Source organism: Momordica charantia (genome assembly GCF_013281855.1).
Source record: "Momordica charantia cultivar OHB3-1 chromosome 11 unlocalized genomic scaffold, Mcharantia_2.0 BLBB01000011.1, whole genome shotgun sequence".
Classification (NCBI taxonomy): domain Eukaryota; kingdom Viridiplantae; phylum Streptophyta; class Magnoliopsida; order Cucurbitales; family Cucurbitaceae; genus Momordica; species Momordica charantia.
The window spans coordinates 12,638,962-12,711,050 of NW_028275159.1; the positions used below are offsets into that span (position 1 = coordinate 12,638,962).

Here is a 72,089-nt window from a genome sequence, read left to right on the forward strand (position 1 = left end):
AGATCATTCAAATTTTTAAATAAAATTAATCTCCTAAATTTAAAAGTCCTATAGGGAATCTTGTTTATCTAGATATAATTTATTTCCTTTAGTATCAAAATAAATTAGAAAATTAAATCAGTAAAAGCATTTGTTCCATAGCTATCTCCTCTTTCAAGATTTTAATGATCTCAAATCAAATTGGGACACATTTCAAATAGATTCTTCTTATCTCTTAAATATAATATGGATTTCAAATATTGTTTTTAATTAAACTATTTTCTAGATTAAAATGGTTGGATTGGGTTAAATTTTAAAGTGAATTAAATTTGGAGATTTTTTTTATTTAACATTGTAATATTTTAATTTTGTATTAAAATATTAAAAGACTATATTAGTAAACAATAAAGTAAGAAAGGAAATAGACACTGATTCTAAATTTCATGATCGAGGTGTATTTTACCCCGAAGAAGAAAACAATTTAAATGAATTATAAAAGAATGAAAATGTATATTTATAATAAAAAAAAAACAAAAAATGTGCATCTTTTATAATATATAGTAACTTTTTAGAAATATTTTCCAAAACTCAACTATTAAAGTACTCCCAGTCAAATTGATACTAATTCAAGGACCATAAGACATATTTTATCATAACTACAATTGAAATAAATTATAGAAAGTAAAAATTAAAAAATGTGGACTTTTTTTATATAATATTTTTTTATTAATATTTTATATACACACATTTAGCTAACTTAAATTTAATCTAACTAGTTAGGTAAATTTAAATTAGATACATACCTATATGTATTATAGATACCCACATACACGTATATATATGCTTTGTTTGTTTATTTATCTTGTTTTAAAAATGATTTATTTATTTATTTTGAAAAGTAGTCTTTTATGTCTAGTATATAGACAATATTTTATTTGTATTATTAAATATTATGCATATTTAGAATCTTTTAATCTAGTTTTTTCTTTTGTATATTTTTAATTTGTCTAGTTGACTTGAGTATTCCTTAATTATATTCCACTTTTAGAAAGAAATAATTTGGAACAGTACTCATACTTATATTTTGACTATTTTTTAATGCCAGTTATATATTTATTTTAATAATATATTAGTTTTACTTTTATGTGTAACATTTTTTTAGGCGATAGAATGCAATGATAATAAGTGCAAGCTATGATTGAAATTACCTTATTTTTTAAAGTTAGTGACACCTCAATCGACACGAAACATATTAGTAAAATATATCATTTAATATAAATTTTTTTAATTTCGATTATAAAATAAATAAATACCAATAGATATACTAAAATTATATATATATGTTTCCTATTCTTATTTATACTATCATTTTTTCCCTCTATTTTTTACAACTCCACGTTCCTCTCCCTACTCCTCAATTCATTGGTAGATTTTTCGTCCTTTGGTCCAACATTCGTTATTGATATTTTATTTTTATTTAGAATTTTCTTTTCAATTAATTGAATAATTATTTTTTCCAATCTAATCAATATTATAATTTTATTTTATTGGTTAACCATTTTCACATGTTATTTTATTGTTAACTTATTTTATCCTATTTAATCAATATTTATATTTAGATTTTATTTGTTTTTTCTAGCAAAATTATATTTTATTTGTTACCCATTTATATATATTCTTTTTATTTGTAACTTTATTTTAAAATGACTAAGTAATTTTTTTGTCTAATTTAAAATGTTATAATTAAATTTTATTTGTTATCTATATGCATTGAGAAATGGTAAGTACCATTATATAAAAACAAAAACTTAAAAATTATATATTTTTTAGTATTAAAAATGAGATACTTGACAAAACTATAAATTTTTTTGGAGGGAGAAAAATCTACCAATATAAATATTCAAAATGTGGGGTCCAATTTATTTTATTGAAAGTATAAATAAGAATAGAGGAGAGAATGTAATTTAAGAGGGAGAGTGAATGGCCAAAGCCAGAGCGATAATTTAGATTGTTCCCCAAATTTTGATATCGTGAAGATTTTTTCAAATATATCTTCTTCAACTTCAAAATCTTAATCACAAAGTTGTAAAAAAAAATACTTTTGAGGAGAGATCTTGAATTTGAACTTACCTCCTTTCTGAAAAATAAAAATTGCATGTAATTTTTCACTTGTGCAATATTTAATATGAAAAGATATAATATAGTATTTTCTTTATCTCTTAATAGAATTCTTTGACTGCTTTTGTATCAATTTTTAATTAAAAAAATTTTAAGTAGGAAAAGGAAAATAAAAGTAGAATTAATTTCTTTTTATGGTAATATGTATGTGTACCCTCAACAAAATAGTTTATAATTTTTAGTATACTTGATGTCATCAATTGATTTTAATATTTTGAATTTATTAAGAAAGTAACGTTGTTTCAATTTTATAATTTAATTTGGTTTATCTGTTAAAAATTGGTCAAATCTGTCGATGGAATCAAACTTATTAATCAAGAGAAATAAAATTACTGATTACAATTAGTTCAAGTTCATTCTTTGTTTTATTTTTAACTTACTCAATAATACGTGAGGATAGTTATTCGAATCTACTTATCAAAATAGGTTTTACTAATTGAGCTATATTTGTTACTTATTTTTACTTTACATTTTAGAGAAATTTTTTTTTCATTTTATTTTAAATTTGGCAAATGTGTGCCTGCCTTGTTTTCCATATGGTCTAATTTTATTTTTAATAAATGTTCATTTTAATTTAAAATTTAAATAGATATGGTTAATTTATTTTACTTTCGAATCTTTTTATCTTTAATTAATATTATGTTCCTTTTAAAACAAAAAATATATTTTTTTATTTTAATTTTGTGAGTATAAAGTAGGGGATAGATACCTTTAACTTGTTGAGTTACACTTAGATTGACTACTTTAGTTTAACCTTTAGATCGATGTAATACTTTAAATATAGTTTTTTTTCCCTTTCTTTCTAAATTCAACAATTGTAGAAATGAGGATCAAATATCGATTTTTGAGATAAGAATAGATGTCTTACATTAGGCATGAATTGACCTTTAAATATAGCTAGTTTAAGTTGTTAATTTTGAAGATCGAGTCTTCGTTTGTGGAAGTTTGAATAATTCTCTTGTTTAAGTGTTTGTTTATGCATAAAATCGGATGAGGTAAGACCTGGTCAAGGTCGGACACGTGAAATAGCATACCCGCTGCGTCAAGGAATGACCCGCATAAGATAGGCAAACACTCCGACGCTCAAATCAGTGTCAGCTCGGACTCAATAGTAAGTTCGAGATAGAATGCGATACCTGTATGCAGAAGTGGTGCTTTCTATTTTCGGGTTAGGGATCTGACAATTCTTTCGACAGGCAGTTATCAGTGTCGAATAGTAGGTCGGACATATCTTAAGCTGTGTCAGACTTGGATGCTAATCGCACTGCGAGACGGTTCCCAAAACGTATTTATGAATAAGTAAGCCACCTCGGAACGATTTAAGGTGGTCTGGTCTTCCGGAAGTGTCCAGGGACTTCTCTTTGTCCTCCACGTGCTGACGCAATTTTACCCCAAATAGTGCTCTTCATGGTATATATATGAAAAAAAAAATCATTCTTTAAAATTAAAAAAAAAACTATTACTAAAATTAATAATTAATATATTATAAGGTTAAAGAATATTAAAGGTAAAAATAGAAAGAGAGAGATTATCCTCCATCCTTTTTTTTTTAAGTCAAAAGTCCTCCATCCCCTGTTATTAGCAAGATATTCTAGAAAATGTTACCAAATTTCATCTTTCCAAATATAGCATAAGACTTTTATTATTGTGTTTTATATTATATTTGACTTTGATGTTGATTTTGCTATTTTTGTAAAATTTTAAGTTGTCTACTATATTAAAAAACTCAAAATTATTTTATGCAATTTATGCAAATAGCTAGAAAAAATATTAATAATTTTCTTTTTGTTAGGAGTGAAATAAAGCCCCCACAAACGTGCAAATGAGCCGCATGAGTCAAGATTAAGGAGGCAGATTAATGGTTCAGGTCTCGAAGAGTTGGACACCTAAGAATGAAACAACCAAGGCCACCATATGGTTGAGTGGTCAATCCATGGCCCACCCAACCATCCATGGGTTGGCTAGTAGGCTGGGCTAATCTGCCAACAACCGACCAGGTGGGCCAATAAGCCCACGGGCTGGCTAGTCGGCCCACAGTCAACCAACTTAATCTATTAGGTTGCCACCCACAATTCGTTCATGATCAACTGACCGGGTTGTGGGATTTGAAGTTCGCGATCATAATTCAGTGATAATTGACATACATATTCAATCAAAAGGTTATGAGTTCGATCTCCCACCCCATATGTTGTAATAAAAAAAGTTCGCGATCAAAAGAATTCAGAAGAAGAAGATAACTAAGAAGCATTAAGTATACTACTGCTATGAATAGAGAAAGATATCTCATAGTAGAACTATAGAGATACACTACGAAACCTAACTTTCATTGCCTTTTGATACAAGTCCCGTTCTGACTTAAGGTGATTAGCACCACACGTAATATTTCTTTGTTTCGCAAGTTTGATCAAATCCTTTTATTCTAAAACGAGGGATGCAAATTTGGTAATTTCACCTTATTTTTATCATATCCTCAGCTAAATCCCACCTTGAATGTGGAATGTTTTCCTTTTAAATTCGAACTTTAAAACTATATTTAATAAGTAAAATAAAATATATTACAATCGTGTCAATAAAGTTTTTTTAAGCCACTTGTCAATAAATTTTAGTTAAATTATAACTGTAGTCATTAAAAACTAATAATGATGTTTTATTTAGTCTTATTCTAAAAAGTTTTAGTTTCCTTTCAATTTTAAGTATAATAATTATTTGTACTAAAAAAAAGTATAATAATTATTTGTCTTAACATCATTACATAAAATTTAAACTAACTTTCTGTTTGAATTAGAGTAATAATTTATCATGACATGAAACTGAGTCAACAAATTAGATAAAATTTAAAGTTGAGAAGAAAAAGTTTAGTTGTCAAATATATGTTTTAGTCTTTAGTATTGGTGTATTTTTTCAATTTAATCTCAATAAAATTTAAAGAGTTTAAGCTTCTTTAACATTTTTTAATTATATCATTCTTTCCGATGAGTATTGAAATTGGCTCATTAAGAACTTACCTAACATGATACTAAATGAGTTGACATAAATTTAAAAGAGAAACTAGGTTAGTTAAGAGAAGAAAATTTAATATTTCTACAACTTATTGAAAACTCGATATATAAACTAGAAACCCTCATTTCTAACCTAGCCCTCATTCATATTTTAAATACAAGATATCATGTTTTTTTAATACAAAATACAAAATATCATGTTAGGCAAGTTTATTATATGTCAATGCTAAGTGGTAACGGTACCCATGTACATTGGGCCCAACTCCCCTACCCAAACTTGTCTAACATGATATTATAATCGAGATAGACACTATAGAGGCACATGCACTTAAAAAGACGCTTGACAAAAAGTCAAAATGTGGCAAAGCAGAAATCGAAGAACCGGTGAAAAAAAGGAAAGATAAACCGAGTAAAACAAAAGGGAATGGTGAAAAGGTTACCGAAAAAAAGAAAACCAAGAACCATGGGCGGCCAAATGGAAAGAGCGAGGTAAATATGATTTTTAAGCTGGGTTTGTATGGATATAGTTGTACATTCCAATATTTTCTTCCCTTCCAATAGGATGTTCAAAAGTCAAATGACGGGGAATCACACAATGATAACGAATTTTTACACGAATACAAGATAAACAACTCCGACAATGAGGACAAATCAATGACGGATTCAGAAGAGATAGTTCCTCGAGCCAAAAAATAAAAGATCACAAAAGACAGCTTAAAAAAGGTATGTTTCTGTAAAATTTAATTCCCAATAACGCTACATAATAAATGTGCTAAATTTTTTTTCAGATAATTGTTAAGAAAGACCCTACAAAGACGGTTACAAACAAAGATAAGAATAAAGGACAGAATGAGAACACTACAAGTGTACTGAAGTAGCGAGACGAGGATGAAATCGAGGTATCTTCTTATTCATACGTCGTATATAACAAAACTTATACTGTACTGAACATAGTTTACTTAGTTTATAATTTTTAGTCTACTGCCATTATTTTTTTACTTACTCAAATTTTAAAATCGTTAAGGATGATATGTACCTAATGAAGGCTTCTAGGAGAAATCGAGCACTGAAATAAACCATTGCTGCAAGGGGGGAATTATGAAGAGTATTCGAACAAACCTAGGTGAAAAATAGGTTTAGGCAAACCTGTTTTGGCCATTTATTGGACTTCTCCATTAGCAAAACGTCATCTCAACTTCTCCTTCACCTAATCCAACGCCTTTGTAAACCAAGAAAGTCATCAGAATTAAACTTCTATATTGGGGGGAAGATATTAAAGTTTGGAATCAAGGAATTTGCCATAGTGACAGAGTTGAACTGTGAAGTCCGTGACAAGGAAACACCTAAACCTTGCTTTCAAGGTTAACAAGAATGCACATGAAGATGATATGGTGAAGATGACCTTGCTCTATTGTTTAGAGAGTTTTCTTTTGCCATACAAAAACTCCGTACATGTAGATATGGACCACATCCTAATGGTAGACGATGAAGAAATATTCAATAACTACCCATGGGGAGGGTAGCATTTGACTTTCTTATTGACTACATGAAAAAGGCGCCAGATAGCCGAGGGCTAACATGCGTAGGGATGGGTGGATTTATATCTGCGCTGATAGTGTGGGCGTATGAGGTGATACCTTCACTTAGTACCCCACGGAGAATTAGGTATGGCACTCTACAAATGGTCAACTGGGAAGTCGAACTACAGCCAGAGTGAAATGAATTGGCTGCAACGATTTTTGGCTCGCCAACGGTAATGTTCTAGTTACTCTTTTTTAGAATAAATTGTACTGTCAACCTGATTAAATTACTAAATACCTCACTTTTTTGTGTAGCTGGAAGTGGTGCCATTGGTGCCAACTGAAGAGGAACTGACCATGGCATATATGGTGCCATTTCTCGAAGATCAAGATGGAACAACAATGGGGGCGGTCCAAGCCCCAGAATTTGGGAGTGCAATAGGTATAAATGAGCGTTTGACTACAATTGAAAATAAGTAGGATGAAATTGTAAATACCCAGAAGGAATTTTCAGGGAAGCTTGATGGCATTATGACAAACTTAAATATGATTCTTGAACAATTGAAAACAAGTGCTGGGCTGGAGAATGACAGACTCGATAGGTTTATGATGAGAGGTGATGTGAACGTGGGAAGTGCATTCGAAACTATCTATAAGGTAAATGTAATTAGCTACTCCGTATGTTTATTACAGCCTCATCTTGATATATGAAGGTTGTAATGTTGCAGAGGACATCATCATTTACAAATGAGCTTGGGACTCTAGAAGCTCAAAAAGATAAAAAAAAAAAAAGAAAAAAAGAATGACCATCCAATTAATGATTACCACCAAGAAAAAGCCCCAGCTATGCAGAGGAAAGATGATGAAGAAGATCCTACAGGTGGACAAAGACAACCACACCTTGCAGTTATGCAGGGTATCCGAGCGAGTGCCACCCCGAGAACTGATGCAAGAATGGTTTCTGAAAAAGAAGCCAATGAGGTCATAAGATGTATTGATGAGGATAAAATTATTGAGAAGATGAAGATGACCCAACTAGGAGGGGCAGCGGTGGGAAATGTGATCTTTTGTTTTATTTAGATGTATAGACTATATAAAATGAAACGTCTACTCATGTAATCCTACCGTATGCAGGATACATCCAAACTTAGACACACTAAGCTTCCAAAGACAGCAGCTTGTAGAAGAGTAAATCATTTGCAACGAGTGAGTAATCCTATAACTATATGAAATTATTATTTAAAACTGGTTTGACATTTTAGAAATGATACGCTATAAGGATAAAAATATAGGATCAAGTACTTCCCGATGAGGCTCGACTTTCAGAAGGGAGGTTGGCACTTTAAGAGGTATTGTATACATAATTGTCCTAACTGTAAATGTAGTTAACTACATGCGCTGTCATGGTAATATGGTTTATTTGAATTTTTAGGTGAACACTAATATAAAAATGCAAAAAGAAAAAAGAAAAAAGAAAAAAGAATTATTGCCCCGTGATTCAGTAATGAAAAAGGTGGAGGGTTCCACAAAAAATATTGCTACGAGAATATGTATAAATGCAGTGAAGGGACAAAGCATTATGCAAGAGAAGACACCAAGGAGATACCATCACCCGTCGTTTGAACTCCTAAGCCAATCCCAAGGCGAGAGTGACACACTTATGCTTGAAAATTTCTAGAACATTCACTTTTGCCAGACTTGGATTATGTTTTATTTAAACTACATATGGACAGACTTTGTTTATGCTTTTTTTGGCTATTATTTTAGACTATATATGAACCAACTTTGTTTGGCTTCTATCCTAGAATTGCAAGATCAGGAAGTTGTTACTACTTGTAGCTTCCTTTATGTTTTCTTCTGAAGATGTGGTAACTACATAGATATATTGTGTATGGCCAGATAAATCCTATATCTGGTTGCATTTGATAACCATAGGCAGGATCTCTCTTATGGTAATTTTTTATGTTTTCTTTTGATCTTTTCTTTATTATTTGCTTTTTTTTCCTGTTGCTTATTTTTGACTTGCAAAATCGGGAAGTTACTACTTGTTGTAACTTATTTATGACTTATTTTGACAGTGGGGTAACTACGTACTTATATGGTGTATGGACAGTTTAATCCTATGTCTGATTGCATTTCATGACCAAATGTTGGATTCTCTCATGCTGATTTTATATGCTTCCTTTTGACCATGGAGTAACTACATATATATATATATATATATATATATTGTGTATATGGATTTTTTAATAATATTATGTTACCGAAACACAACTTATATAAGGTAATTGATTGTATGACCTTATCCGGTCCCCAAATTGGTGATGGTGTAATTGTTGACTGGAAACAACTAATAAAATAACCCTCACTATTTATTATCAAAATGATAGTAAATATTACCATTAAAGAGACAAGGAACAAAACAAATGTCAGAGTGCGTTTTTTCACTGTCTTCGATTATGTCCTTACTGACCACATCTACCATATTTTACTGTCGATCTCTTTTGAACAAGAGTAACAAGTCTCTTTTTCCGTGGCCTACCAGCAGAGCACTTTACATTTGGAGGGAGGATGTCTGTCTCATCTTGACCAACTGTTGAGACAATGTTGTAAGTCTGACCAATTGGATTCATCACCCTGGTATAATAATTGCAATGTTGGAACTTGATAGAAATCACGAACAAATGTATTTAAATCCAACCCTCTCCAACCAATAGCAAGACATGCATGTGGGCATGGGATCAAGTCTAAGTCTCATTGTCTACATGTGCATGTATGATTAAGAATATGGACTTTAAAGTGGTTGCTCTATACTTGGACTTCGAACTGATGGTCATTGACTGGGTATATCTATAAAATGACATATGCAATATATCAATAAAAAAACGCGAAGAAACAAAAAAAAAGTGGACAAAATGCTGTGGAATTAAATCTTACATCTATTGTGCAACTCTCCTTCAAGGATGCAAGTAGTACTTTCACAACCCATGGGGTGATATCTACTCATTGAAAATTAGAAAATGACATTCGTTGATAAAACCACTTCTGTAAAAGATCTCTTATACTTTCCAAAAGAGATGTAATTGGTAACTCACGAGCTTCTTTTAGGGTGGAGTTCAAACTCTCGAAAATATTTGTTGTCATGAAGGCATATTGGTTCTTCACTGAGAATGCACGAGCCCACTTATGGTAGCCTATTTCTTGAAACTCCCCTATAATAGATGGTACTATATGTTCCAATTGTCTCATATAAAATTAAAAAACATCAAATGTTTATGAGTTCGTATACTTATGAAATAATCGGTCAATAGGTTTACATCTATGTCGTTGTTTAAGGTTTTTTAACAAATGACATACATAGATACCATAGTGTATAGAACCATATACGCTGTTTACTCCCTTCTCTATGCTGTTGTGACAATCAGACACTATAAATCTTCCAGTTCTCCAAATTCTGCTTTCATATTCTGAAAAGACCATTCCAAGGATGCATCAGTCTCCGAGTCAACAGCGAAACCCAATGGGTAGATTTGGGAGTTCCCATCAAAAGTACAGGTCATCATTAGAGTGTCTTGGAATTTACTTTTTAGGGATGTGCCATCGACCGAAAACGGTGGCAAGCAGTGTTTCAATCCATCTATTGATGCTGCCAGGCTCATAAAGAAAAATTTAAACCTCCCATCACCATCAACCTCGTGGGCTGTGTACGTCCCTGCAAAAATACATAGAGTAAATACGCATATAGACTGGCTAAAGGCAGAGTAAGTAGAGGCAAGTCCGATGCCTAGATTTTTATCGATCAACCTCCCTGCAAACGACGAGATGAGTGTACGACTGTTCCAGTGACCCTCTTAGTGAGTTTACAGCCTTCTCTCTTCCACTCCAAGTCTTGTCATAACTAATATTGACTTCGTGCTTCTTCCAAATATAATCAATTATGCTTGTGGACTACAGTGCCTCCCATTGTTCATGCTTAACATTGTCTTCACACATTCGCTTATCATTGTTGTTGTTGCTTGCTTATGGTGATTACGAACAACGTCAATCGAACACGTGTGATCCTGTACAAGTTTTCTAATAATCCATAATTTACCATCACTCTTTCAACCGTTCAGACATCCATCCCCTTCGCGCTTCGCCTGCTCACTCACCAGCCTAAATGACGAGCAAAAACTCGAACGTGAGAGCAAGGGATCACCCAAGGAATGCGGCACAAGATGTACCTTGTGTGGGGGGGGGGGGGCAGTGAGCTAACCCAACATTCTACTTCTCTCAAAGGCCAGCCCATTCAACGAAGCAATCTTGGACCCTCTTGGCTGGGCTGTGCTTGGATGCACTTGTATTCCACACGCCAGCGATGAGATGAAAATCGCCCCCATTCAGTGGTTCTCGTGCCACCACAATGGCATGGCATCGAAAGAGTGACCGGAACCTGTCCCTGACCAACTCGTGATGCATTCCCATTTGAAAGAAGTAAAAAAAAAAAAAAAGAGCGATATGGAAAATGGAGAGAGAGAAGGTTGCCCTAACATTCATTACTTTCGAATGAAGAATGAAGAGTGCCCTGCCCCTGCAAGCATCTACTCCTACCAAAATGAAAAGCGCGCCATATCAAAAGGAGCGACAATACCACTTGCATGTTTCTTTGATGCACCTTACAATCAGCTGTTTTTGGTTGGATTTGACGGTTTTAAACTGGAAACTCCCTTTTAATGCAATAGCATAAAGTGCCTTCTTCAACTCTTATTTATTTTGAAAGACAGAGAATTCTTCCAACGTGAAATTAGAAGGAGCACAATCAAGGACAATAGGGTACATGAAGGTAAATTTCTTCCCCTTAAGGTAAACGGTATTCTGAGCGGCTTCTGAACTTCCACTGCCCCCGTAGATGGTGTTATATATGGGGTCAGTATCTACAACTATGCAGTAGTCGTTACACATGACATCCGACAAAAAGGATATGACCCACATCACATCCCTATCTACTGACAGCCTCATAATTATCAACTTGCTAGCACCATTTTTTTACAGTGAAAGTCATGTAATTTTTTACCATTTGAAAAATGAAGATCTCTAGAGATATATTCAGTGAATTTTTGTAGGGTGGAATCAAATGGAATTGAAACGTGCCTAGTATGTTGGGTGTGTTGCCCTAAACTTGTAGTTTGTATTTATGTAAAAACAAATGTATATTCAATAAAGTTTTATTCAATCATTTTGTTGTTGAATTCATAGCATTACATTGTCTAAATCCAATAAACTAAACATCCAAGGTTATTATAATGTAACTGGGATAGTATATATACTTGGTATATATTTGATATACCTTCGATATACAAGTGGATAATGTCCCGAGAATAACCTAAAGAGTCTATAGTATATGTATAAGGTTGGGTATCTTGTCCTTGCAACATTATGGATACGACCTACTTTGTAAATGTTACAGTCGATCCAGCTCATTCGTGTAGAGACATGGGAGTGGGGGTATCCTATACAATGAGTTTGTATAAGACCGAACCACGAAATAGCCGATCTTTAGATGTAATGTCGTTGATTAATAGATTGCTATTTCATAGGATGACCAGACAACTCATTCTCAATCCTGAGTGAGTTATGGACTCCTACCCGTGTGGGCTCGTCCTTTGATCTGTATGGGTGAGAGTGACACGAATTGCTGACTCAATATTCCTACCATTTTGAGGACGAGACCGAGTGGGGAGCTGGGAACATAACTTCACGAGATGAAATTCACTCCTCCCCGACTTTCGGAGAGTAGATGAGTGTTCTCTTAAATGTTGACTCCGGGACTTGAACAAGAGGCTCATCCTCTCACTGGCTCGAGAGGGACTTTCGGTTAATGGTCGGACCATAACTGGGTTGTTCATCAGAGGAGCGGTGGTATTTAAGGAGTAAGATGTAACACAGGGGTAAAACGACAATTTGACCCATCTGTGGTTATGAACGCTCGTAAAGGATTGACTTGTCATTAATGGTTGTATATTCGTGAACACGAAAATATTCTGCAGTGAAAAGAGTGCAACTGCGGGTCTTTAGTAGAGTGACCCATAATTAACGAATGTTAATTAACTCGGTCAATGAGTTTTGACCGATTAATCTCGTATCGTTGGAACTTCTGATCTGTAGGTCCATTAGGTCCCCCTGCTAGCTCACGACGGGTAAACAAAGATCAAGTTTTTTGGAAGAATTTGAAATGTTCAAATTGCTCGAGGGATTAAATGTATGTATATTGATACATTATAATAGATGGTTAATTCTAAATTGAAACTATATTACGAGATAAATTATTTGAATGAGATTCAAATAAAAATTACTATGAATATGATTCATTTTAAACTATAGGTTAAAAATAATGTGTACATTACAACTACAGGTTATATGAAAGAAATACTTTAGAATATGATTCTAAATAATTAAGTGTTAATTATTTATTTGATTAATATATATATATATAATTATTAATTAGATTAATAATAAATTAATTATTTATTATTTATTATTAATATAATTAATATTAAATAATATTAATATTAATATAACACACTCTCTTGCTTAATTGCAGGGGTGTGGGAGGTTAGTGATGACGTGGGATAACTCCCTACGTCATCCTTGCTGCAGTTTGCATTTCTTTTTGTTGAAACATAAAAAAAAAAAAAAGAAATCTCTCTCTAATCCCCTTTTTTTTGGCTCCCAATCTTGGCCCCCACAAGCACATTCTCGTACCCAAAAAATAGCAAGGAAGATCATTTGGTGGTGTCAATTGAGTTTGTTGAAGAATTGTTCGTTAAAGATAATACCCAATTCCCCTGTATTTTCCTTTCGTTTTGTGATTTTATTCCTCAAAATTCAAGAACAAAGATCCCTGTTTCCGCTGCGGGATTTACTTCCTGCCACAGTACTAAACCCTTGATAATTGTCGTGCTCCTCCCAACTTCCATCATGTAAAACCGTGACTAGGAATGCTTGCATTGTGTTCCCGCGTTAATTGGTTTAATTCCTCAAAAAATTTAACAAAAATGGGTGGGGATTGATGACACCTTGTGTAAGAATATTAAAGAGACACCATATTTAAGATTGCTGAAGTGGAGTTTACTAATCAATTATAATATGATCATATTTGGTAAGAAGTCCTTGGAACAAAATCAAGCCAAGAGGAGAGCACCATTGCACAATAAACGTCCATAGTGCACCCGCCTACAACATCAACAACCGGCTAACCTCCCAATGCGTCACCCCACGCTCATCTGCCAGTGCCTTCGGCAGCCCTTGCACCACACCAGCGCCCTTCACGCGCGCGTTTTCATCTTGTGAAACGCCTCACGTGCACATCCTCTCGGACATGTACCAGCGCCTGCCTACTACCTCAACTGTGTGCGCCATCCACTCGCACATGCGCATGCCCCTTGATGCGCATCAGCACATGCCCGCGCGCCTGCTCACTTCAATTGCTTGCTCGCATGCTGCCCCAGCAGTGCGCACCCTCCAGTCACCTACCTTTGCCCACGTGCATGCCTGCCCAGCACATGCCACCCGTGCCTGCGCGCTTACATGCTTCTGCCTGTCACCAGCGCCCTTGCGAGCACGCCCCTACTGCTAGCCTAAGCTGTGCCACCTGCATGCCTCATACCACACGATCCTATCGCGCGTGCCACACGGCTTGCGTGTTTGCTCTATCGCATTGCTCCAGCACCCCCAAGTGCGCCCCCGCCTGCCGCCAGTGTCCCTATTGCCTGCGCCATGCCTCGCCTACCGCCAGCACTCAAGCACGGCCCCAACTGCATAGGTGCCCTCATCGATTGATGTCGCCGGCCCCCTCTGGCACCCACCTTTGGCGCCAAAACCATTGCCTTGCCACTCACTCATGGAACATTTTAGGAAAATGCTTTCTTTATTTGTTCCAAGAACTCAAGGAATTATTTTTTTATTATTTGCTTTTTAATTTTAGCAAGTATTTTCAATTTTTTTGGAAAAAGATCTTTATTTGATTTTCCCTTAGTTTATTTGATTTTTATCAAAACTAGTTTAAGGAAAAGATTGCCTTACTTGATTAGCAAGTTGGCAATTTAAAGGAAATATCTTTCAATTATTTGTTTTATTTTATTTTTAGGTTTATTTTTGTTTTACACATTCCTTGAAAAGGTCATGGGTCTTAGCCTATAAATAGGCTTGTACCCCCATTGTTTTAGACACCTTTGATTGATATTGAATAGAAAATTGAGAGTTTTATTACCCATTGCCGTGTGCAAATCCCCCCCCCCCCCCCCCCCCCTCCAAATATTGTTTTTGGTTGAATTTAGGAATCCATATTTTTACCCTCAGAGCAAGCTTGGTTGGTTGGTCACCAAACTCGTGGAGTGTTTCCGACTTTGAGCATAGTGAGTATTCTGTCTACTCAAGGTAATCGACTGCAAAGGTAATCCGTCTAACTCTTAGCCTTTCGGGTTGAAACCATCTATATGATTGGATTCAAGTGGTTTGTGGCTAAGTCCAATACGCTTGGGTTGTCGCATATCAAATTAGTTATTTTTGTTAAAAAGAAATTAATAAAGTTTTAAAATAGTTTGAATGATATAGGTAGATTTGGTGGTTTTAAATTTTGTGACAAGATTGTAGGGATTGTGCAGATTTTGTAGTTATGATGGTTTCAATATTAAGTCAAATCATCTTGCTAGTTTGGGGAGAGATTTTAGGGATTTGGCTTGAACATTTGATTTGTCGAATGTGGGAGGCTGAAAATGTGGATGGGTAAAATGGAGAAAGACTGCAAGGACAACATGAACATGAAATGTGTAGAGGGGTAAATGGAGAATTATAAACCTCCCATAAATTTTAGGAAATTAAATTTGGCCATGAGATGCAATTTAGAAAAACTTTGCCATTTTTCATATCGGTAACCTGTGCGTAGCCATTTCTAAGGATTTCCCAACTTTAAATAATATTGAATTAATACATAAATTGTGTGTAAATGTGGAATGAAATTGTCAAGGCCCAATGGTCTTGTTGTTGGGTTTTTTTTTTGCCGGTTAATTAATTTAATTAATTAATTAATATTTTGATTATAACAAACACACTTGGTATTAATTATTTTTTGGTGTTAGAATTATTGTTATAAAACATAAATTTATTATGAGTTTCAATAATATTATATGATTTACTAATAATACATATTTTGTTTGACAACGAGTTTTAGTATTTTGAAGTGTCCACAACGAGCTCAATACGATGATTTCAACAAATTTTGAATTGCCCAAATTGGAGCTCAAGTGAAGAAATTATGGACAAAATAAGCTCAAAAGAAAAATACACAAATTGGATGATATGACAGTTGAGTCATTACAGCATGTCATTGAGAAGGCGGTCATGTGATGTAATTTGTATCGATGAAAAACAATAGAAACATGAAAAGAAATGAAATGAAAGAAAATGAATAGGAAAAAAAAAGATTAAAAAAAAGAAAAAAAATTAGATCACATGTAAAAAAAGTCAAATGAGATGACAACCCATTAATTGAAAAAAAAAAGTAAAAGAAAATAAAAAAGGAAGAGGGTTTTTTTTGTTAGTACGAGAGGTTTGGTTATTATTATTATTATTATTTATTTTATTTCAATTAAATCTCCACTCGATTTTTAACATTTAAAAAGATCTAATGGCCCAAATTCAATTTGGATTTCAAATTTCTTTCCAACTTTTTCTCCTCTATTTAAACCTATTATTCTCTCAAATTTTTACAACAATTCTCTCCCAATTTTCTGTCCAATCTCTTTATGTTTTTCTATCCAAAATTTCAATGTTCTTATAGTTTATTGTGAGAGAAATTTTTTATTTGAGAGATATTTGTACTTCCAATTGTATATTCTCTAAGCCATTTTGGGCTTTATTTTGTAAGAATTTTTCTTATAAAATTGTGATCAAAAATTTGTGTATCCACTCTTTTTAGAGAGTTTGTAAGTCTGTTCTTCAAATTTCATATTCTTTGTAAGGGTTGCTCTTGAACCTGAAAAAGACCGTTGCAACTGTTTGATCCTAAACCGTGGAAAGAATCGAGTTTATTCTTGTTCCTGGAAAAGGAACATTATACCGATTGGACTCTAAGTCGTGGAAAGAGTCGTGTTCTTAAATTTAATACCAAAGAGGAGCTTGGGGAGTGGAGTAGGCAGTTTTGCCGAACCACTATAAATTTCCGGTGTCATTTTCTCTAACTCTATTTTATTAATTTTTGCAATTAATTTTCTTTATTAGAAATTGCATGAAATTAATTATTAGAATTTATTATTCAAGTTTTGTGTGCAATATTTACAATGAAATTAATTAGGCTGCTTGAAAATTTATTTCTAATTTATGTTAAAATTATTTGTTCGTAAAAAGTTTACTTATTTGTTTAAATTGGGCACATTGTATTAAAAAGTTTATAAATTGTAATTAAACCTTATTCACCCCTCTTGGGTTGTCATACCGATACAACACTTCTCCTTTTTAATGACTAAAAGTTCAAAGACCTGCCAAGATAAGTCTAGCTCAATGGTAATTGACACCTATCTATGACCAAGAGGTCATGAGCTTGATTCCCCCACCCCCATTTGTTGTACTAAAAAAAGTTCATAAACCTATTAAACACAATATTGAAAATTTAAGGAAAAAATTTGAGAAATTGATAAAAATGATCTATTTTGTTTTCACTTTGCTCATTTAACCTACTTTTTCAAAATGAGATGAAATGACTACCACGCCTCTAACTTTTAATTGATGACCGTTGGAAATAACCTCGCCCAAGTTCGTGATAAAACCCGCCCGGGGTACATTTAATTCCACAAATTTAATTCTCACCAACCACTATATCCCTCGAATCATGTTTTATTCAACCAATTTGTACCATCATTAATACTTTTAGAGAACAAAGAGACATTATCGTGAACATTCTCTTTGCAGAATAAAAAGAAAAAGTACTTCGATTGTGAATATTCTCTTTGAAAGTTTGAAGAAAGTAGCTTCAACTGTAACTTCAATTTGAAGAGTTTGAAGGAGGTAGTACTTCTACTGTTCTTTTATATAGTTGTTTTCTTAAGATTATCACTTAATGGGCTACATCTGAGAAGCTGTTTTTTATTTGGCTCTTCGTTTAGTTTGTTTTCAAGATTTGAGACTGATTTTCTTTTGTCTCTTCGTTTTTGTACAGTTTTATTACTATCCTCGTGTGGGGTTCATGTTTTTTCTAGGCGAGGTTTATATGTATAGAAAAAGCTTGGGTGTATTTTTGTAATCCTCGACTGGAGTCAAGGAAGAAAATCTATGTTGGCCATATTCCCCGTCTGTGGTATGTAATTGAAAACACCTCGGACGGGGAATGGTGGCCCCTCTTGAAGTTTACATTTTTTTTGGGAAAATGTGGCCCCCACCAGAGGTTTACTTTTTGTTTTTTTCCTTGGTTTTTCATCTGTAATTGTTTTTTACTAGTGCTTTGTCACTTGCAGAACAGAATGCTTCGCCTATTTGTTAGCTATAGGGGTTAGTGGAATCATGTAAGAACTGTATATGAAGGTGGAGTTATGGGAGATTTGGATGTAGATGAAGGCATAACATATAAAGACCTCGTATATGAGATATTTAGGCTTACTCGAATAAATCCTAACTTGTTCAATATTCTGATACAATGTATCTACAAATTTGAGTTCCAGTACCAAATGTCGAACTGTTATATCTTTGATAATACTAGTCTTAATTTTTTTCATTAGAGTGTTCGGTGTGTTGCCCTAAACTCGTAGTTTGTAATTTTGTAAAAACAAATTTGTATTCAATAAAGTTGTGTTTTATTATTCAATAAAATTGTTTTTGAGTTTACATCATTGCATTGTCCAAATCCAATAAACTAAACATCCAAGGTTATTTTCATGTGGCCAGGACAGTATATATTTGATATACCATCGATATACAAGTGGATAATGTCCCGGGAATAACCTAAAGGGTTTGTAGTGTATAGATAAGGTTGGGTACCTTATCCTGACACACTATGAATACGACCCACATTGTAAATGTTACAAATGACTCGATCCAAGTCATTCATGTGGAGATATGCGAGTGATAGTATCCTATACAATGAGTTTGTATAAGACCTGACCGCGAAATAACCAATCTTTAGATGTAATGTCGTCGACTAATAAATTGCTATTTCAAAGGATGACCAGACTACTCATTCTCAATCCTGAGTGAGTTATCGGCTCCTGCTCGTGAGGGCTCATCCTTTGATCCGTATAGGTGAGAGTGGCTCGAGTCACAAACTCAACATTCTTACCATTTTGGAGACGAGACCAAGTGGGGAGATGCGAACATAACTACACAAGATGGAATTCACTCCTTCCTAACTTAAGGGGAGTAGATGAGTGTGCCCTTAAGTGCTGACTCAGGGACATCAACAAGGGGCCCCACCCTCTCACTTGCCTGAGAGGGACTTCGAATCATAAACAGGTTGTTTATTAGAAGACAGTGGTATTTAAGGAGCAAGATGCAACTCAGGGGTAAGACGGTAATTTGACCTAGCTAGAGTTACGAGTACTCGAGAAGGATTGACTTACCATTAATGGTCGATATACGTGGACACAAAAATATTCTATAGTAAGAAGAGTGTAGCTGTGAGTTTTTAGTGGAGTAACCCGCAATTAACGTATGTTGATTAAGGTGGTTAATGAGTTTAACCAATTAATCTCATAACATTGGAGTTTCTAATCTATATATATCCATTAGGTCTCCCCACTAGTTCGCAATGGGTAAAACAAGATCAAATTTTTTTTGAAAGAATTTGAGTTGTTCAATTTAATTGTATAAAATACAATTAACATAATGTATATAGATACAATATAATATAAAGTTAATTATGACTGACATTCATAGTTAAACTGTTTATTATGAGGGTTATATTAAAATAAGATTCAAATAATAATTAATATGAATTAGATTCATGTTAAAACTATAGGTTAAAATTAATGTGAATGAGATTCACATTAAAACTATTGGTTACGATAGAGATATACATTTGAATATGATTCAAATAAAACTTTAATTAAATATATGATTTTAATTATTATTATTAATTAATTATTAAATTACTTAATTAATTAACAATGCTTAATTTAATTTAATCAAGTATTGTTAATTAATTAACAACCTACCCCCTTGCATTTTGCAAGGAAGTGTGGAGGTTGCTTCCTCCCCACTCCTCTCCCTTTCTATAAAATGGAAGTAGTTCCATTTTGGCGGTTGTTAAATTTCTCTTAAAAGCTCTCTCTTGCAAATAAAATTCCCTCCCTTTCAAAAAGATGGTTCTCGTAAACTGATTCTTGCCTGGAGAATAGTGGGGAAGATCCTTTGGTGGTGCGAGGTTTGTCATTGTCGTTTTTTAAGAACGGTCTTCAAAGGTAGGTTTTTCTCTTATTCTTTGCATTGCTTTCTTTTTTTAGTAGTTTTTCTAAAAACAAAATCGAAGAACAAGGGTTCGTGCGCTTCCGTGTGGGATTCGATCCCTTCATAGAGGCTCTCCACATTCCTCGCATGTACCCTTGTATGTATCTACGATACCAAAGGAAAGACATGACAGTGGTAGCAACTCACATAATATTCCCTTATATCCTCAAACTGAAACATTCTCTTCATATCCATACTACGTAGGACAAAATACTCCTTCTTCTGTCCCATTGCATCCTATGCACTACCTTTACTTACTGTTCGTCATTCATCTTATGTACAAGTAATGACCCCATTGACAGACAATGTTGTCACATACAATTTAGGCGACAATGAACAACAATATTTCGGTTAGTGGGATGAAGATGAGGATGATAATTACCATGAGTATATGATGGTTGGGGATGATCTCGAGGATGAAGTTTACTCACCTATTGAGAATGAGGATGATAATGAAGTTGAGGATGAGAAAATGTTTGTGACTGTGTTCCATCATCAACACCACATGTTGTTGAAGTGCACTTTATAAGTAAGAGTGCTCCATGTCCAAGAGTTTAGGGGTGCATTCATCCTTAAAGTAGACTGTTATGACTGGTAATAATGATAACTCGGTGGATGACATTGAAATGGGCAGTGTTTTCCGATCTAAAAATAAATTATGATTTAAACTGTCCATGTTGGTGATAAAAAATTTTCTTGAGTTTCATGTTAAGAAATCTACTATGAACCGTTAAATGCACAAAAGAGGGATACAAATGGTGCTTGCGTGCAAGAATAATTAAAGGTTCGGACACCTTCCTCATCTCTAAGTTTTTCAAGAAACACAGTTGAAAACGAGAGATACTGACACATGACCATCGACAAGTTGATAGTTGGGTGGAGAGTCAGCTGATAAAATCGAACTTCGTGGAAGTTGGTTATTGTTACAAGCCTAAAGATATTATTGTTAATGATATGCAGAAGAACTACGGTGTCAATATCCAGTACGAAAAGGCATGTCGGGGCAAATAAGTTACATTGGACCTATTGATGGGATTGCCGAAAGAGTCATATACTACTTTGCATAAGTATGAAGAGACTCTGAAGGCTGTGAACCAAGGCACCGTTTTTTACATAAAATTGGAGGACAACATATATTTTAAGTACACATTCATGGCCCTAGGTTGCTCAATTAGGGGTTTTACAAGTTGCAAACGCCTGGTACTAGTGATCGACGGAGCACATTTGAAGGGAAAATACAAGGGTGTCATACTTATTGCCTCTTCAATAGACGGTGACAATCAAATCCACCCTTTTGCATTCGAGATTGTTGACAAGGAATCCAATTAGTCATGGACATGGGTTTTTAAGAAAATTAAGATTTCAATAGGGAGTGTAGATGGTTTGGTTTTTGTGTCTGACCGCTGTTAAACTATAACTAACTCCGTATCAACGGTGTTTCCTAATGCAGCGCACGTCACCGCATACATCACTAAGGGATGAAATTGAATGAGAAGTTAAAAAATCTGGGAATGCAAAAACTTTTTTATAAAGCAGCGAAGACCTCCAGGGAATCAAAGTTTTGATACTATTGGGGCCAACTTGTCAGATTCCTTGGAGTGTAGAAGTACCTTGAAGACATCGGCTTTGAGAAATGGGCATGCGCATATCAACTTGAAATAAGGTATAACCAAATGACCTCTAATATTTTCAATTCCATAAATGCAGTAGTCGTTTATGCTTGTGCTTTGCTGGTAACTGCACTATTTGAGCATTGCAGAGCTCTCCTACAAAGATGGTCTTAGGATAGGCGGACTACCGCATGTAATAGAGGACTGCGCTTGTAGACACCGTATTTGGTCCGGCTTAATTTTTGTTATTTATCTATTTATTTTTATTTTTTTTATTAAGTGGTATTTTAATTGTTTTGGTTTAAATTATCCTAAGTTTACTTTATCATAAGGTTTTAATGTAATGTTTTAATTGAATTAAGTATTAAAGTAGATTATGTATTAAAAAGAAAAGAATTTGATTTATTAAAACAAATATATATTAAAAATGAAAAGTATTTAATTTTAAATGAGTTGGTTTTTTTTATTTGATTTTTTCAAATTGGTTATGTTTCTCGTCAAAGGCCTATTACGTGGTTTTTTATCCACGTTCTTCTCCCTCCTTTTTCTCCCTTGACTCCTCCCTCTTACGGTTACTTTGGGTGGGTTGAGTGGATATTTAAGAGAGGGCAAGCACATCAGGGGAGACACACAGAGGGGAGGAAAATTCAAATCATTCACTTTTTTTTTTATCTTCTCTTCTTCGTCACCTACATCAGCAACCTCCGACCACGATCAACTTCGGCAGTGGCACAAATTAATTCCTGCAAACCCGTTCGGATAGACACCTCATCGACCCACAACATTTCGAGAATATTTAAAACTACCTAGGTAAGAAGGTGAGTTCGAAAATAGAAAAAATGAATCTTTTAACTTTAAACAGAATATTTGAAGAGAAAACGTTTTTTTTTTAAACTATATTATGAGGAATGCAAGTATTTTTTATTAAAAATAATAATAAGAAAATGTTCTTTGAAAAGAGAATTCCTTTTTAATAATTTTTTATTAAAAAAAACAAGTTTTTTAAAATGAAAGAAAATTAAAGATTTTGAAAATTAAAATTTTTATTTAAAATAGTAAGATTTGTTTTCTTCTTTCCTTTTAAGTTGATTTTTTGTTTTTAGATTTTGTTTTACGTTTTAAATAATATTTTTAAAAAGTAAGTAAAGATTTGTTATTTAAGTTTTGGAAAAAGTGAATGAGATTTTTTTTAAAATAAATTTGATTTTAAATAGGAGATCCTTTTTTTAAACGAATTTCAAATCCCTAAAATAAAAAGTTTTTTTTTTTTAAATTTTCGTTAATATTTTTTTTAATAAAAATTTTGAAGATAAAGTTTGTTGTTTAAAATGACCCTTTATAACATATCTTTGTGTATGACATAGTGGCAAAAGCATTAGGGACCCATGTTACAAGTCCAAATCTTCATGTTTACCTCAAAATGATTATTTATTTTATTTTATTTTTTTACTTTATTTCATCTTTTTTTTCATTGTTTTTTCCAACTTATCATTTTAAATAAAAGTTTTTTTTTTCTTCTTTCTAAATAAAGGATTTTCCTTTAATTTTTTTTAAACAAAATTCAAAAATAAAAAGTTTGAATTATAAAAAAGAATTTTAAGTTGCATCTTAAGGTGTTGGTACATTGGCAAGGTACTTGGGTATTAATACTCATGGCTTAAATTCGAATCCCTGTGGGCCTCAAATTAAATTTTATTTCATTTTTTAATCATTTTTAAATAATTATTTCGAAAGCTCCAATGACGGAAATTGGGACTTTCCAATATTCTCGAGGTGATAATTTGTTTTTCTAATTGTCTTTGCGCCACTCATGCTTGTTGGTTCATATTTTATCGCAAAATATGAATCAATAAATTTGGGATATTTAAAATCAAACACAAAAGTATTTTTTTCCTTTTGGACCAAATATAATAGGTTGCTAACACCTTTTCTACGCTCAAACGACTCCCGAACCAAAATTCTGTTTTCGTAGACCAAGTTTTTTTAAATAGGTGACCAATCACACCTCGTAGATGATTGGTGGCGACTCCAAACCCTAATCTCGAAAGAGACACATCAGGGGATGACGTCGGCCGCCCCGCATCGCGATGACGTTGCGACAGCTTGGCGACTCCACTAGGGACCTTTAGAGAGTCAAGCCATTATTTTTGTCATATATTATCCTACATTGTCCTATTATATTTCCTTTTTTTTCTTTCTTGTTCGCTTTGTTTCTTTTTTTTTTGTATTATTAATTTGGTTTGGCATCATATTCATCTCGCACAAATACACAAGCCTCCTACCTGGGCTTTACCTTTCAGATTAGATCGGAGACTGAGTAGTTCGACCTTTGTGAAATTTCGGTTCTCGTGCAGGCGCATGAAATTCTCCACTCAAGTTGACCATACCGCGCAAGCGTATGGAAGATTTGGGGGCCGCTTCCCTCTAGGTTGTGTAGGCATTAACTTTACACTCATTTTAGCATCAGATTTCTGCTATTTATTTATTTGTTTGTTTAGTTTGTTTCCGTTGGTGTTAATAAAGTGATTTGTTTAAAAGAGTCTCATGCATTCTCTCACTTAATAATCGTTTTTTTTACAACAATAAAAAAAAAGAGTTTCGCAACTTTCCTTTTAAATTTATTTTCTGCCAATTTTACCAAAATTGACCTAAGTCTTAAATCATTAACATTGACAGTAAATTAAAGCATGAGTTCCACTAGGGCTCCTACCTAAGAGTGGAGAGAGCAAGACCAAGAAATTGTCCGTCAATGGTCAGAGAACATGCAGCATACTCATGGTGACGCACATTTCCAGAAAATCAGTTGGATATCTTGAAACGTTTATGGGAAGGTTTAAGACCAGATAGAAAGACCCAATTCATAAAAAAAATATGGCCACATAGCGCAGCTCCTGTACGTGCGAGTAAACTTCTCAGTGTTGAGAGCATTAGTTCGACATTGGGATCCGGCCTATAGATGCTTTACTTTTAGCTCAATGGATATAACCCCAACTATCGAGGAATACCACACCCTCTTACAAATACCACTACAAGAGAAAATTGAGGTTTATTCCTATGATGATGGGTTTACGTTGAAAAGGGTAGTATCGTTGCTTGTAGGGAAGATATCTGCTGGTGAGATGGAAAAACATGTGAAAAGGAAAGGAGAAAACACATGTTTGCCGATAGAATATATCTTGAGTCTTCAGTAGAGATTCGTTAATGAAGAAATGGAGCTATCGCTATTAGCTCTGTGCTTATTCAACTTGGTTTTATTCACTAAACTCTGAATTTGCCTATGATGTTGGGTTTTGCACAAACAAAATTCAGGAGGTCGTAAAGGCGTGGAAGATGATTGTCAGAATCCAAAGTGGCAATTACTACGATAATATATTTGAAGGATACGAACAGTGGCATTCGAGTAGAGGAAAAATTGTGGTTCTCCTACCAACCGACAAGGGCAAAGGGAAGCTAGAGGCTCTCACTAGGAGAATTCTTTTTGAAATGAGCCCAAATCAATCCACTCAGCGGAAGGTTCGCATGATAGAATACGAGCTGTGAGAAGGGAATCCCACATCAGCTAAAGAAAGACTACAACTAGAGTTCAATCAAAATCTACCTCGAAGCATTGAGTTGGAATTACAGTGGCAAGAAGAGAGGTCGGTTACCAAGGGAAAGAAAACAAACCGCTAGAAGTAAAGGTTCAGGACCCCAACAGAAGAAAGTATGAAGAAAGCTCACAAGCAGCTTTGAGGGCGCGAGACAATCAAATATCACAACAAATGTCTTCTCTACAAACAGAAATCATGTCCCTTCGTGAAAAAGCCATTGTGTTAGAGGAGAAAGAAGTACAGTTAGCTCAGTATGCTCAAGAAAATCAAAGATTAAGGGAAACTGTTTAGGCGCTTTCAAGCCATCTCGATAAAACCCATAATGCTGCTGACGAGTTAATGCATGATTATGCCCATATGAAGGAACAATAAAACCAAGTGGGGTATGAATTAGATCATGTGAGGCGCGATAGCACATTGTTGCGTCATAATTCAGAACATGTGCTCATCCAAGTCAGACAGGCAGCCCGTAGGGCAGATGGTTTAGTTGAAGAGGCACGAGCTCTCACGTCTGCTATTGCCCCTACACAGCCGAATGGCAAAAGCACACTTAAGTTCTTGGGCAAACTTCAGCGAGATCTAGAGCATTGGGGACAATTTTATTGACACTCTGCTTTAATGTACTTTCAATTTCATGATTTAAGCATTGGGGTTCGAATTTGGCATAATTGTTGTTTTCTTGTAATCTTCATTTATTTATTTATCCAATTTATAATAAAGTCACGAACTTATTTATTTATGGTTTTCTTTCTCTTTCTTTCTGTCTTCTATTTTTCTAAAAAACAAAAGGGATTGTTCAAGATAGCTCGCTCACTGGCACCACATCGCACTTACCGTACCAGACACAGGGCAAGATTAATGATGGAAGATCCAAAAGCCGAGCAGGAGAAAACAAGGAAAGATATAGAGGAGTTGCGCGAAAAGTTAGATGTCATCCTCCTCGCGTTGGAAAAAGGCAAAACGGCTGCGGATCCTGCTACATCTAGCAACCCTATCCATGAGGGGCAAGAAACCCCGCCTTATCCACCTGGGTACGGTCCACCTCTTAGGCCAGTGGCAGAGGGTTTCATGCCACAATATACAACGTACAGCCTTCTGTATGACGTCGCGGTTGGTCAGTATCTGCATCCCTTTGTTAAGGGAGCTCAGCAAATCCCAACCAACATCATTTTTCGAGAGCTCGAGCAAATGATGTCACCCCCTACAGTCCTTAATCTAGGTGGTCACCCAACCAAGACAGACCCAGTCGGACAAAGTGCCCCCAGTAACCAGAAGTTCGAAGTTCTTGAGGAAAGATTAAGAGCAGTAGAGGGGACGGACGTTTTTGGCAACATCGATGCCTCACAATTATGCTTGGTGTCTGGATTAGTCATCCCTCCAAAATTCAAGGTGCCAGAGTTTGAGAAGTATGATGGTTCTTCTTGTCCTAAGAATCATCTTATAATGTACTGGAGGAAGATGGCAACGTACGTTCAAAATGACAAATTGTTGATACACTACTTTCAAGATAGTTTATCTAGTTCGACCTCTCGTTGGTACATGTAGTTAGATAGCTCTCACGTTGGCTCGTAGAAGAATCTGGTCGACTCCTTTCTAAAACAATATAAGCATAACATAGACATGGCTCCAGATCGCTTAGATTTACAGAGGATGGAGAAGAAGAGTACAGAGAGCTTTAAGGAGTATGCTCAAAGGTGTAGGGACACAGCAACTCAAGTCCAACCTCCTTTAACGGATAAGGAGCTATCTGCCATGTTCATCAATACCCTAAAACATCCTTTCTATGATCGGATGATAGGAAGCGCTTCCACAAATTTCTCTAATATTATGACCATCGGAGAAACGATCGAATACGGGGTTAAACACGGGCAAATAACCAGTACTACTGAGGAGTTATTAGCTGCAAAAAGGCAAGTCATTCCAAGAAGAAAGGTGAGGTGCAAATGGTGGGAGCAGACTGACACTCTTGGAAACAACAACCATACGGTCGGAAACCGCGATACACTCCATATTATTACCCAACACCATACGGGTATAATGAACCATTTGTGAATAATGCAACTTCAAATTACTCCCCTTATTCCTTTAAAAATTTTCGACCCCCGGCCAGTTAAAATTTCCAACCTAGGGGTCAGCAGTATAATACATTCTATACTCAAGGGCAGCAGACTAATAGAGGGGCACGTAAACAGACCCAGTTTGACCCAATCCCCATGACTTATACTGAGCTTCTGCCTCAGTTATTTCAAAATAATCAGCTGGCACCTGTACCTGTAGATCTGATCCAGCCTCCATACCCAAGATGGTATGATGCGAATGCTCGTTGTGACTATCACGCAGGAGCCATAGGACATTCAACAAAGAACTGCACTGCATTGAAATACAGAGTTCAAGCTTTGATTAGGGTAGGTTGGTTGAACTTTAAAAAAGAAAATGGGCCTGATGTAAGTAAGAATCTGCCGCCGAATCATCAGAATGTCTAAATAAATGCAATCGAATGCCAAGGGATCGAGTCGAAGAGTAAGGTTGGCGATATTACAATCCCTTTGGAGGAACTATTTGAAAATCTCTTGGGTAGTGGATATGTATCAGTGGAGTACCTATGCCCAAACCTCAAGTATAAAGAGTATGATGGAAGTCAGACGTGCCCGTTCCACGCTGGGGCAAAAGGTCACTCCCTTGAGCAATGCAACCGTTTTCAAAAGAGAGTTCAAGAGTTGTTAGACTCAAAAGTCCTTACTGTTACAAAATCTCAACTGAAGAAAAGGACAAATGTCGTGGAAGATATCTTAGTTGCTGAGGGCTCAAGTGATTCTCTTAAGCCAAAACCTCTCACCATTTTTTACTGTGAAAAGCTAGATGCACCCAGCTGCAGTCGGAAACCAATCACTATCACGGTCCCAGCTGCTTTCGAGTATAAAAGTTCCAAAGCAGTGCCTTGGAGATATGAGTGAAAGGTGACTGTAGGGCAAGAGGTATCATCTCCTTCACTCCCAATTGACAATATCACCAGAGTAAGAGGTTTGACACGAACTGAGAGATGTTATACACCGGATAGCTTGCTAAAGCGCGTGAATGAGCCCGCTAGTGAAAAGAATAAAGAGAAAGCAAGTGAGAAGAAGGAAAAAGCAGAGGAAGATAAGAAAGGGAAGACCAAACTCAACAAGGATATTTGTGATGAACTGGTGGAGGCAATTGTTGTAAAGGATGCAAGTCCTAAACAATCCGTATCCGAGGAAGAGACTCAAGATTTTCTAAAGCTAGTGAAGCAAAGTGAATACAAAGTTATTGAACAATTAGGTCGGACACCCGCAAAGATCTCTATATTATCTTTACTGTTATCCTCTGAAGCGCATCGAAATACACTGTTGGAGGCCTTGAAGTAGGCTTTCGTTTCACAAGACATCACCGTGGATAATTTGAGCAACGTTGTGGGGAATATAACGGCATCTAGCTCCATCACTTTTACAGATGAGGAGATACCACCAGAGAGTACACGACATACCAAACCTCTCCATATCTCAGTTAAGTGTAAAAACTTCCTAATAGCAAAAGTCCTTGTGGACAATGGATCTTCTTTAAACATAATGCCAAGATCCACGCTAGAGAAGTTACCGGTTGATATGTCCCATATGAGACCTAGTACTGTGATAGTAAGAGCTTTCGATGGAGCTTGCAGCACTGTTGTTAGGGATATTGAGATCCTGATCCAGATAGGTCCTTGCACCTTTGACATAACATTTCAGGTTATGGACATCACATCAGCTTATAGTTTCTTGCTGGGGCGACCGTGGATACATTCGACAGGAGCAGTTCCATCCACTTTACATCAGAAAATTAAGTTTGCGGTTGACCAAAAGTTAGTGATCATATCGGAACTAGAAGACATTCTAGTCTCAAGGCTTGCTTCGATGCCATACGTTGAAGCAGTAGAAGAAGCTTTTGAGTCTTCATTCCAATCATTCGAGATTACAGATGCTACAACTTTACATGGGAAGTTTGGAATACCTAAGCCACGACTTTTAGAGGCCACCTTTAAAGGAGAAAATGGGAGCTTAGACAAGCTGCTGAAAATGGCTAAGAATACAAAGAAGTTCGGGTTGAGGTATAAACCAAGTAGAGGCTACATCATTAGAGTGCGGAGTTTGGAAAAAGCAAAACGACTCTCAAGATTTGAGAATGAGGAGCGTGATTACCCTAGGAGGATTGTTCCACGTCTCAACCACTCTTTTAGAAGTGCCGGCATAATCCATCAAGAGTACGATGAGAGCTCTGCAGTGGCAGTAGTGACAGAAGAAAGAGAGCAAGTCGGACCTTTTGTCTGAAGGGATGTGAATCCCGGAGCGGTGCAAGAAGGAAAAACAGGGGAAAAATTATACCTTTGAAGAACTTTTCTTCAACGAATTCCCCTCTAACACCACCAAACGATCTTCCTTACTATCCTCTTGGGTTACGAGAACATGCTTGTGGGAGCGTTTCTTTGGAATGAGACGGAGAGTTTGAGAGAGCTTGAGAGAGAATAGATGGGAGTTCTTTCTCTTTCTTTTCTTCTGTACCCAACATTGCAGAACTCTTCTGTAATCCAAAAAGAAAGAAGAATGACGTGGGGTAACTCCTCACGTCATATTAACTCCTCACTCCCCTGCAAATTTGCAGGGGAGTTTAATAATATTATTAATATTAATAATATATAACATATATATCTATATATAATAATTAATTAATATATATATATATAAATAATTAATCATATTAATTAATAAATATTAATTAATTATTAATCTAATTAATAATTAATTAATATATAACACTTAATTATTTATCACATAAATAGAATCATATTTTATAGCATTTCTCTCATATGACCTATAGTTTTAAGGTACATTTTATGCACATTATTTTTAACCTATAGTTTTAATATGAATCTTATTCATATTAATTTTATTTGAATTTCATTCAAATAATTTCTCTCATAATATATAGTTTTAATTTAGAATTAACTATATATTATAATGTATCAATATACATATAATCCCTTATTACATTTGAACAGTTCAAATTCTTCCAAAAACTTGATCCTTGTTGCACCCGTTATGAGCTAGCAAGGGGACCTAATGGACCTACAAATCCGAAGCTCCAACGATACGAGATTAAGCTGTCAAACTCATTGACCGAGTTAATCAACATCCGTTAACTACAGGTCATTCCACTAAAGACCCGCAGTTGCACTCTTCTCACTGCAGAATGTTTTCATGTCCATGGATATACGACCATTAATGACGAGTCAATTCTTCACGAGTGCTCGTAACTCAAGTTGGGTCAAATTATCGTTTTACCCCTAAGTTACATCTTACTCCTTAAATACCACTGCTCCTCTAATGAACAACCCTATTATGGTCCGACAAATAACCGGAAGTCCCTCTCGGGCCAATGAGAGGGTGGGGCCCCTTGTTCAAGTCCTGGAATCAGCATTTAAGGGAACACTCATCTACTCCCCTAAAGTCGGAGAGGAGTGAATTTCATCATGTGAAGTTATGTTTCCAGCTCCCCACTCGATCTCGTCCCCAAAATGATAGGAATATTGAGTCGGCAACTCGGGCTACTCTCACCCATACAGATCAAAGGACAAGCCATTGCGAGCAGGAGTCCATAACTCACCCAGGATTGAGAATGAGTTGCCTGGTCATCCTAAGAAACAACAATCTATTAGTTAACGGTGTTACATCTAAGGATTGGCTATTTTGTGGTCCGGTCTTATACAAACTCATTGTATAGGATACCCCCACTCGCATGTCTCCACACGAACGACCTGGATCAAGTCGTCTGTAACCTTTACAGAGTGGACCGTATCCATAGTGTTGTTAGGATAAGGTACCCAGTCTTATCCATATACTATAGACCCTTTAGGTTATTCACGGGACATTATCCACTTGTATATCAGGGTATATCAAATATATACCTCGTATATCAGGGGTATATCAAATATATACCCAGTACATATATTGTCCCGGTTACACTAAAATAACCTCGGATGTTTAGTTTATTGGATTTTGGACAATGCAATGCTATGAATTCAACAACAAATTTATTGAATAAAACTTTATTGAATATACATTTGTTTTTACACAAAATACAAACTACGAGTTTAGGGCAACACACCAACATTGTCTACCCGTGCCAAGACGGTTTCGAGCTGAGCAATTGAAGCATGTTATAGCTACCGTCTTTTGTAAATAATAAATCAAAGTAATTGTCCATTTTTTTTTCTTCCCCTCATTTTCTTAATTAATTAAATTAATTTTCTATTTCTTGTACATTCCATCCAGACATATTATTTGTTTATAATTCTTCCATATCAATAAAAGTTTGAGTTCATTCATTTTGTTTTTTTGCTCTACTATTCTCTGGGCCAGTTTATTCATTTGTTTTCTTTTCTTTTCTTTTCTCCTTTATTATGTCTTAAGCAGTAATACTGAGATTGAATGCGATAATGATTAGAAATACGAGCTTGATACACCTATATACAATATCGAGTCTGATGAGGAAATAGATGAGGAACCCTCTGCTGAGTTATTGAGAATGCTAGAAGAAGAAGAAAAGATGTTGGGACCCCATAAAGAATTAACTGAGACAATTAACTTGGGATCACAAGCCGAAGCCAAAGTGATTAAAATAGGCATTAATATGTCTTCAGAGAATCGCAAAAAGTTGATAGAGTTTTTTCATGAGTATGCTGATGTTTTTACTTGGTCCTATCAAGATATGCCTGGTTTAGATACAGACATCGTAGTGCACAAATTGCTGATCAACCCAGAGTTCAAGCTGGTGAGACAGAAGTTACGGAAGATGAAGCCGGATATGTTGATCAAGATAAAAGATGAAGTAAGGAAGCAAATTGATGCAGGATTCCTTACAGTATCTAATTACCCTGAGTGGGTGGCAAGCATTGTCCCTGTACCAAAGAAAAATGGACAAGTAAGAATGTGTGTGGATTATAGAGACTTGAATCGTGCAAGTCCAAAAGATAACTTCCCGCTTCCTCATACGATGTGTTGGTTGATAATACTGCTGGGTTCTCAACCTTCTCCTTTATGGATGGGTTCTCAGGCTACAATCAGATCAAGATGGCACCTGAAGATCGTGAAAAAATCATATTCATTACGCTATGGGGAACTTTCTGCTACAAAGTTATGCCATTTGGACTAAAAAACGCTGGGGCAACCTACCAACGTATAATGGTTACTCTCTTTCATGACTTGATGCACAAAGAAATTGAAGTTTACGTGGATGATATGATTGCCAAGTCAAAAGAGGGCGAGGAGCACACAACTATTTTAAGGAAGCTGTTTGATCGATTGAGGAAGTTCAAATTGAAACTCAATCCCAACAAACGCATATTTGGGGCAACCACTGGAAAACTCCTGGGTTTTGTAGTAAGCCAAGAAGATATTAAAGTTGACCCGGATAAAGTCAAAGCAATCTTAGAGATACCACCTCCACGGACGCAGAAAGAAGTCAGAGGATTTCTAGGACGACTCAACTACATCGCAAGGTTCATATCTCACTTAACAACAACTTGCATACCCATCTTTAAATTGCTCCGCAAGAACAACGATGGGGTATGGAGTGAAGATTGTCAAACAACATTTGATAAGATTAAGCAGTATTTGCAAGACCCTCTAGTTTTTGTGCCACTAACTCCAGGACGACCCTTTATTTTATATCTCACAGTGACTGAAGACTCAATGGGATGTGTATCGAGGCAGCATGATGATTCAGGCAGGAAAGAACGTGCTATATATTATTTAAGTAAGAAGTTCACCAATTGCGAAACTAGATACTCTCAAGTAGAAAAAACTTGTTGTGCTCTAGCTTGGGCTGCTCGACGTCTAAGACAATACATGTTGTATTATACCACATGGCTCATTTCAAAGATGGACCCCATAAAGTAAATTTTTGAAAAGCCGTCTCTCTCGGTCAAATTGCAAGGTGGCAGGTTCTCTTGTCCGAATATGATATTGTCTATGTGACTCAAAAGGCCATTAAGGGGAGTGTTATGGCCGACCACCTAGCTCAACAACCTATAAATGACTACGTACCGGTGAAGTTCGATTTTCCAGATGAGTATATCTCCACCATAACCGCAAGTGAGGAAAGTTTAGACCCACAAACTTGGACCATGATGTTTGATGGTGCCTCTAACGAGTTAGGTCATGGGATAGGGGCTATTTTGATATCCCAAAGGGGAACTATACCCTCTTACTGCTAGATTATATTTTGACTGCACACATAATATGGCCGAGTATGAAGCATGCTCGATGGGCGTCCAAGCTACTATTGATATGAAGGTTAAGAAACTTAAAGTTTTTGGGGATTCTATGCTAGTAATTCATCAACCAAGAGGAGAATGGGAAACAAGAGACGTTAAGTTGTTGCCTTACAAACAACTCATAACACAATTGTCACAAGAATTTGATGAAATCTCATTTGATTTTTTGCCAAGAGAAAATAATCAAGTAGCAGATGCATTGGCCACATTAGCGGTGATGTTCAATTTAGAACTCAATGAGGATGCCCGTCCGATTAAAGTTGGGAGGAGAGATGTCCCAGCTTCTTGTATGAGTATTGAGAAAGAACCCGACGGTAACCCCTGGTTTCATGACATCAAGCAATATATAAAGAGTAAAGAATATCCACCAAATGCTTCAGAAAATGATAAGTGCACCCTCCGCAAGTTGGCAATGAAGTTTTTCTTAAATGGAGAGATACTGTACAAGAGGAACCATGACATGGTTCTCCTAAGGTGCGTCGAAGGAAGAGAGGCCAATTGGATTATGAAGGAAATTCATGAAAGAGTTTGTGGCAATCATGCAAATGGGCACATGATGGCTAGACAAATTTTAAGAGCTAGCTATTATTGGCTGACTATAGAGACAGATTGTATTAAATATGCAAGAAAATGTCACAAATGTCAAATTTACTCGGACAAGACTTATGCTCCTGCTTCTCATTTGCAGACTTTGACAGCTTCTTGGCCTTTCTCTATGTAGAGCATGGATGTGATAGGACCTATCGAACCTAAAGCATAAAATGGGCATCGATTCATTTTGGTAGCCATAGATTATTTTACTAAATGTGTAGAAGTAGCTTCTTACCGAGATGTGACAAAAGAAGTTGTAGTCAAATTCATCAAGAAAGAAATTATTTGTCGTTATGGTCTTCCTGAAAGCATAATTTCCAATAATGCAAGGAATTTGAACAACAATTTGATGAGTGAGCTCTGTGAGCAGTTTAAGATCAAACATCTCAACTCAACCCCTTATCGACCTAAGATGAATGATGCAGTGGAAGCCGCCAACAAAAACATAAAAAGAATAGTTGAAAAGATGACTGTAACTTACAGAGACTGCATGAAATGCTTCCATTTACCTTACATGGTTGCCGCACCTCAGTCCGTACTTCAACTGGGGCAACGCCATTTTCATTAGTTTATGGTATAGAAGATGTTCTCCCTCTTGAAGTAGAAATTCCATCATTGAGAGTTATCATGGAAGCTAAGTTACAAGAGGATGAGTGGGTCCAAAGGCGTTATGAGCAGCTAAATTTTGTAGAAGAAAAGAGGTTGATGGCATTATGCAGAGGACAACTTTACCAAAGAAGAATGATGAAAGCCTATGACAAGAAGGTGCGCCCAAGAAGGTTTAGAGAAGGAGATTTAGTTCTGAAAAGAATTCTCCCATTACAGAAATATCACGAAGTAAATGGACCATTTGTGGTGAAAAAGGCTTTCTCTGGAGGAGCACTAGTTCTAGCCAACATGGATGGCAGCAAGTTTTTTAAATCCAATCAATTCAGATCATGTTCGAAAGTATTATGCATAATTTCTCGTGTATCTCAAAAATTTCACATTGATCTCAGTATTTCACTTGAAAGGCGTTTTGTGTATTCATTTTCTATTATAGCCTACAAATTTGAACCACATCTTCGAGACGTGTGTCCCTTGTCATAATTTGAAATCTCATTTATAAAGTCTGGTCTCCATTCGTCTCTTTCTATGTACGAAAGATGGTAGCTTTTATATTCACGTCTCCAAGGCTATGTGTTACTCGAAATCAAACATAAGGGCACAGGAAGCCTTAAAATAGGGACATTTGTTTTCTGAAACATAGGGGCAAATATGACATTACAAAGTTGTCAGGGGCAAAGTTGTCGCCCCATTTGTTCTGGGTACTCTCGATCCAGTTAAAACGATTTTTGAAGGAAATCGAAATGCGGTGATCGGGCTATCTGAACAATCCCAAGTTTTTATAAAAGCAAGTGATTTCACTCTATTTTGGCATCTAAGAAAAATTTTCCTATTATTATCATGCGTCAAACTCACATTTCATGCATCGTTTTATGCATCGTTTCATGCATTTTCATTGAAGAAGTCTCAAAGCCCTATGGTAGAGAATTTCATAATGGTTCATTCTTGCTCAAGCAAGCTTGTTTAGTTTTCTGTTGGTTAAATCGAACCCGATAGATCGCGGTCGAAGCCTGTGTCAAGCCAGGTCCATTGCCTTTTAGTTTTCTGTTGGTTAAATCGAACCCGATCAAAGATCGTGGTCGAAGCCTGTGTCAAACCAGGTCCTTAGTTTTCTGTTGGTTAAATCGAACCTGATCAAAGATCTTGGTTGAAGCCTGTGTCAAGCGAGGTCCGTTGCCTTTTAGTTTTCTGTTGGTTAAATCGAACCCGATCAAAGATCGTGGTCGAAGCCTGTGTCAAGCCAGGTCCGTTGCCTTTTAGTTTTCTGTTGGTTAAATCGAACCGATCAAAGATCGTGGTCGAAGCCTGTGTCAAGCCAGGTCCGTTGCCTTTTAGTTTGCTGTTGGTTAAATAGAACCCGATCAAAGATTGTGGTTGAAGCCTCAAGCCAGGCCTGTTGCCTTTTAGTTTTGTGTTGGTTAAATCGAACCCGATCAAAGATCGTGGTCAAAGCCTATGTCAAGCCAAATCCGTTGCCTTTTAGTTTTCTGTTGGTTAAATCGAACCCGATAGATCGTGGTCGAAGCCTATGTCAAGCCAAGTATGTTGCCTTCTAGTTTTCTGTTCGTTAAATCAAACCCGATCAAAGATCGTGGTCAAGCCTGTCAAGAAAGGTTCGTCATTCTAGCCTTCTTAAAATCTCGCGTTCCCAATACTTTATCTTTTGCCTTTGTCTACCCTTTTAATTCTGCAATGATACACAAAGGGGCGCAAGTTGTAGACACCGTATTTGGTCCGGCTTAATTTTTGTTATTTATCTATTTATTTTTATTTTTTTATTAAGTGGTATTTTAATTGTTTTGGTTTAAATTATCCTAAGTTTACTTTATCATAAAGTTTTAATGTAATGTTTTAATTGGATTAAGTATTAGAGTAGATTATGTATTAAAAAGAAAAGAATTTGATTTATTGAAACAAATATGTATTAAAAAGAAAAGAATTTGATTTATTAAAACAAATATATATTAAAAAGAAAAAGTATTTAATTTTAAATGAGTTGGTTTTTTTTATTTTATTTTTTCAAATTGGTTATGTTTCTCGTCAAAGGCCTATTACGTAGTTTTTTATCCACGTTCTTCTCCCTCCTTTTTCTCCCATGACTCCTCTCTCTTACGGTTACTTTGAGTGGGTTAAGTGGGTATTTAAGGGAGGGCAACACATCAGGGGAGACACACAGAGATGAGGAAAAATCAAATCACACTTTTTTTTATCTTCTCTTCAAGGAGATCCTTTAGAATCGAGGAAGAATCCTTCTGAAGAAGGGGAGAATGATATGAACCAAGGAGCTCCCTTTGTCATGTCTCATGGACCGATTACAAGATCGAGAGCTAGGAAACTTCAACAACCCTTACTACTTCATGTCTAAGTATCCGTGAACTTGACAAGAGAATTAAAGGAAGATGTGCAAGATGCTGGAACAATTCATTACAATTTGGTGCAAGTTATGCATTTCTAAGTGTTTTTAAGGTAAGTCAAAGTCAACTTGGTCAAGGTCAAAGTCAACTCCAAATTCAAGTCAAAGTTAACTCATTCAATTCAAAATTCAAGTCAAACACCCACATCCCTCTTTATGGACAGGATTTTAATTGATTTTGTTAGCTTTCTATTTTCTTAGCCTTTTCATTTGCTTGTTTTTTCATTTTTTGTAAGTTATGTCTTTTCATTTCTTGTAAGTTAATGAGTATTTCCTTTTTCTTAAGATCTTTCATATGACTTGCTAGAATGACTATATATAGTCTTGAGATTTCTTGTTGTCGACACATTTTAAGTTGAATGAAAAGTGAGTTTTCTCACTAGCTTGGTTGAGAGCTTTATCTCCCATATCTTGTGTCTTTAAAATTTGCATGTTAGGATCATTCAAGTAGTGTTAATCATATCTCTTGTGGAGTGATTCGAATCCCGAGTTTAGAATCGAGTTTTCTCTACTCTTGATATTGATCATCAAGGTAATCTGATCTTAAACTTTTCCTTGGGTTGATTCCATAATTGTTTTTGGGGTTTTTGGGATTGTGTTCTATGGATCTTGTTTGTTAGCAAGGTTCTTAGATCCAACTCTCAAGGGTTTCTTAACAGTACATTTTGTTTTTTTTTCCTCTTAATTTTTAAATAATATAAATATAAAGCCCAGAAGTGTAGACCCACAAGTAACTGATCTAGAACCCAAACCGCAGGAACCAAATCGAACCGAACCAAATTGTAGGTTCGGTTTGGCTGTGCACTTCGGTCTTGCTCGGTTCTGAATATTTCTTTTTTAAAATTGATTTCGATTTTGGTTCAACACTCAAACCGGATCGAACCAAACCGTGAACACCCTCAGCTAGACTTGTGGCAAAGGGTTACACCCAAAGAGAGGGGTAGACATGAGGAAACTTTTTCCCCTGTTGCCATGCTAAAGTTTATTAGGATACTTTTGTCCATGCCACATATTATGACTATGAAATATGGCAAATGGATGTCAAAAAAATTGTCTTCCTAAATGACAATCTTGAAAAAAGTATCTATATGTCTCAACCAAAAGGGTTCATCGTGCAAGGTCAAGATTAAAAAGTTTGCAAGCTTAAACAATCCATCTATGGATTGAAACAAGCATCTAAATCTTGGAATATAAGATTAATTTTATATTGCAATCAAATCTTACGGTTTTGACCAAAAAGTTTACGAGTCTTGTGTATACAAGAAAATCATCAACAACACGGTAGCTTTCTTAGTGTTGTAGGTAGATGATATCCTACTCATAAAGAATGATGTAGGTTTCCTTACTAACATCAAGAAATGACTAGCGGCTCAGTTCCAAATGAAAGATTTGGGTGAAGCCCAATTTGTTATAGGGATTCAAATTATAAGGAATCGTAAGAACAAAACACTATTTCTATTTAAGACAACTTATATTGATAAAATGCTTGTCAGATATTCATGCAGAATTTCAAGAAGGGTTTACTACCTTTCAAACATGGAATCTCTTTGTCCAAGGAACAATGTCATGAGACACCTCAAGAAGTTGAGGATATGAGACGCATTTCCTATGCTTCAGCAGTGGGCAGCCTAATGTATGCCATGTTGGGTCCTAAGCCTGACATTTGCTATGCAGTAGGGATTGTCAATAGGTATCAATCCAATTTAGGATATGAGCACTAGACTACCATTAAGCGAATTCTCAAGTATCTTAGAGAACGAGGAACTATGTGCTTGTGTATATCACTAATGATTTGATCCTACAGGATACACTAACTCTGATTTCCAAAGTGATATGGATTCAAGGAAATCCAAGGAGTTGTAGTATGGCGGAGCATCAAACAAGGATGCATTGCAGACTCCAGAATGGAGGCAGAATATGTTGCCCCTTGTAAAGTAGCAAAAGAGGCAGTATGACTTAGGAAGTCCATAACTGATTTGGAAGTTGTTCTAAATATAATTTGTCCATCACCCTTTATTGTGATAATATTAGTGTTGTGACAAATTGTAAAGAACCCCAAAGTCACAAAAGAGGCAGCACATCGAGATAAATTACCACTTAATATGAGAAATAGTGCAATGAGGGGACGTGATCGTCACGAAGATTGCATCGGAGCATAATATTAATGGTCCATTTATAAAGGCTCTAATGGCTAAAATGTTCGAGGGCCATCTAGAAAATCTAGGTCTACAAAATATGTACAATGTAGTTTAGAGCAAGTGGGAAATTTGTAAAGGGTGTAATGTATGCCTAGTTTATTCTATTTGTACTTTATAGTATTGTACAACACCCATTATTTTAAGCTTTTGTACACCCCACTAGAGTTTAGTTCAAGTGGTAGATTGTTGGGTTTATGCCCTAAGCTTGTGGTTTGTCAATGTAAAACAAATATTTATTCAATAAAGCTGTTATTGAAGTTTCTTTTAGAATTGCAATAATCTTAATCCAATAAACTAACATCCGAGATTATTTAATGTACCTGGAACAATATATATTTGATAGACATGGTATTTAGTAGATATAAAGTCAAATCATGTTCCAGTAATAACCTAAATGGTCTATAGTATATGGATAAGGTTGAGTACCTCATCCTGGTGACACTATGGATATAGCCGACTTTGTAAAAGTTACAAATGATTCAATTCGAGTCGTTCATGTGGAGGCATGCGAGTAGGGGTATCTTATACAATAAGTTTGTATAAGATTGGACCATGAAAATATATATATATATATATATATATATATATATATATATATATATATATATATTTTTTTTTTTTTAGTACAACATGTGGGGATGGGGGATCGAACTCACAACCTCATGGTTTGAGGTATATGCCAATACCACGAAAATATTAATCTTTAATTGTAACATCGATAACAAATTAGATTAATATTTCACAAGATGACCATGTAACTCTATCTCAATGCTGATTGAGTTATAAACACCAATGAGGAATTATCCTTCGATTTGTATGAGTGAGAGTGGCCAAAGATGCTGACTCAATATACCTACCATTTTGGGGACAAGTTCGAGTGGGGAACTAGGAACATAACTACACAAGATGAAATTCACTCATTCCCGACTTTAGGGTAAGTGGATAAGTGTTCCCTTTAGTGTTGACTTTGAGACTTGAACAAAGGGCTCCACCCTCTCACTGGCCCGAGAGAGACTTCTGTTTAATGGTTAGACCATAAATAGGTTATATATTTGAGGATCAATGGTACTTAAGGAAAAAGAGGTAACTCATGGGTAAAATGATAATTTGACCCTACTGAAGTTACAAGAACGTGAAGGATTGAATTACTGTTAATGATTAATATCCATGGACACAAAATATTCTACAGTGTGAAGAGTGCAGCTGTGAGTCTGTAGTGGAGTAACTCATAGTTAATAAATGTTGATTAATTTAATTAATGAGTTTAATTAAGTAATTTTGTATCATTGGAACTTCTAATCTGTAGGTTCATTAGGTCCCATTGTTAACTCACAACAGGTAAAACGAGGATTAAGAATTTGAAAGAATTTGAAAATGTTCAAATTTAATAAGGGAAAGTGTATAGCGCATACACCATATATATAATGTATATGCTGATACGTTATATAATTAATTTTGAATAAGGATTCGAAATTAATACTATATTGTTATGAGAGAATTATTTGAATAAGATTCAAATAATATTTAATATGAATTGGATTCATATTAAAACTATAGGTTAAAATTAATGTGCATGAGATACACATTAAAACTATAGATTATGAGAGAGATGTGCATTTGAATAAAGTTCTAATTAAATATATGATATTTAATTAAAACAAAAACATAATTAATTAGTTAGATAATTCAATTATGTTTATTTAGTTTAATTAAATTGATTTTTAATTAACTAAATAACCCACTTCATTGCATAATGCAAGGAAGTGAGATTATGGTGAGCTGGGGAATTAACTTACCCTCTACTTTTCACTCGTCTTTAAATGCAAAAGGTTTGCATTATGGAAACGTTGATACATTTTGAAAACTCTCTCGACTTGGCTTCTCTCACAATCTCTCTAAAAAATTCCCTGTTTCAAAGACGGTTTCCACAAATTGGTTCTCGTCCAGAGGATAGCGAGGAAGTCCTTGTGGTGGTGTCGGTGTTCGATTGGTCAGACTAATCTTCAAAGGTAGGTTCTCTTTTTTGTGTTACTTATTTCTTTTCTTTGTAGTTTTTCTTAAAACAAATCAAAGCACAAGCATTCACATGCTTCCGCTACGAGATTCGATCCCTTCACAAAGGATATCATGTCACAATTCTCTTCACCCACCCTGACCGTGGTTCTTCTAAACTTGTGAAAAACTATTTAAAAACATAAAAATTTATTTTGTCAACAAAATTGTCTGGGGTAAACTCGATGCGCCCGAGAAATTTTAATTAACTTCCTGAATTCCTGCCATAAAACCCAGTTGGGGATAATACACGACCTGGACCAAGTAATTTAAATGATAAACTTAAAACTTTCACATACATTTGTTTGAATTATCAACTTAAGAATTTTGTTGGTAATTAACGTATTAAGTTATGATAATCATAAAGATTACAAACAAATTTCATAAAATAAAACCACTTATATATTAGACTATAAAAAATTAGGCCTATTTGCCTAAAGTTGAAAGGAAAATTGCCTCTCAAAGTATGAGATTCTATCTTGTCTTAGGGTATCCAAAGTGGACGTTGTTACATCATACTCAAATATTTTACATAGAAAGTACCACAGTCGCCATTGTCAATCTGCTGTAGTGTTGACCTAACTCGATGAACCCACCATGGTGTAGTCGGTAGACAAGGTCGAACTTTCATAACATTGTATTTGATTAGCAACTATGGGACTATAGTGTGCATAACCTTCAAGTGATCTTCCATAGCTGCATCTGTGGTGATTGATTTCAGGGAGTCTCATATTGCGATCTCTCATTCCTCAAAGTTGATACAAATAATAACCCAATGGTTGTCACTTATGTTGAAGGGGAGATATAAAGCATCCACGTCCATCCACCACAAATGGTAGTCTGTATGAGTGTCGTTAATTAATATAACCCATAACAGTCTTATCTCTCTCGTCCCAATCGTACTTGTCTGCTACTCTTGAAGGTATGGTATTGGCGAATTGCATGCATGGGTATTATGGGTCATCCATTCATCGTCGAAAGAAGTTTTGTAACATAAATTAGAAATTCTGTTACATAAACAATATCAACTAAATCAATGAATATGAATATACGTACCAAAATAATGTCGCCTATTGTGAACTTCCAACAACATAGGTCAGGACGCTGTTCAAACTTCTTCTGCATAAACATAAACAACTCATCAACGACCTGTGAACAATACCCGATTATGAACATTGATGTACACTTGTTTAATATATTACGTATGGTTATGAGCCCGTACCTCATTCGTGCACCAGTTTGATGGCTTCAGTAGGTCGTAAAACCAGTCCTTATTTCCTGTGGAATATGGGATCTTCTACGTTGAACGGTTATTTTTAAAGTCATCTAGCCACGTCCGAAATTTGGCATCATGATCAGGGAGGGTATCCACAATAGGATACTGTACCACCTTATTTCGCTTCCCCTCTACCTTAACTTCAAACAACCCTTGCAGCTTCCATGGAAATTTCCTTTTCCGTTCTGGATGATGAGTTTGGGGACATGCCATTGGTTGTGAGAGCAGACGTATTTCGTCTGGGTCCACGCCTTATGATTGGGCTAGAAACTCTTCTTCCGTGTCCGATGAACTCTCAACAAATGGAACCTGAAAGTTAATTAGTCAGGACCCCGTGAAAAGGCAAACTCAACATGTTGAGTATAATTATTTACCTCTTGTCTCGGCGTCTGAAACCTAATGGAGTCGGACTCTACCTCTTCCACGACAACGACACCATCGTTCACCTTGACCACATCTTCGGCCTCATCAACGACCACCTCACAATCACCCTTAGTATCATCAACACAGTTGTCCTCAACCAATTCATCCTACAAGAAGCTTAGTTAGCAAACAAACTAAAAGTTTGCACGTACCTGATCAAGCTATGTGTTTACCTTTGTAGTTTCCAACATGTTTGTACTATGGATATCATTGTAATCATCTTGACACGCTCCTTCAAGGACTTCTAGGACCGTTTGAAGCTCTGGTACCTTCTGGACTTCTGGTACCTCAAGGACCTCTGATTTATTATAGACCTTTGGTATCTTCCAGACCTCTGGTATCTCATAGATCTCTGGTTCCCGAGGTACCACCTGATAGACCTTTGGTTCATTTTGGACCAGCTCTACACTAACCTGCGTGAATGAAAGAAACAGTTTTAAAAGTCATAGTAATTACAAAATCAGAAAGGAGTAGTAGTCTACCTTTTTTCACATCTACGTCGATATGGTCCATGACGTCACCACGTGCATCTTCTTTCCTATCATTGCCCATTAGATCTCCACGAGTACGTCCTCCATTATTCGTCCGTCCTCCATTACATCTCCACGACTATAATTATTTTATTCATTAAGATATAAATTTTTTCAATACAAAATTATTTTTTTTAATATTTATTCAAAAGCATTTATCTTCATCATTTTGAAATTTAAATCTTATTTTTTCTTCGAAATAATTACCATAATAATAGTGAGAAAAATATGTTTTGATTGATTTCTTTTCCCTTCTTATTATTAAATGATTAATTTTTTAAAAAATTTAATAATAATAATTATTATTATCATTATATTATTTAAAAAAAAAGAAAAAAGAAAATAAAATTTCCCTCAAGTTCTCTCTCTTCGCACTGGCTGGCCCATTCTCACACGAACTCTCTCTCTCTCACTTCGGCGAAGCCCTAGCTCTCTCACACAGACGCCGGCGGCAACCTCAGGTTTAGCTCTCTCGAGCTTCGATTCGAAGATATGGTCAGTGGATCTCTTTATGAACCCATTCCTCATTGGTTTCATTTGTCCATTGATGTTTTTCCCTTCAAATGTTCAATATCGTTGTTTCCATTTGAATTTTGTTCTTTTATGCTTGTGGGATTTTAGACTTCTGTATCTGTTTTAGGTGACATATGAGTCTGCAGATTTGTCTCTTCGTGATGTGATTACGCGTTTCTTTTCTTTCTTTGTGGAGACAAAATTTGTTGCGCACATGAATATGAAAAGTTCACCAATGGGCTGGTTTTATACAAGTATGATTGGTTTATATGATTGAGTTTTCAACTCTGTATTTTAGTTTGTTAGTGCATTTCGAAATCCTTTTTTTTAATGCTCAACTGGGATTCAATAGTTTTATGCTCATATTGTAATTTGTTTACTGTTTCCTCTCTGAAGTCGGAGAATTCTTGCATTTTCCTTTTTTTAAAACGCAGAATATTTTAGGTTAATTGTCATTTTGGCAACGTATTGAAGGCATGGAAAACTGAGTTACAATATTTGGGTTCTGTTGTTTAGGGAAAAGATTTTTTCTGTGTAGTTATTACAGTCGTTCTGCTGGGTACAGATGTGCACTATCATTCTTTTTTTTGGCTTATGCTCTTCAAATTTCTGTTTGTGCGCTGTCGTTTTTGTGTTCAGATAATTTTGCCTTTGAAATTAACGTCAACTAATAATTGGTATGACAGGCAAGAGGATTGAAGAAGCATTTGAAGAGGCTCAATGCTCCGAAGCATTGGATGCTCGACAAACTCGGTGGTGCATTTGTGAGTCAACCTCTTAGTTTCATTTCAGTTTACTTTTTCTCTAAAGCTTATGCACTACAAGTCTACACCTATTTCTGACATTTTGTTCCTCCTCTTAAATCTCCTTGTAGGCCCCCAAACCTTCATCTGGACCTCATAAATCTAGGGAATGCCTTCCATTGATCCTTATCTTGCGAAACCGACTGAAATATGCTCTCACATACCGTGAGGTAATTGCAATTTTAATGCAACGACATGTTTTGGTTGATGGGAAGGTGAGGACAGACAAGACATATCCCGCGGGTTTCATGGGTATGCTTCTCTTAAACATTGTAATTATACTGTTATTTTCCAATATTTACTGACCATTGTACATAAGTGCCAGTATTGCAGAGTTGTTAGAACAGCTCGTCTAAATTGGCATTTTACTTTTGTGGAGTTGGCTGTTGACTTTTTTAACTGAAATGGGAAAATGTTGGAGTGTTAACTTCACTTCAATGCTTCCATATGGCGTTGTCTTCTTTTGGTTTTGGTGCTCCCCCCACCCTTCTACTACTAATGACTTGGGGGAGCCCTTCTTGTAAGTTGTGTATTTTGTATTTTTGATAACTTGAGTGTTGGTTCTGCTTCTGCCCTCATTTGTTGTAGCACCCCATTATTTCTCAATGAAAGATGCCTTAATTTTTTCCCACAAATAATGTTGTCTGAAATGGGAATGGGCCAAAGAATAGTGATCTTCTATAACTTTACCTGCCACATTATCATTTGCAAACAAGATAATTTTACCATTATTTATTTTTTGATAATTGGGAGTTGAAGTTTTGCTCCCCTATACCCTGGAGCATCTACACCCGCCCTAAGCCATGAGAAACAATTTCATTGATATCGTGAAATTACAAAAGAGGGGAAACCCCAGAGACTTTAAAGACCTTCTCCAATTGGAAAGAAGAAAAGCTATAGTAATGGAAAAGTGGGAACATTTACACCAAGTAATAACCAATAAAACTATAGCGTCAAAAAATTGATCATAAGAAAGCTCCTTTTCTTTGAATAATATGTTCCAATATGGTTTCCACTCTAAAAAAAAGGATAACATGTTCCAATATGATTTTCAACTCATATGGAAGTCATTCTGATAAACATTGTACTGCTGGAACTGCTTTATCTCTTAGTTTCTTGATATTTGTTATGTTTATTATTTTTGTTTTTACATTTTAAGAATAACACTTCCTTGTAACATTTCTTTTTGTCACGCCTTCCTCAGACGTTGTGTCTATTCCCAAAACAAACGAGAATTTTCGGCTTCTTTATGACACAAAGGGCCGATTCCGTCTTCACTCAGTCAGGGATGAAGAGGCTAAGGTTAGCTACTGTTCTTTGATATTGAACTTTGACTTATTATTTGTTACAATCTTGTTTTTTAAATGTAAAAGATTCAGATGAAAATAAATGCACTTTACTTTTTTCTGATTATTATCATGGGAGGTTCGCATAGGGAAATTAATATCCTAATCCTCCGAAGTAACGGATTACGACACCATTCGGCGATTCATGGTTGACCCTCATATTGTTTTTTCAGTATAAGCTCTGCAAAGTTCGCTCAGTGCAGTTTGGGCAAAAGGGCATCCCTTACCTGAACACTTATGATGGACGTACAATCCGTTATCCCGATCCTCTGATCAAGGCTAATGACACCATCAAGCTGGACCTCGACTCCAACAAGATTGCTGATTTCATCAAGTTTGACGTGGGAAATGTCGTGATGGTGACAGGCGGAAGAAATCGTGGTCGTGTTGGAGTGATAAAGAACAGAGAGAAGCACAAGGGAAGCTTCGAGACAATCCACATCCAGGATGCGACCGGGCACGAGTTTGCAACTCGGCTAGGCAATGTGTTTACAATAGGCAAGGGTACCAAGCCATGGGTGTCCCTTCCCAAGGGCAAGGGTATTAAGTTATCCATAATTGAAGAGGCCAGGAAGAGGCTTGCAAGCCAAGCAGCAGTTACAGCTTAAGGAATAGTTTAGTGTAGTCATGATGAAAGGCCATGAACAACATTAATTTTGAAATATCTGTTTAATGGGATTTTGCTCTGATGCTTTGTTTTTTCTACTGGAAATGTTTCTGCTATGATTTTATTTGTTACGATGGACTTATCTTTTGGAAATTGTCATGAGTTGTTTACTTGTTTTTCTGGTAAATGGAAAGTAAAATTGTCTTCTAATAATTTTTTTTTCTTGAATCGTAAATTTGTTTTTGATGGTTAGAGCATGGTTTCAATTTGGTACTAGTGATTATAAAAATTTTAATTTAGTTTCTAAGGTTTGGATTTCATTTTTATATGGTTTAGGGTTTCAAAAGTTTAGTTTTGGTCTTTTAAGTTTAGTTGAATTTCACATCTTCTGTAGTATAGTATCAACACATTTTCATTTGCTTTGGTAAACGGCAAGGAAATTGTGAATAGACAAGCATAATTTTTTAAAATAACTAAAATTAAATTGTGAATAGACAAGCATAATTTTTTAAAATAACTAAAATTAAATGATTATCAAATGACTGGTAAATTAATTTTTGATTTAGTTACTCTCCTAGTTTAATGATTTATTATTCTCTTATTTGTGGTTTTTTTTCTTTGGGCATGAACATTAGTATTACATGGGGATGAAAAATTCGAATCTACCACTTTTAGTGAGAGGCATTTGTCTAACCGCTAGAGCATAACTCACGTAACAAGGGATATTGACTCAAATGACCCTCTCAGAAGAATTTCTTGCTCAAATAACCCACCTTTAAATAAATGTTTTGGATGACTCATTCTATTATTTTAGTTAAATTAAACTTAAACGAAATTATATATTTACCCTTGCCTCAAAAACAACCGTTGCCTCCCCCGTTTCCCCCTCTTTCTCTTCTTCCTCTCCTTTTCCGTTTTTTTCTTCGCCATTTCTTCCTCTGTTCAAGTACTAAAGCTGACTAAAAAGCTCTCTTCCTCGCTATTGGCATTCAATATTGGAGGTAAGTTGATTTCGTTAGTTTGTGTAGTTAGGGTTTGTCGATTTTAGCATGTAAGAATTTCACTTTCTATTATCATCGATTTCATTATTTTTAGCGTTTAGTTTTCATCTATTGAAAGGTTTTTATGCTCATCGTCGTTATCTGTTACAGTTAGAAGGGTTATGGTCTGTAAATGTTGGGTTTGAAGTGGTTTTAGGTTGAAAAAGGTGAAGAATCGGGGCGATTTCGAGCGAAATGGGGTAGGAAACTGGTGAATTCAAATTTATTAATTGGGGTTTTGTTTGCTGGAAAAATTCCCGGGACGAATCCAGGCGAGGAAGACCGAGGTTTCAATTTTTTTAGAGGTTCTTCGTGAAACACGTCGCCCGAAAATCCCCGGGAATTTTTTCGTTTGCAAATTAATTCTCGGGAAAGATTTCGCCCGAATTTAGACCCGAGGAAGTGTACAGTATTGATTTTTTGTTTTAATTCTCGGGATCGATTTAGCCCGAGGTCGACCCCGAGATATTTATCAGCACGTGAACAAAATTGGTTTTTTTTGATATGTCAACTGCTTACTTGGTTCTTTCTTGGTTCTTTCTCATTATTATGTTGTTTTTATTCTTGACTCTCCGTCCAGGTGTTGTAAAATGATTCCTAAAATCGATCCTGCAACCTACGCCTCTGCCAACATAACTTGTCTATCGTATATAGCAAAAACAAGCAATGATATCAAGACAAAACTGACCCCAAAACAGCTTGCTATGTTTAGGAAAACTGTCTTCGCCCGAGGTCGACCCCGAGATATTTATCAGCACGTGAACAAAATTGGTTTTTTTTGATATGTCAACTGCTTACTTGGTTCTTTCTTGGTTCTTTCTCATTATTATGTTGTTTTTATTCTTGACTCTCCGTCCAGGTGTTGTAAAATGATTCCTAAAATCGATCCTGCAACCTACGCCTCTACCAACATAACTTGTCTATCGTATATAGCAAAAACAAGCAATGATATCAAGACAAAACTGACCCCAAAACAGCTTGCTATGTTTAGGAAAACTGTCTTCGGCCAGCTCCTTGATGTGAACCTTGTATTTAACGGGCCCCTGATACATAGTGTTTTGCTTAGGGAGGTTGAAGAGAGTACGCCAGACACTATTAGCTTCAACCTTTTTGGGACTAAGGTGTCGTTTGGTCGGAGAGAGTTTGACATCATTAGCGGTCTAAAGTATTCTAGGAGTCCAGTTAGGAAAATCACGTATCCTCAAAGACTTAGGACCCTATACTTCAATAATAGCACGGACCTGTTGTTGAGTGAGTTGGAGAAGATGTATACATCCATTTGGTTCGAGGATGACTTTGATGTAGTTAAGGTGTCAATAGTGTACTTCGTAGAGTTAGTACTATTGGGGAGAGAGAGAAGCATGAAGTTTGACCATACTTTGCTGGGAATAGTGGATGATTGGGAAGCCTGCTGCAACCACGATTGGGCATTGTTGTCGTTCGAGAAAACAATCTATAGTCTGCAGCGTGGCGCATCCAAGAAGTCGAAGGAGGGAGGATTGAGGAAATCATATAGTCTCTATGGTTTTCCATGGGCGTTCCAGGTACGGACATAAAAACTCTATTATTCGCTATTTTTTTTCTATGTTGTGGTTTATTACATCCATCATGTATTTGTACAGGTGTGGGCATACGAGACTATATCTTCTCTTTCGGGGTGTGTTGCGACTATAGTAAGTCAGGACGCTGTGCCACGCATTCTCCGGTGGAGGTGTGGCCATTCGACTGCATATCACGTGCTGGCCAGAGAGATTTTTCGATCTTCTACTGTGAGTTGAATTTACGTTATAACTATTTATTAATTAGTTCTCATGTTCACGCCATCGACAACTTACCGTTTCTGTAGGTAAGAATGCTAATATTAAATCCAACCGATGCGGAGAAGAACTTCCTCAATAGGCCCTTCGACCCACCCGAAGCGGAGGACGACGAAGTTATGGTCGAAGGTTTGCATGGAAGCGATGTTGCTGAACCATCGATAGCACACAGAGGAAATGAGAACGATGCTGAGGGACGAGGTGTGAATGTTGATCAGGGTGTGAAAGATAAGGCGAATGAGGAGGATAAAAGTGGGGAGAAGGTTGATGACATCGATGTGGAGGTTGAGGAGAATGAGACAAAGAGGAGTAAGAGTGACAAGAAGGGACGCATGTTCAGTGTGCGTCTGAGGAGAGTGGAAAAACGTTTGAAGCGCATGGACACGCGTATGGACGATCGGATGGGTAGTATGGAGGCTCAATTGAAATCCATTCGAAAATTTCTTCGCCGAATAGCTAAGGTAATGTATTTTGTCATTTATAATAATTAACGTACGATTGAATATTTGTTTTTTATTAATATGTCAGTACATTTTCTAGGGTTTACCTGTAGATCCCAACGACATGAGACGGACTAGATCGGGTGACGGACGGGGTGACGGACTGGATGGGCTCGGTGACGATGGATGCGGTGATGGACCCAGTGGTGGTGATGATTTTAAAGAATCTACCGATGACATGAACATTGATCCTTCAGATTTAGGCGTGCATGAGAGAGAATCACCTCATTGTGATCACGAGGGGGAGCAAGCTGAATTGGAAGCTACATCGGGTGGCCATCACACACCAGAACGAGAGGTACATTTTATTACTTTTCCATTTCAAATTATAAGTCTTAATCCGGTAATAATGAGGTCTGCATGTGTCATATTTGAAGCAACATGCACGTGACTTGTTGTGCAAGCAAGACGTGCATGAAGAGAACGTACAGGAAGATGCAAATGGCGATCAAAGCGTGCATGTATCCCAAGGCGAACATGCTCGTGTCGAGAATGCCCCTCTTCAAGATTGTCCCGGCGAGTGCACACCGGTTGAACGTATCATAATATATTCACAGTACTCCGAGTCGTCCGGAGACGAGGTATTTATTCTTGGTAGTCGACCTTTTAATAAAGCACTTCGGCTTTTAACATATTTTCTGCAGGACCAACATGCAGATGATTTCACCGACTCGGATCTGGAAAAACCGAGAGATGTTCAATCTCAGACTGTCGAGAATACATCTAGTGCGTCACGGGTGGAGTCGGATGTAGCACATCTCTCGCAGTCGATTGAACGGCCTAAACCTCGACGAGGGTCGCAAAAGAGGAAGCTCCCATGGAAGCTTCGGGGTTCGTTCCAAGTTCTGGTGGACGGGAAACGAAAGAAGGTTACTCGGTATGATCCACTCGTGCAGGTCCCCCCCGATCAAGTCGAGAAGTTTCATGCATGGATGACAAACCCGAATACTGACCATTCCTTCAGAAAGTCATGTTACGATGATCGAGGAAAGACGTGGTTTCGTGACCTTCTCACATCGGATAACTGGTTGACGAGTGAGGTACGGGGTCGAAACCCTCATTTATGCTACCGTCATGATTATTATTTGCTAACAATGGTAACCCCTATACAGGTGGTGGATTCACTGGTCATGTTCACGCGAAACAAGCTTGAGCAACGACCAGACCTATGCTGTCGAAAGTTCCCCACCGGTGACATAGTCCTTGCGGTACGTAATATATAGTTCTCATAAGCCGCGTATATTCATAGTAATTTATGTTGTAACATGTCTTCGCCATCAATTACAGAACTTCTTTCGACAAACCGACGAACTGTACGAACGTTTGGTAGCCCCGAACGCAGTGCCAGCCAGAGTTGCAGCAGAATACAATTGGACCGGGAAATATAAAACCATCCTTAACTATATAGACGGGACACATACAGAATACCAGAAGTGGTGGCTTGATTTGGATGCTGTCTACCTACCGTTCAACATCGGTGGACACCATTGGATTATGGTTTGCATCGATATGGAAGATGGCGAGATCATCGTGTGGGATTCACTGAGGGCGAACACCCCGCAGTCGGTTATGGAGGCCGAGTTGAAGCCCATGAGTGTCGTCCTCCCAACATTGATGCACAGGGCTGGTGTTATGGTACAGAAGCCGACCTTACCAAACCTACCATGGCGCATTCGTCATGTAACGTCGGCGCCGCAACAGGTTGGCTCTGGTGATTGCGGGATTTTCTGTGTTAAATATTTTGAATATGATGCAACTGGGTCCGATATAACCACCTTAACACAAGACAAAATTAGTTTTTTTAGGGAAAAATTTGCGATTGAACTATGGGCGAACATGTCAATTTTCTGATTTGAATACATCGTGCAAACTTGTTTATCTATGTCTTCATAGTTGATGGATAATTTGTAATTTTTATGTCTTCGAATACATCGCGACTATAATTAGTGTTACAATTGATTATAAGCTTTTTTACAACCGAAGTCGTGGAATTTTCGATAGAGTAATTTTCAAGAATGCATTACTAAATTGCTGTAATATTTCTCGGGCGAATTAAAGACCATTTCGCGTGAAATTTGACCCGGATATTGTCATCTTTCGCCCGAATTCAGCGCAATACATGTTGTACGTTGGATAATTTCTCGCCCGAGAAATTTTCCAGCATACAGTATTGCATCGCTGGAATTATCCTCCCCCAAAATTGTGACAATTTGGACCGAATTAATCCCGAAATATCGCCCGATATCTAATATCTCACATTATGCTATCTAACATAAGATACTACAACACAAAATGAAACAAAATACATGCAATTAAATCTCCGTAGTTCGTAACGGTTGACGGCAAGTCTTTCGATTGTGACATTGGATCCCACACCTGCTGCACTTATGAACTTGTTGCGGCTCTCCGGTTGACGGTATCCTTATAGTTTGCCGTCGTCCAACTCTCAGAACGAACTTCGGAGGCTCGATGGTGTGTTCGATAAAGTCATCCGGTAAAACCCAATCCTCCTCGTTGCCCAGTGGATAGATTGGTTCAGCATATGCAGTAATTAGTGTCTCCAATTTATACTTGGATGAACACAATGTATAACGGTTCACGTTCCGAAGCATCGCTGCAGCAATAGCATGAGAGCATGGAATCTAGTAGTAGTCGAACTGTTTACACGAACAAGTCTTACTGTTCAGATTGACACGCACCTTATTACTACCATTGTGTATCTCAAACTCGTAATTGTCGATCGGTCGAATGGTGTGTCGTCGGGCTTGTTCAGAAGATTGTCTTAGAATGTCCTCAGCATATTCAGTAAGACAAGATGTTATTGTGGCTGCATGCGTCCGCCGTTCATAAAACCATCGTTGTAGAAGCGCACGACAATTTTCTAACAGTGCAGTGACTGGCAAAGCTCATGCATGCACAAGTACTGCATTCATGGACTCTGGAATGTTAGTTGTCATTTGGTTGTACCTCAATCCAGGTTGATAGGCTCATGATCATTTATCGAACCCGACTTCCTGTAAGTAGCTTTGCACTTCTGGGAATCCAGCAAGTTGGTTCCAGTAATACCGAAATGTTGAGTTCTTGAATGCTTGCGCAGCTTGAAGATACAACATCTGCATGCCCTCATTCTTGAAATTATCATTAAGGTTCATCTTGATGTGATGCATGCAACTAACGTGTTCAGCATTAGGGAATACATTAGCTACAGAGTTATTAATGGCTTGATGCCGGTCGGACACGAAAACCAATCCATCTACCTCTCCAATCGCACTCTTCACTTGATCCAAGAACCAAGTCCAAGAGTTGTCTGATTCCTTATCAACGATTCCAAACGCTACTGGATAGATCTGATTATTACCATCAACAGAAGAGGCAATAAGTATTACACCTTTATATTTTCCTTTCAGATGAGCACCGTCAATGACAAAAACTGATTGAATGCAGCTTCTAAACCCCCTTATAGAGCATCCAAGGGCCATGAATGCATATTGAAAATATTTATCATCCTCAAGCTTCAAATTAAATGTCGTACTTGGGTTCACAGATTTTAACGCCTCGCCATATTTACGCAGCAGGGTATAAGACTTCTTAGGCGAACCCATCAAAAGGTCCAAGGCTACTTCTCTTGCACGCCACGCTTTTTCATACCGGATGTTAACGCCATAATTTTTGCGCATGTCGTTAACAATATCCTTCGGCCTATAACGACGACTTGGATCCTCGAAGTTGGTTTTTATGATTTGACCAACCACACGACTTCGGGCTTGTCTGTGATCATGTTTCATTACCTCGCATTTGCAATTATGCACACCAAAAAACTTAGAGATGAGGAAGGTATCAGAACCTTGAATCCTCCTCGCACGCATGCCCCATTTACATCCATCCCCGCAACATCCAACAGTTAGCAAACTCTTCGTAGATTTCTTCACTCGGTATTCAAAGTTCAATTTCGTTGCGAAGACCGATAGATTGAACTGCAATTCTACCTTTGATTTAAAAGTACTCCCTACTACAATCTCTTCTGAGGTCAAACCAAGTTCATCAACTGTCCTGGATATATCTCTAAAGCAAGAAGCTTGATTAGTGGCACAAGGTGCATTCATACTTACTCTGTTCACTTCATGCAAGGGTGCAAAAGATGTGGCATATACATCCACTGGCTCTACCTCAACTTCATTGTCAATCCCAACGTCGTTCTCAAACTCAGCATCATCAGCCTCAAATTCGTCACCTTCCTCATTATCCCCATTGTTATCTTCAGCCTCGTCATTATACCCATCATTATCATCATCGTCATCCCATTGGCTATGGTAGTTTAGTTCATCATCACCTAAGTTGTATGGGACCACATTATCAGTCAACGATGTTATTGACGGGACAGAACATGAGAGACCAACACCAGGTAGCGTTGAATGAATAGGAATAGGAATTGGGACATCTTGCCCTAGCTGGTAAGGAAATGAATGGAATGCTTGACATGTTGGACTGATGGGATTTTTTGAACTGCTGCCACTGCCATGTCTCTGCTTCGATATCACGGATACATACAATGGTACTTCGGAGGGATGTGGAGGGCCTCTCAAGAAAAAACTAAGGCTATAATCATAAAAAATGTAATAATTTGGTACTTGGCAATGAAATTTATATAAACATTGTATCACAATATTGAACTTATCAATATCTACTTTGGTGAGCTTGTACATCGCACTTATGAGCTCATCATATTTTATACTATCATCTACATCCACCCCTCCCATAATTCCACCGTCATAAACAGATTGTGCCTCATTCCACTGACCACCGTAACTAACAAACAGACGAGACAGCCTGCAAACATATATAAAATTATAAACTAAAATAAAATACGAGTATTATAAGAAATAAAAATTTAGACTATATGACAATTTTCGGGCGAGATTCAGTAAAATTTCGGGCGAGATTCTTCCAACTTCATGATTTCGGGCGGGAATCATTGACATTTCGGGCGATGTTCTTACAACTTCAATATTTCGAGCGAAAAACTTCAAATTTCGAGCGATGTTCATATAATATTCCAGATTTCACAGTCAACATGAACTCTATCTTGCTTTTTTTTTAACAAAAAAAATATATATATGTATAAACCAAAAGGTTCACTCTATGCATTAACATAAACAGAACACCATTGGTAAAACAAATAGCTCTTACCTTGTCCTTGTGCATGTAAGAGAAACAACCCTAAATGTTGAGATGGACGGAGGATTGACCTTGATATTACAACAACCCTAAGTGTTGAGAGTACAATTTTCCTTTTGTTGTGTTATCTGAAAACAGAGTACAAAAAGAACTGGTGGAGAATTAAAATTTCGTAGGTATTTTTCTCTGAATGTTAAATGTTTAGGTGTATGCATTAATTGAAAGGTTGTTGATTAATTAAGATTTCGGCTGAAAATTCATCAAATCTCGGCCGAAATTTGAATGTTAATAATATCCATCAATCCCCGGGCAAAAACATTTTATTACATTATTTTTGCTAATTCCCGCCCGGGAATTTTCCGATTTTGGGCGAATTCTACTACTCCTCAAACATTGCAATAAACTCAAGCTTCAGGGGTAGTTGGGTACATTTACTACGCCTGCCGTGTCAGAAAACGCAGTTGTGGGTTATTTAAAACAATTTTGAAGAGATAGGTTATTTGAGCAAAACAAAACTTTTTTTGGGTCGTTGGAGTCAATTTCCCCGTAAACAACCATTTGTCTCAACTCAAAAAGAAAGAAAAAGAAATTGTCATTAAGGAAATTTGAAATTATATATATATATATATATATATATATATATATTTCTTTTTTTTTCTTTTTTACTTAAAACAACCATTTGTCTCACGTCAAAAAGAAAGAAAAAATTGTCCTCAAGTAAATTTGAAATAATACTATTTTCATTTTAATATAGATATTTATTTGTGCTTTTACGGTAAACAAATAGAGAAAATGTTAAATTACAAATTTAATCATTCAACTTTTAGGATTATGTTAAATAAATCTATAAATTTTAAAAAGTGTCAAATCTGTCCCTAAACTTGCAATTTCAGGGTATTTCACATCTACTAGAAATTTATAGGTACCTTAACCATTTGAGCTATACTCGGTTTAAAGGAAAAAGAGTTAGAAGCAATAGTTTGAACCTAAAACATAAAAAATAATTATAGAGATTGGACAGCCTACCTTGGAAACTTATTTTCACAAATGTCTAAGATATAATGTCTTCGGAAGGCTATCTTAGAAACTTATTTACATAAATGTCTAATGTTTTCCAATTTTACAGTTTTAGATTTTTGAAAATAGGATTTTATTTTAATACCAATTTTACCCTATTATTGTATCTACATTTATTATAGTTATTTGTTTTTTTAAAATATAAAAGATTTAATTTCATAAATTGTTATTACAATCCTTAATTATCATGGGTCCATACAAATTTTCAACATTCATCCCTCAATTCACTCATTCATAAAGATTTATTCTCTTGATTTACCAATATTATTAATTATAAAAATATCCAAATCATTCTCTCTCCTTTTGTAATTTCCCACTGTAGGGTTTTCCTTATTCAACAGTTTCCTCTCATCGCTAACCTCCCTTTGTTCCCACTGTTTGAGTCAATGTTTTATTGGCTTATTTGAGTGGTTGTTCCCCTTTCTCCAGATATAATCTAAATCCCATATAAATTTAGTATAAGGAATCAAATTCACAATAAGATATATCCCTATATATCCAATTCAGATTAATAATTGAATTTCAATGACCACTAGCTAGCTTTTAAATTACAAAAGACGAAAAGCATGTAAGAGGTCACACAACTCCTTGAACATTATAAATTATATCTGACTAAACTTTTTGAGTTATAAGATATATTCGGGATATAAACTAAATTTCATATAAACTTCGATATCCTACAATTATCTTCAAATTACTTACAACTATCTCTTTTAGTTAACACTCTAATTCAAACTAGTTAATAGTTACAACTAAATGATGATTTCTATATTTTTTTTAAATATACCCAACTCAACTCAGTATAAGAAATCAAACTCACTATAATATATATCCCCATATATACAATAGTACACACGAAATTAGAAATCGAAAACAACCGTTAGAGACTACTTGGGCAGAGGTTTAACATTGAAAGGGTTTAACATATACAATAGTTCACACGAAGGAACAATGAAAGGGTTTAATAGTACCAAAAAAAAAAACAGGGTTTTCACCATAGTACAAATCTAAAACAGAAAACTATTAGGATATATTGGAATGCAAACCTTTCGTCCGGGGTAAATGGAGACGAACTGCTCCGACAATGGAGAAAAACGGAGGCGGTGATCGGAGACGAACGAACGGCGACCGGAGACGAAGGAGTGGACGGGAACGGAATGACAGAGGACGAGTAATTGTTTACAAACTGCTCGGTGATGAAGAAGAACGGAGACAACGGTAGGATAGAAGAACAGATATAGCGGTCGGAGAAGAAAGCACTCAGACGGCGACGGGAGACGAAGGAATGCAGAGACGGTCGGAGACAAAGAAACAGACGGAAAAAAAAAAGAAGAAAAGTCGAAGGAAGAGGTTTCAAATTTTTTCGAAAATGGATAATCTTGGGGATTTTTGGGGTTTTGGTATTTTTTAAATTTGGAAAGTATAATTAAGCAAATTTTAAGGGATTTAAATTGTAACCTCTCAATTTACCAATTTTGGATTTTAAAAATTATTTAATATTGAGGTGTAGATACAAAAGGATATAGTAAAAATTTGTGTGATGAATACCATCTTAAATAGAGTTGTTTCATGACAAAAGTGTGAATTCTATACGTTTCAATTATTTTATTTAATTATGATTTCTAAATAAACCATCAATGTACTAATCCCAATGTCTAATGTTTACAAATTTTACAGTTTTAGATTTCTGGATTTAAAACTTTTTCCAAATGCCAAATTTGCCCTTATTTATGGCATTTATATTTATTATAGTTAGTTTTTTTTTATTTAAATGTAAAAGATTTACGTCGCATTTCATAACCATATATGTTTGATAATCATTTTTTGTTTTTTTTAAAAAATAGAAAACCAAAACATGTTTGGTAACCATTTTCAGTTTTTTTGTTTTTAAAAAGTTAGAAAATTGAAAATTGGTAACCTAATGTAGAGACATGAAAATACAAGTTTAGAGAGACATAAATAAACTTTTGGAAGATGAATTTTATAGAGATATATAAAAAGATTTAGAAAAAAAAAATAGTGAAAGAAAAGTTAAAGACTAAAAGAGAAAAAATTTAGAGGAAAAAAATAAAGTTGAGAGGAAAAAATATGTTAGAGAAAAAAAAAAGAAATTATAAAGAAAAAGAAAAATTATAGTGGAAACAAATTTAGAGATAAAAACAACATTCAAAATATAATTTTTAGAGAAAATAAAAAAATACAAAGATAAATAAAAGTTACAGTGAAAGAAAATTGAAAGAGAAAATAAGATATAATTTTTGGAGAAAAAAATAGATTACGAAAAGAAAGAAATGTTACAAAAGACAAAAATTTAGAGAGAAAAAAGTTAGGAAAAATATTAAATTTTTAGAGAGAGAAATGAAACCGGTCTGTTAGAGAAAAAATAAAATATAAAAATATAAAAAATTTTGGAGAAAGACATAATAATAAATATTCAAAATATGAAAACATTAGAGAGAGAAATAAAGTTTGTAGAAAGAAATTTAAAAATAAACAAATTTTAGAGTGAGAAATAATTTTTTTAGAGATAAATACGAGAAAGAAAAAAAATGTTGAGTATTAGAAAAAAAAAATCAGATTTTGAAAAATAAAGATATGTTTTTGAAACTGCTTTTTTTTTTTTTAAATTTACATAGAATTTTAAAATGGTTGTGGAAAAACAAAAGACAGAAAATTGAATTGGTTATCAAACAACCTTATTTTTAAAAAACTAAAAACCAAAAACCAAAAAGAAAAAACAAAATGGTTATCAAATGGACCCTTAATGTTCCAAATTTGATTTTGTAAACGTTGAATTATTGTGGGACTCAAATCAGTTATTCTCATAATCCTCTAATTTACTCCTTAATATTCTCGATTAAAGAGTGAAATTCATTACAAATTGAGCAAACTTGTAGCATGATGAGGTAAGACGACAATGGAGTATTGTGACTTCATTCTTTTCGTTTCTGTCCTATATATATATATATGTATGTGCAGAACAGAAACGAAAAGAATGAAGATATAAATTATATCCGGCCATAAACTATAGCAATTATAACATACACTTATATGGTTTTATGAAGATATAAACTATATCCGGCTATAAATTATAATTTATATATGAACTATAAAGTATATACGACTATATCCTTCTACAATTAACAAACAAAGTAAATAACCTACATAATCAAATATATAGGATGTTACCATCGAGTAATTTTTAAATACCCCAAAATCAGAAATAAAAAACAAACCTAAAATATTTAAAATGTAAACGACAGAAAACGGGTTACTGGAAACAATGGTGAAAAGCGAGCGAATCAGAAACGGGCTGCCGGAGACAGTAATGATTGAAAACAGAGAACACTAAGAATATGAGGAGACGACCTGCCGGAAACAATGGTGGAAAGTAAGAGAAAAAGAAGAAGAACGGAGAAGAGGAAGAGATAACTAAAAATTTGGGAAGTTTTTTTTAGGAAAGTGAAAATATACATAAATTTAGGGATTTAAAATATAAACCCCAAATCAACTATTTTTCCATTTTGAATTTCCATATCTTAATAATAATTACATGTATATAAAAAAGGGTATATTGGTAAAATGCAAATGAGTTCCATTTTTAAGGGGTGTATTTTAAGACAAAAGTGTAAATTTTGTAAAATGAATCACTTTGTGTAATTATCATCTCCAAATGATCTATCAAACCCCCCCACCACCACCCACACTAGGCATCACTCCGAGTTTGGAATGCAGGAGGTGGAAGCGTCCCTTGGTTAATTCATCTGCTAGCTACATCTGTAGGAATATATCTTACATCCGATTCCTTTCCAATTACCTTATCTCTTATGAAATGGATGTCAATTTCGACATGCTTGCTTTTGGAATGAAACACAGGATTGGTTGCGAGGGACATGGCGTTGGTGTTCTCACACCAAATACTGGTATGGCGCTCAGAGGGAAGCCAATTTCGCCCAAAAGAGCCTAAATCCAAGTAAAACCTGTAGCGGTGTGAGCAAGGGCTCCGTATTTAGCCTTGGTGTTGGAGCGAGCCACCACCCTTTGTCTTCTAGAAGCCAAAGTGATGGCATGATAAAAAATTTTGTCCAAGGCTTTGAGGCCGGGTGATTCAGTTTTGCTATTTAATTCCTGTCGTAGACTATTTCCAAGTAATTTGAAATGTACATGGTTGGGTTCATTTATAGTTGAGAATGTATATGAGATAATATCTTGGGAGGGCTATTTTGAAATCTTAATTACATGAATGTCTTTAGGTTTCAAAATTTACACTTTTAGATATTTGCAGTTAGGATTTTATTTTAATACCGTTTCTACCCTTATTTATTGTTTTTTATTTTATTATAATTTTTAAATTTTAAATATTTGAATCTTTAATTTGTAATTATATTCATTTAATTCTTGTGGGCCCCATCCAAAATTTCAACCTTAATTCCTCAAATCTCTCTTTCAAAAAAGATTTTTTTCTCTCACCAATTAACAACTTCCAATTTTGTTAAATGAATTAAATGCTGCCGATTCTCTTTCCTCGTTTGCTGTCGATTTTCTCCAGCCACCGTGCAAAGCCGATTTTCTTCACCGCTGTCTTCGTTTCCAAGGTGCAAAGACGTTGGCTGCCAGACCTTCATTTTTCATCTTCAGGGCTTTTATGAACAAGGTATTTATTTCTTTTGCACGTTTCCAACGCCGTTCATTCCTGTCGCCGTTCACTCCCGTCGACATCTTTGCAGGTTTCCAACGCTGTTCATTGTACACCAAATCAACGAGGTATTGATTTCTTCTTCCCCAAACACGTCCAAACCTTCAATTTCCGTCGCTGAATAAACTTTATGTCGACGTCTTTGGACGTTTCCGACGTCGTGCAGCGTGTTCCTCGTCTCCTGTCCCCTTCTGTTTATACCATGGGTAATTAATAGTCCTCCGTTGAGATTGATATATATGGGGATATATTTTATGTATGTGTACAGAAAATGGAAGTTCTAAACGTCTCACAGTGTTAGTATTCCTGATTATATTTGTATATATATGTATATATTGTATATGTGAATATATCTTATATGTTTATACATATATCTTATAGTTCTGTAGAAATGGTCCTTCATACCATTTGTAATTATTAGTCTTCCGTTAAGATTGGTATATATGGGGATATATTTTGTTTATGTGTATAGAAAATTGAAGTTCTAAATGTCTCATATTCTTAGTGTTCTTGATTATATTCGTATATATAGGTATATATTGTATATGTGTATATATCTTATAGTTGTATATAAGATATAAACGCATATATCCTATGGTAATGTAGAAATGTTCCTCCAAAATTGAAGTTTTAAACGTCTCATGGATGAAGCGAAAAAAGTTCTTGATTTCGAATTTGGGAGATTTTTGGACGGGATATGGAGATATTTGGGAGGTTATGATTTCAATTTTGGGAATTTAGGGTTTTGTTTTTAATGTTTTGGTGTTTTAATTTGTTTTGGAAAGTATCATTAACCTAAAATTATGGGATCTAAATTATAACCTTCCAATTAATCAATTTTGTATATTAAAATGAATTTAAAATTAATTTGTAAATACAATAGGCTATTTAAGTAATTTATATGATGGGTACCCTCTTAAATAGGGTTGATACATGACAAATGTGTAAATTCTATACATTTCATCCTTTTATGTAATTAGAATGTTTAAATAGCCCATCAATGTACTAATCTCAATGTATATCCACATAGAGCAGTGGATTTAAGGGACCTCAAATGTAATATCTGTGAATGGACAAAGAGTGAAAATGTATTTTGGAGAGCATATTAATAGAGTGAACATTCAGTGGGCTTTTTATGAAATTCTTAAGTGGGCCTTAGGGATTCATTTTCGAAACCTAAAAAGACCTAAATCCCCTTTCTTTGAGCCCTAGAAATTAGTGATTTCTTCTCAAAATCAAAGAACCCAGGCCCAAATCTTCCTTAAAACTGCAAGAATCTGTGAACCTCTCCCCCAAATCTCCTTTCAGATTGAAATAACCCACAAAGTTCTTCTCCCTTAGTGTGCGATTTTGGAGCAAAAATGGTATGGAACGTTCATCTTCTTCGAAAACGAATAAAGGAAAAGAAGGAAGTCCACCCATTCCACCGCCACCTACGCCATCGGGATTGCTTCCATTAGAGCCTCCACAACTGTTGGCTTTTTGGCCTTAATCTCAAATTAATTAATTTTAATTAATTAATTAATTAATGTTTTGATGATAACAAACTTAATTTTATTTATTGACATTTTGTGTATTTTAAAGTGTCCACAGTGTAGAGCTCGTTACAACGATTCTAACGACTGTTAGATCATCCAAATCGGAGCTCAAACGGAGAAGTTACGATCGAAACAAATTGGAAGGAAAAATACCCAAGAAGATGACGTGGACAGTTCGTAAGCTGACAAGTGACAAGCTTCTTTTTAAAAAATATATATACATATATTGAAAAAGAAAAAAAAAGATTAAAAAAAAATTCAAAAAAAAAGTCAAAAGTTACCGTTGGTAACTTTGTTAAAAAAAAATGTCACTTCACATTAAATGCTATCAGTTAAAAAAAATAAATAAATAAAAGAAGAAGTTTTTTGAAAAGTTACCGTTTTCTCAACACACACCTATATATATATATATATATATATAATTAAAATAACTTGTCACATCACTTTTATATATATATATTTTTTATTTTATTTTATCATTATTATATATATATTATACTTAATTCTTTTTCAAAATTATCTCAACCCTTCATTCCTAATGATTAAGATGTAATGGTTTAAAATTAAACTTGATTTTTTTTACCATTTTCTTCCCTCTATTTAAACTAAACTTCTCATTTAAAATCAAACAACAATTCTCTTATTCTCAATCCTCTATAACTTCAAAATTTTCATTTTGCTAATCTCTTCAAGTTCTCAATTTTTCTTTCCATCTTATTTGTGAGAGAAAATTATTGTTGTGAGGATTGAAATTTTTGTGAGCTCAAATTTGTATATTTACTCTTTTTGAGAGTTTGTAAGTGTGTGTTTCAAAATCTTCAACTCATTGTAACGGTGTGATCCTCACCGTGGAGAGGATCGTCTTTGCTCTTGTGAAGAGCAGTGTACCGGTTTGACTCCTACCGTGGAAAGAGTCAGAATTTCAATTTACAACCCAAGAGGTGCTTGGGAAGTGGAGTAGGATAGTTGTGCCGAACCACTATAAAAATTCCCGGTGTCAAATTTCTCTAACTCTCTCTCTTATTTATTTTTGCAATTAATCTTAGAATTTGATTGTTTGCTTTAAATTTCTCTTGTTTGCCTTAGAATTCATTTTATCTTACTTTGTTAAAATTGCATATCTCAAAAAGTGTATTATTTTTGTTTAAATTGGGCCCATTTATTAAAAAGATTATATTTTGTTAATTAAACCCTATTCACCCCCCTCTAGGGTTGCCATACCGATCCAACAATTGGTATCAGAGCGAGGTTGCTCTTCTTTGATAAACTTAATTGTTTTTGAGCTATGACAACTTTAGGTTTCATCCCTTTTACTGATAGTCAATCTATTACTAAGCCTCCTTTCTTTAATTGTAATAATTATAGTTATTGGAAAAATAGAATGAAATTTTTCTTGCTTTCTATTGATTATGATTTGTGGGATGTTGTTGAAGAGAGATTTAAAATTCCAACAAAAGATTTTGATGGTGTTAGAGTTGTAAAGCCTAAAGAAGAATGGTCTATAATTGAAAAGAAAGCATGTTCTTTATATGCTAAAGCTATTAATTGCTTGTTTTGTGCTAAAGCTATTTGTAAAACCGCTAAGGATATATGGGATAAATTAGAAATTACTCACGAATGAACTAGTCAAGTAAAAGAAACAAAGATTGACATGTTAGTTCATCAATATGAAATGTTTAAAATTGATGAAAATGAAGCTATTTCCGATATGTTTATTAGATTTACTAACATTGTCAATGCTTTAGAAGGACTTGGAAAAGAATATTCAAATCTTGAGAAGGTAAAGAAGCTCTTATGGTCCTTGTCTAAACAATGGGAGCCTAAAGTCACCGCCATTCAAGAGGCAAAGGATCTCAAGACTCTCTCCATGGACGAACTCATTGGTTCGTTGATGACGCATGAGATAAAGATCAAGAAAAACATGGAGGATGAGAAGAAAAAGAAAGAGAAGAGCATAGCATTAAAAGCCATCACCTTGGAAGTTGACTCCGAAGGTGAGAATGCTCTTGATGAAGATGATGTGGCCTATCTCTCACCTAAGTATAAAAATTTCATCAAGAGAAAGAAACAATTCAAGAAGAATTTCTTCAACCAAAAAGAGTCAAAAAGTGAAAAGAGCAAAAAGGATGGGGTAATTTGTTATGAATGCAAAAAACCGGGTCATATTAAAACCGATTGTCCTCTTCTTAAATCATCCAAGAAATCCAAGAAGAAAGCAATGAAGGCTACTTGGGATGATAGTGATGAAAGTGGAAGTGAAAGTGAGAATGAAGAAGTGGCCAACTTTTGCTTCATGGCTCATAGTGACAAGGAGGATGAACAAGATGATGAGGTAACTCTTGATCCCCTTTCTTATGATGAGTTGTTTGAAGCTTTTGAGAATATGCAAAATGATTTAGAAAAGCTTGGTTCTAAATATGTTATGCTTAAAAAGAAATACAATGTTTTAACTAGTGAAAATAAGTCTTTACTTGATGATATTGCTTGCTTAAAGAAAAATGAGCATGATGTTGTAAATATCTCTTGTGATAAGCATGTTCTTGATTGTGATGAGAAAAATACATTACTTGATAAAATTAGATTTCTTGAGCATGATGGTTGTGAAAAAGATAATTTGATTAAATTGCTTAAGAAAAATGAATCAAATGCTTTAGTGGAACTTGATAAGGCTAAAGATTCTATTAAAAAATTAACAATAGGTGCTCAAAGGTTGGACAAGATTATTGAAGTAGGTAAACCTTATGGTGATAAAAGAGGTTTAGGCTATATTGATGCATGCTCTACTCCTTCAAGTTCTAAAACTATCTTTGTTAAAGCATCTCCTAATATGCCTAAACTTGTTGCTCCTAAAGTTGTATCTAAACATACTAAAATTAACTTTGTGCCTATATGTCATTATTGTGGTGTTGAAGGTCATATAAGACCTAAGTGCTTTAAATTAAAATATGCTCAAACTACTAGAAGAAATTTTTCTCAAAGAGCAAAGTTTCACAATGCTCCAAGAAAGATTTTCTCCAATAAAAGTAGGATGCATAAATTTGTTGTAAAAGATAATTCATTGCATAATATTGTTTGTTTTTCATGTGGCAAGTATGGACATAAATCTTATTCTTGTTACTTGTCTAAATCTTATGCTTTCAATAAAAATGCAAAAATGAAAAGGATCCCCAAGTTTGTTAATGCTAACCTTCTAGGACCCAAACAAGTATGGGTACCAAAGGATCAAATTTAAATTTTTGTGTTTGTAGGTTTGTTTGAAAGCTTCCAAGAAAAGTAAGTGGTACTTGGATAGTGGTTGCTCAAGGCACATGACGGGAGACCAATCCAAGTTTGTCACTTTCTCCAAAAATGATGGAGGTTTTGTAACCTTTGGTGATAACAAGAAAGGTAAAATAATAGGTAAGGGTAGTATAGGTAATGAATCTTCTATTTTGATTGAAGATGTACTTTTGGTTGATGGTTTAAAGCATGACTTACTTAGTATTAGTCAATTGTGTGATAAAGGATTTAGAGTTGTGTTTGATAAAAAGAATTGCATCATTGAAAATACTAGTGATAGAAAAGTTTTATTTGTTGGAAATAGAGATGAAAATGTGTATACTATTGATTTGAATGATTGTCCTATTAGTGATAAATGTTTATCGGTCTTGCATGATGATTCTTGGTTATGGCATAGAAGACTAGGACATGCTAGCATGCACTTAATTTCAAATATTTCTAAGAATTCTTTGGTTAGAGGTCTTCCCAAGTTTAAATTTGAAAAAGATAAAGTTTGTGATGTTTGTCAAATGGGTAAGCAAACCAAGTCTTCTTTCAAATCTAAAAATATGATCTCTACTACAAGACCCCTACAACTATTACACATGGACTTATTTGGCCCTTCTAGAATTGCTAGTTTTGGGGGGAATTATTATGCCTTTGTGATAGTTGATGATTTTTTCAAGATTTACTTGGGTTTTGATGCTAAAACATAAGAATGATGCTTTGAAAAGTTTTTCTAGTTTTGCCAAAAGAGTTCAAAATGAAAAAGGATTTTTGATTTCTAAAATTAGGAGTGATCATGGAGGAGAATTTGATAGTAATGCTTTTGAAAATTTTTGTGAAGAAAATGGATTTTCTCATAACTTCTCCGCTCCAAGAACTCCTCAACAAAACGGTGTGGTTGAAAGGAAAAATCGTACTTTGCAAGAATTTGCTAGGTCAATGTTACATGAGTATGATTTACCTTCTTATTTTTGGGCGGAGGCCGTTAATACCGCTTGTCATGTTTTAAATAGAGTTTTAATAAGACCCTCTTTAGATAAAACTCCTTATGAACTTTGGCATAACAAAATTCCAAATATTGGATATTTCAAAGTTTTTGGTTGTAAATGCTTTATCTTGAACAACAAAGAGAGACTTGGAAAATTTGATTCTAAGACGGATGTCGGTATTTTCCTTGGTTATTCCTTTACTAGTAAAGCTTATAGAGTTTTCAATAAAAGAACCTTGGTAGTTGAGGAATCTATGCATGTGGTATTTGATGAATCTTTCAATGTTGTTTCTAATGATTCTTTTTGTAGTGATTATTTAGAAAGAAATTTTGGAGATTTACTTGTTAGTGACAAAAGCAAAGAGATTGCTTCAAGTAAGCAAGAAGTGAGCATCAACGAAAATAAGGTGGACGGTTTTTCATCCATGCCAAAGGAGTGGAAGTATGCTCCATCCCATCCTAAGGATTTAATTCTTGGTGATCCCGAACAAGGTGTGAAAACTCGTTCTTCCCTTAATATGTTTAATAACATTACTTTTGTTTCTCAAATTGAACCAAAAAATTTTAAAGATGCCGAAAGTGATGAATTTTGGATTTTAGCTATGCAAGAAGAATTAAATCAATTTGAAAGAAACAAAGTTTGGGAATTAGTCCCTAGGCCTTCTAATGCTTCTATAATTGGGACTAAATGGGTCTTTAGAAATAAAATGGATGAAAATGGAAATATCATTAGAAATAAAGCTAAACTTGTAGATCAAGGTTATTGTCAAGAAGAAGGAATAGATTATGAGGAAACTTTTGCACCCGTTGCTAGATTAGAAGCCATTAGAATGTTACTTGCTTTTGCTTCTTATAAGAATTTTATTTTGTAACAAATGGATGTGAAAAGTGCTTTTTTAAATGGTTATATTATGGAAGAAGTTTATGTGGAACAACCTCCGGGATTTGAAAGTTTTGATTTTCCAAATCATGTTTTTAAGTTGAAAAAGGCTCTTTATGGTTTAAAACAAGCTCCAAGAGCTTGGTATGATAGACTTTGTAATTTTCTTATTGAGAATGGTTTTAAAATGGGTAAAATTGACACTACTCTCTTTATTAAGTCTAAAGAAAATGATATGCTTCTAGTGCAAATATATGTGGATGATATTATTTTTGTTTCTACTAATCCTTCTATGTGTGAGGAATTTTCTAAATGCATGCATAATGAGTTTGAAATGAGTATGATGGGAGAACTTAGCTTCTTCCTTGGACTCCAAATCAAACAACTCAAGGATGGTATCTTCATAAGTCAAGAGAAATACACAAGGGATTTGCTCAAAAGGTTCAAATTCAATGAAGGTAAAATTGCCAAAACTTCTATGAGCACATCCACTAAGCTTGACAAGGATGAGAAAGGTAAATGTGTGGATGTAAAGACTTATCGAGGTATGATTGGCTCTTTACTTTATTTAACCGCTAGTAGACCCGATATTATGTTTAGTGTATGTGTTTGTGCTAGATTTCAATCTTGTCCTAAAGAATCTCATGTGCATGCCGTTAAAAGAATTTTTAAATATTTGCTTGGAACTATTGATTTAGGCTTGTGGTATCCTAGAAATGTTGAATTTAATTTCGTAGGATATTCCGATGCGGATTTTGTGGGTAGTTTACTTGACCGAAAGAGTACTAGTGGGACTTGCCAATTTCTTGGTAGTTCCTTAGTTTCTTGGTTTAGTAAAAAGCAAAATTCGGTTGCTTTATCAACTACCGAAGCAGAATATATTGCGGTTGCTAGTTGTTGTGCTCAAATTCTTTGGATGAAACAAACTCTTTGTGATTTTGGATTAAAGTTTGAAAATGTGCCTATATTTTGTGATAATACAAGTGCCATAAATTTGACTAAAAATCCTATACATCATTCTAGGACTAAGCATATTGATATTAGGCATCACTTTATAAGAGAGCATGTGCAAAACAGTCATATTACTCTTGAATTTGTAAGCTCAAATAATCAATTAGCGGATATTTTTACCAAGCCTTTAAATGAAGAATGTTTTTGCAAAATTAGGCTTGAGCTTGGTATTATTCGTTGTGATGCATCTTGATTTTGTATTTGTTATTTTTTAAATGCATATTGATAAGGAGAGCATTTATGCAAAATTGTGTTCATATTTTTAGGGGGAGCTTTTTATGTTATTAATTATTTTTTTTGTTCTCTTGTGATGATTCCAAAGGGGGAGAAGTTTAAGAAAAAATTGTTCTAAAAATGTTCATGATTTATTGGTTTATTAATCCATGGATGTATCAATTGAGGGGGAGAAATTAATCTTTGAATGTTTTTTAAGTAAGTATGATATTTTGGATTTAGTATGATGTCTATGTATTTTTCTTTGGAAGTTTGTCATCATCAAAAAGGGGGAGATTGTTGGCTTTTTGGCCTTAATCTCAAATTAATTAATTTTAATTAATTAATTAATTAATGTTTTGATGATAACAAACTTAATTTTATTTATTGACATTTTGTGTATTTTAAAGTGTCCACAGTGTAGAGCTCGTTACAACGATTCCAACGACCGTTAGATCATCCAAATTGGAGCTCAAACGGAGAAGTTACGATCGAAACAAATTGGAAGGAAAAATACCCGAGAAGATGACGTGGACAGTTCGTAAGCTGACAAGTGACAAGCTTCTTTTTAAAGTATATATATATATATTGAAAAAGAAAAAAAAGATTAAAAATAAAAAAAATTCAAAAAAAATTCAAGGAAAAAAAAGTCAAAAGTTACCGTTGGTAACTTTGTTAAAAAAAAATGTCACTTCACATTAAATGCTGTCAGTTTAAAAAAAAATAAATAAAAATAAATAAATAAAAGAAAAAGTTTTTTGAAAAGTTACCGTTTTCTCAACACACACCTATATATATATATATATATATATATATATATATATATAAAATTAAAATAACTTGTTACATCACTTTTTTATATATATATTTTTTATTTTATTTTATCATTATTATATATATATTATACTTAATTCTTTTTCAAAATTATCTCAACCCTTCATTCCTAATAATTAAGATCTAATGGTTTAAAATTAAACTTGATTTTTTTACCATTTTCTTCCCTCTATTTAAACTAAACTTCTCATTCAAAATCAAACAACAATTCTCTTATTCTCAATCCTCCATAACTTCAAAATTTTCATTTTGCTAATCTCTCCAAGTTCTCAATTTTTCTTTCCATCTTATTTGTGAGAGAAAATTATTGTTGTGAGGATTGAAATTTTTGTGAGCTCAAATTTGTATACCTACTCTATTTGAGAGTTTGTAAGTGTGTGTTTCAAAATCTTCAACTCATTGTAACGGTGTGATCCTCACCGTGGAGATGATCGTCTTTGCTCTTGTGAAGAGCAGTGTACCAGTTTGACTCCTACCGTGGAAAGAGTCAGAATTTCAATTTACAACCCAAGAGGTGCTTGGGAAGTGGAGTAGGACAGTTGTGCCGAACCACTATAAAAATTCCCGGTGTCAAATTTCTCTAACTCTCTCTCTTATTTATTTTTGTAATTAATCTTAGAATTTGATTGTTTGGTTTAAATTTCTCTTGTTTGCCTTAAATTCATTTTATCTTACTTTGTTAAAATTGCATATCTCAAAAAGTGTATTATTTTTGTTTAAATTGGGCCCATTTATTAAAAAGATTATATTTTGTTAATTAAACCCTATTCACCCCCCTCTGGGGTTGCCATACCGATCCAACAACAGCTTCCGGGTAAGGTGCATGTTCCTTTAGTTTGCCCTCTCCCTCCTTCAGTTATTCAATTTTTAGAAAGTTTAAGGACAGAGTCGAATACCCCTTCGAATTCTTTAGAGAAATTTGTGACCATGGGTAGAATAGATGTATTTGATACATGAAACTGAAAAATTATATTTTATTGATAAAATTTTTGAATAAGATTCCAAGAATGTTAAAATTTTAATATATGGGATATTAAAAGATTTTATTTGACGAACGAGCACAGCCTCAGGTTGTGAATTCTGAAGAAAAATTTAAAATTATATTTTATAATATATGAGATATATTAACTATTTATTAGAATAAGATCCAAATAATATAAAAGATATTATTTTATTTAAGGATTCTATCCCATTTAATGTATTTGATACATTAAAAGAAAAAAATATATTTTATTAAAAGATTCACCCTACAAATAGTACCCCTTGTAAGTCAAAGGTACATATTTTTCTATGAGAAAATTTTCTTTATAATTTTCCTTAAGCCTTGGTGGGAAAAGTTCCTCTTAGGAGGTTCCTACCAACCTTGGTCCGAGATCGTGTGGAGCATCAAATTGAGAATTCTACAAAGGTAATTTTTTCAATTTCTAATTCATAATTTAATTCTAAATAGAAATTTAGTTGCAAAATGAATTGTTCATTCCTACAGACTAACTACCTTAATAGTATTTGCACTTAGATTTTGATCTTTATCAAATAATGCTTAGCTTAGTTTTAATATTTTTATTTTGCTTCTTGGATATTTACTTTGATTATTGCCACAATTTTTCACAAATGTATATATATGCTTAATACCTCAATGATATTTGCACTTATATTTCCATCTCTATCAAATAATACATAGTTTTATATTTATATTGGTTTCTTGCAAATTTATCGTTGATTATTTGTACAAATTTCACCAATGTGTATATATACATAACTATTTCGATGATATTTACACTTAGGTAAATATGCATAAAACCAACAATAATATGTATTAAAGATTGAGAGTTGATGATAATAAGTAAATTTAAGTAAAATGAGAGGTAAATATTATTGAGGAAGTTAGGCCAATATACAAAAAATAAAATTCCATAATTCAGAAACGAGAGGTTAATTATTTACGTAAACAAGTCATAAATCTTGTCATAATTACAAGCAATGTATGTAAATAGAAATAGGTCCATGAATCTATAAACGAGAT

At 35.0% G+C, this 72,089-nt stretch overlaps 1 protein-coding gene and 1 pseudogene across 1 annotated transcript; both read left to right on the top strand.

The window, feature by feature from the left end:
• The first annotated feature begins 6,666 nt into the window (after window positions 1–6,666).
• LOC111004780 (uncharacterized) lies at window positions 6,667–35,227 on the top strand (annotated as a pseudogene).
• Window positions 35,228–44,108: 8,881 nt separating this feature from the next.
• Window positions 44,109–47,186, top strand: LOC111005064 (small ribosomal subunit protein eS4x). Its single transcript, XM_022276425.2, has 5 exons — window positions 44,109–44,259; window positions 44,964–45,041; window positions 45,152–45,332; window positions 46,285–46,382; window positions 46,600–47,186. Exons 1-5 carry the CDS (start codon window positions 44,257–44,259, stop codon window positions 47,032–47,034), a joined length of 795 nt encoding a protein of 264 aa, XP_022132117.1. The 5' UTR covers window positions 44,109–44,256; the 3' UTR covers window positions 47,035–47,186.
• Window positions 47,187–72,089: the final 24,903 nt, after the last annotated feature.

What these genes read in the sequence shown, in the direction of transcription:
- LOC111005064 (XM_022276425.2), top strand. An exon ending in ATATCCCGCGGGTTTCATGG is followed by an intron (nt 45,333 to 46,284) that starts GTATGCTTCTCT and finishes CGCCTTCCTCAG; the next exon opens with ACGTTGTGTCTATTCCCAAA. An exon ending in TCAGGGATGAAGAGGCTAAG is followed by an intron (nt 46,383 to 46,599) that starts GTTAGCTACTGT and finishes TTGTTTTTTCAG; the next exon opens with TATAAGCTCTGCAAAGTTCG.